Source organism: Hibiscus syriacus, unplaced genomic scaffold (genome assembly GCF_006381635.1).
Source record: "Hibiscus syriacus cultivar Baekdansim isolate YM2019G1 unplaced genomic scaffold, ASM638163v2 tig00009023_pilon, whole genome shotgun sequence".
Lineage (NCBI taxonomy): Eukaryota > Viridiplantae > Streptophyta > Magnoliopsida > Malvales > Malvaceae > Hibiscus > Hibiscus syriacus.
In genome coordinates this window covers 797,501-857,500 of record NW_024062184.1, presented here as the reverse complement: position 1 = coordinate 857,500, position 60,000 = coordinate 797,501, and the positions used below count along the sequence as shown (strand labels likewise).

General features: G+C 33.0%; 2 protein-coding genes and 2 pseudogenes across 2 annotated transcripts; 2 read left to right on the top strand and 2 right to left on the bottom strand.

Moving 5' to 3' along the window:
* Positions 1 to 10,677: 10,677 nt before the first annotated feature.
* LOC120203052 lies at positions 10,678 to 14,512 on the bottom strand (annotated as a pseudogene).
* Positions 14,513 to 24,337: 9,825 nt separating this feature from the next.
* LOC120203073 lies at positions 24,338 to 31,994 on the top strand (annotated as a pseudogene).
* Positions 31,995 to 37,853: 5,859 nt separating this feature from the next.
* On the bottom strand, positions 37,854 to 39,198 carry LOC120203069 (transcription factor bHLH96-like). Its single transcript, XM_039203433.1, has 2 exons — positions 38,460 to 39,198; positions 37,854 to 38,366 (listed from the first exon to the last, which is right to left on the bottom strand). The coding sequence occupies exons 1-2, from the start codon at positions 38,985 to 38,987 to the stop codon at positions 37,899 to 37,901; spliced, it is 996 nt and encodes a 331-aa protein (XP_039059364.1). The 5' UTR covers positions 38,988 to 39,198; the 3' UTR covers positions 37,854 to 37,898.
* A 4,082-nt stretch (positions 39,199 to 43,280) lies between these two features.
* LOC120203051 lies at positions 43,281 to 43,988 on the top strand. Its single transcript, XM_039203419.1, has 2 exons — positions 43,281 to 43,387; positions 43,430 to 43,988. Exons 1-2 carry the CDS (start codon positions 43,281 to 43,283, stop codon positions 43,986 to 43,988), a joined length of 666 nt encoding a protein of 221 aa, XP_039059350.1.
* Positions 43,989 to 60,000: the final 16,012 nt, after the last annotated feature.

The following is a 60,000-nucleotide window of genomic DNA, read 5'->3' as shown; positions in this document are numbered from 1 at the left end:
TTGTTTATATAATTTTCACGTCAAGTGAATAGTTTATTATAAAAGGTGACGTAATTCAATATAATTAAAGAATTTTGATGGTGTTATCAATTATTAAATTAAAATAGCTGGAAAAAATAGGTCCTTCAAATTAAAAGTATAGGGGTTAAGTTTTAAATATATGAAGAAGACAGGGAGTAAGAGTGAAATTAGACCTTGATGTGATGGCGGGCGTAGAAAATAAATATAGTCATCAGTCATGAAGGAAAAAAGGACGTGGGCTTGATCAAAACGGTGGAATATTCGCCGTATTGAGTAGAGAAATGTGTTAAACCAAGGGTAAACTATACCAATGACCACTTAACTATTGATTCTTTTTATGTTAACCATATAATTTTTAATTTTATCAATCAGACCACTTAACTTTTTATATGATATCAATCAACTTATAAATGTTATATTAATAATAATTTAAAATTTATATATATTTTTTTAAGTTAATCTTGAATTTTTAGGCTGATATTCCCTTCGACTCTTTAAGAATTTTTTAAGCTAGAGTCAAGTCTATTCAATTCGAGAGTTAACCGAACTTTTATCGAGTAAATATCAAGTAGATCATGGTCTTTCTCATCTCATGTACAGCCCTAACAGTAAATGGCTTGACTGACATTATTTAAATAGTTAAGTGGTGTGATTGACAAAATTAAAAAATTAATGGTCAAAAGAAAAAAAATACTTAAGAGTCCTCAATATAGTTTAACCTAAAAACTTTAGCGAAAGAAAATCTGAAGTACCTCCAACACAATTTGGACACGTGATATTCTATAATAATTGTTTTTTCCCCTCAATGAATTGGAGTCATTTTGTGTTATGTCAGCAAATATATTAGTTGGTGACGTGGTGGTATCTTATTTGCATTTCACAATTGCACCGTCTCACACGGTCAAATGTTGGTATAGGAAGGATTTTATTTGAAATCCTATTTTATTTAATATTTAATTTAATAAAATTATAATGCATAAATTAAAATATATGTTGTTATTTTTAGAGATTATGAGTTTGAACACCAGTGACTATAATAGTAATTGAGCGTTCATTGTTAAATGATCAAGAGTTACTTTTAGTTTTGAAGACACTAAATTTCGTCATTTAATGTTATTATATTATTATATATTTACATTATAAATATATTATATATATGTATTTATACATATTGTTCCCATTGTTTTGCAGGCCTAGGCCAACATTTTTACAAAAGAATGACCCACACATTTACTACACATGACCCAGTGGCCCAACATCACCAAAAAGAAACAAACGGTCCGAAGCAGCTTGGAGCCCCGAACCGGATCCATTTTTTAGCTTGACCTAAATCGGTAAATTAGGGTTCCCAACCCTAATCTCTTCACTCCCCTTTAGTGCCGCAAGCATCTCAGTCGCTTGGTCAAACGCCCTCCTCACGCCTCACAACCCGAGTCCACGTCGAAGATCTCGACACCCACAACACCAACAAACACAACAGTAGTGTTTAGTGTTCTACTCGGATTCAAACATTAAAAATAGGATATTATGCACTATAAATAAGTTGTAAAATCAACACACTATATTACACACGAGAGTACAAGCAAAGTACGATATAAAAAGGTATTTTTCACCTCGATTCGTTGTTTTGGCCCTTTGCATGTGGCTTTTACCATTCTTTTTTTTTTTTTTTGTATTTAGCTTCGAAAAGCCGATGAACGGGGGGTATTTTTCAAGATCTTCGAACCTAAATCTACCCCTGAGACTCATTTTTTTTTTTATTTTTTTTTTTTTTTTTTTTTTGAATTTGGACCAAGGAAAAAGGCTTTCGATTTTTTTTTTAATAAATTATTTTTTGCAGTAAATAAACAGGGAAATTATAATTTTGGTCCCCCCGTCTTTAAACCTTTAATTTTGGCCCCCTTTAATCCAATTCAGACCCAAATTCCTCTTAAAATTGACCTTAAATTTTGTTTTATTTTCAATTTAGTCCTTTTATTTTTACTTTTTTATTATTTCTTTTTTATTTTATTTGTTTGTTATATTTTATTTTTACTTATTATATTTTTAATACTTTGTTATATGTTATTTATATGTACATATTTTTTTATTTACTTATTATTACTATTATTTTACTATTATTATTTTCTTATATATATATATTATTTATTTTTATCTATTATTTATTATTTTGTCTTCCTAGTGTTTATTTATATACGTACATATATTTATTTGTTTTCACATAATATTTCTGTGTATATATTAATTTTATTTTTTATTATTAATTTTCTTTTATTTTGTTTTTTCTTTGTTTTATTCTTGTATTATTTTTCTTTTATTGTTTATTCTTTTTTGTTATGTTATATTTTTCATGCTAACATCGTGTTTTTTGTTTCATTTTTTTTTATTTCTACTTACTTTGTTATTTTTTTCTGTTTCTTATTCATAATTTTTCAATTCGACTCTGTATTTCATTAAATCTAACATCGCTATTTTTCTAAGGGTACATTTTTCAATCGATCAAAGGTAAGTAACTTGGATCCTATTTTACCTTTAAACTTAAATTACAACTTTCTTAATTAAAGACAACTAGAAATTACGGAGATAAAATAAATGTTCCACCTCATCTGCTTCATGTCATGACGTCACCATGGTCTTTCTCTATGTGGAGCATGGATGTCATCGGGCAAATCCATCCAAAGGCTTCGAATGGTCACCATTTTATTTTCGTGGTAATTGATTACTTTACAAAATGGGTGGAGGTTGCATCATAAGCCAGTCAATCAATCCACTTTGTAAGTTTCTAAAGAAAGAGATCATATGTCGGTATGTTTTACCTGAAGAATCATCATTGATAATGCTACAAACTTGAATAAAAAATGATGGATGTTGCTTGTGAATAGTTCAACATAAATCATCACAACTTTACTGCTTATAGACCAAAGATGAACGGCAGCAGTAGAAGCAGCAAACAAAAACATCAAGAAGATAGTGGAAAAAATTACTGAGACTTACAAAGACTGGCTGAGAAGTTGTCTTTTGCTTTGTTCGCTTACCGAACCTCGTATGAACCTCGATTGGGACAACTCCATTTTCACTAGCTTATGGAATGGAAGCAATGCTGCCCATTAAAGTAGAAATTTCGTTACTCCGGGTCTTGACAGAAGTCAAACTGGATGATGCAGAATGAGTGCAGTCACGATATGATCAGCTAAACCTGATAGATGAAAAGAGATTGAAAGCCATTCATCATGGTCAAATCTATCAGAAACGAATGATTCGAGCACATGACAAGAAGGTGCGCCCGAGAATATTCCACGAAGGAGATATGGTGCTAAGAGAATTTGGCCAATCCATAAGGATTTCAGAGAAAAATAGATGCCAAATTGGGTGGACCGGAACTGCCACATCCCGTCAATTCGGATGCAGTCAAGAAATACTTCGCTTAGGATGAAAACCCGAAATGGCGTCCTAAATCGAAGAAGAAAAAGAAAAAGAGAAAAAACAAAAAAAAACAAAAAAAGAGAAAAACATTTAGGGTGAAAACCCGAAAAGACGCCCTAAATTGAAAAAAGAAAAAGAAGAAAAGAGAAAAAAAATAAGGTGGGTTCAAGATGAAAACCCGCAAAAGGCGTCTTGTAACCAATGATGAGTCCAAGTTGAAAACTCGAAAGGGCGATTTGGATATTGATTCAAGAAATCCAAACAGTGGAAACATCCCGACATCTGAATCTTCTACAGACTCAATGAGTCGGAGAAAGGTCGCACTCTCCAGAACGTTGTCGCATTTTGGAAAATTCCTTGACTAAGGCTGCGTTCAAGGTCACCTAACGACTTTTCAGCTCAGAAGTGCCCACATTATCGAGATCTAAGACATTCATTCACACTTAATCATGTATTCATTTTCCAGAATGTTTGTCATGTATTATTTGTTCTTTTTCCGTTATGAATGAAGACAATCTTTTCTCTAAATCAATTCCTTTTGAGCATCTTGGATTGAATTTAAACCTAATGATTTATTTACTTCTGCAAAAGATAATTGCATATTACTGTAAAAAGATTCTTTGAAAAGTACAAGTACTCGGAAAGCCGATCAAGGCTCATGCACATACTTAAGATGGTCGAGAAGCATTTCCAAAATCAAGGAACAAAGAATATCATATTTAAACATTTGAAGAATTCAATATCGAAAATCAGAACTTCAAGATTCCAGACAGGAAACCGGAGATCGAGATTTCTCTCTAGAGCCCAAAATAACATATGTTGCATATGCATTTTAGACATACCTAAGAGCATTGCATCCATAACATCACATATATGCATAACTTTGCAGGTTCTAGCTAGAGTCAATTTCGACTTCACAACGAAGGATATTGGACTAAAAGCGACACCATGTACTCGAGATTGGATTTCAACTTCACAACGAAGGATATCCAACTCAAGGCCAATTTGGTGAGACATACTCAAGATTGGATTTCAACTTCATGACGAAGGATATCCAACTCAAAGCTAATTTGGTGAAACAACACTTAGATTTCAACTTCACGACGAAGGATATCCAATTCAAGGCTCAACTTCACAACAAAGGGGCCATCCACGATTTCAACTTCACGACGAAAGATATCATGCACAAGCAGGAATGCAACCCTTGGATTTCAACTTCACGACGAATGATATCCAATTCAAGGCTCAACTTCACAATGAAAGGGCCATCCACAATTTCAACTTCACGACGAAGGATATCGTGCCCACCAGCAATATTCATATTTGGATTTCAACTTCACGACGAAGGATATCCAATTCAAGGCTCAACTTCACAACGAAGGGGCCATTCACAATTTCAACTTCACAGCGAAGGATATTGTGCCAACTCTAGATTGGATTTCAACTTCACGACGAAGGATATCCAATTCAAAGCTCAACTTCACAGCGAATGAGCATTCTAGTTTCATTAAGAGCCAATTTTAACTTCATGACAAAGGATATTAGACTTGAAACAACGCAACTTGCACAAGATTGGATTTCAACTTCACGATGAATGATATCTAATTCAAGGCTCAACTTCACGATGAAGAGGCCATCAAACTTCACAACGAAGGACATCGTACCCTAAAGATTGACCCAACTTCACGACGAATGAGTCATCTGTAATACAGCAACACCAAAGTCTTTAAGTCAAGTTTCATCTTCACGACAAAGTATCTTGATCTAGAAGATGATTCAGGGGCCACTTGCTAAAGCTTTGAGTTCGATTTTAACTCAACCTCACGACAAGGGAGTCATTTTGTGATTCAATCCAAATCGATAAATCAGTCTTAATATCAGATTTCAACTCTATGACAGAGGACATTCATTATGGATGAAATTTATGTCTTTTAATCTTTGCTCTATTTTCATTACACGATAATGAGCAAAGAGGGGCAGCTGAAGACACCAAATTGTGTCATTTAATGTTATTATATTATATAATATATTTACATTATAGATTTTATTATATAATCTATTACATTATTGTTCCCATTTGTTTTGCAGGCCCAAGCCCAATATTTTTACAAAGAATGACCCATCACATTTACTACATGTGGCCCAATGGCCCAATATCACCAAAAAGAAATAAGCGGCTCGAAGTAGCTTGGAGCCTCGAACCGGATCCCTTTTTTAGCTTGACCTGAACTGGCAGATAAAGGTTCCCAACCCTAATCTATTCACTCCCCTTTTGCACCGCAAGCATCCCTACCGCTCGGTCAAACGCCCTCCTCACGCCTCTAACAACTCGAGTCCCACGCTGGAGATCTCGACTCCCACAACACCAAAAAATGCATCAATATTGTTAGTGTTATACTCGGATTCAAACACTAAAAATAGGATATTAAGCACTATAAATAAGTTGTAAAATCAACACACCATTTACACACCATATTACGCACGAGAGTACAAGCAAAGTACAAAAAGCAAAGTAATCTTGTAACATTCGAAGAAAAAAGAAATAAAAAGGTATCTTTTACCTCGATTCGGTGTTTTGGCCCTTTGCATATGGATTTTACCATTCCTTTTTTTTGCATTTAGCTTCGAAAAGCCGATGAACGGGGGGTATTTTTCAAGATCTTCGAACCTAAATCTACCCCCCAAGGATCAGTTTTTTTTTTTATTTTTAAAATTTTTGAAGACAAGGGAAAAAGGCTTTCGAATTAAAAAAAATAGAAAGAATTTTTTTTCTTCAGGATTCTGGAAACAGAGACGATTGTTCTTCATTTTGAAGAACATCTCAAGAACACTTGAAAGAATTTCTCTCTTCTCGGGCTTGATTCGAGAGAAAGGAAGAGAGAAAATGAGAATTATGTTTAAGGGTTGGTATTTATACCAACCCACGAAATCGATTCGACCTGAGTGGATCCCCAAAGGGATCCGCGTGTTTTTAAAAATAAATGAGAAATTACAATTTGGTCATCCATCTTTAAACCTTTAATTTTGGCCCCCTTTAATCCAATTCAGTCCCAAATTCCTCTTAAAATTGACCTTAAATTGTTTTATTTTCAATTTAGTCCTTTTATTTTTACTTTATTATTTCTTTTTATTTTATTTGTTTGCTCTATTTTTATTTTATTACTTATTATAATTTTTTAATACTTTGTTTATATGTTATTTATATGTTCTATTTTTATTTACTTTATTTATTATTATTATTACTATTATTATTACTATTATTATTTTCTTATATATATATATTATTTTTATTTATTATTTGTCTTCCTAGTGTTTATTTATATACGTACATATATTTATTTTTTTCACATAATATTTATATGTATATATATATATTAATTTATTCATTATTATTATTTTCTTTTATTTGTTTTTTTCTTTGTTTTTATTCTTGTATTTTTTTCTTTTATTGATTATTCTTTTTTTTGTTATGTTATATTTTCATTCCACCATCGTGTTTTTATTTTTTATTTCTACTTACTTGTTTTTTCTTTTCTGTTTTCTTATTCATATATTTTAAATTGACTATGTATTTCATTATAAAATCTAACATCGCTATTTTTCTAAAGGTACATTTTTCAATCGATCAAAAGTAAGTAACATGGATCCTATTTTACCTTAAAACTTAAATTATAACTTTCTTAATTAAAGACAACTGGAAATTACGTAGTACCGAAAGAGCAGTTCAAGGGTGCTAACCTTCTTTGACTGTAACCGACTCTGGAATCTGAACATCTTGGTAAGACGAAGATCAGGTAAGAAATAAGGTATCCGATCTACCCATTTGTTTAAAATAAAAGATCGGTGCCGACTCCAATTCGTTTAATCTAAGTCGAAGCCCAATTCCGGGTCCAACCGAAAGACGGCTACGACAAGTTTAATAAAATTATAAAAACAATATTAGTATATTTTAAAATTTTAAGAAATATCTTTTAGATAATAAAATACATAAATGATAAATTGACGGTAAACAAAAATTCATATAATAATACATTAAACCTTTAAATTTTTAATTTGATTCTAATTTTAAAACAATTAACTCTCATAAACATATTTTCTCAAATTAGTCTTGATTCTAAAATTTCAAAATTTATATGAGACTACAATTACTTCTATTGAAATTTTTAGTCTTTATTTTCCTTTTATTCCTCTAATTCATTTGATATACCTATCATTCGTCAATATTCTATTAAAGTTATGGATAAATATGAGACTTGAATTTAACAAATTATATCTTGATCTAATTTTATGAGATCAATCTTTTAAAAAAAAAGTTAAATTCAAATCGGGATGAGTCGAACTTGAGAAACTAATAATCCGTTTAAATTAGAATTAAATTTAGAAATAAACAATATTCTTTATTTTCCCCCTTCTTCGATCTCTCTTCTCCCACAAATCCTCTCATCTAGCTCTACTCTTAAATTTCAGAAATCTTCAAATGATCACTAATCATTGCACTGTTAGAGTATGTCCAAAGACCAATCATGATGATTAATACTTTTATTTACCGATTTATTGAAAAAGGCATTGCCGCTATTATTTTCAGTTATATATATGCGTTTAACATAAACTGGAAGATAATAAAGTACATATAACGACATAATTGTTATTATTAAAAGATCCCTAGTCAAGTATTATTATGGGCATGGACAATAATAAACGCTTAATACTAACATGTTATTGATTGATGACAATGAGTTGTCATTAACATAGAGATGTCAAATTGATACATGATTATATTGTTAGAGAACAATGATTGGATTGACCCACCAAGAGCATATGTCTTGGATTATTATGTGATAATCATAACATTGCTCATGGTGATGACTATATGTATGATCCTCAGACTTGAGATCAATATTATCCCAATATATATTGTTGTATGTTTTGATACAGCTAAACAAGCTCCGTAACTGGTTGCTCTATAAAGTCTGTTATTAAATATATCCCAATATATGTAGTGGGTGTATATGATTAAGATATGATTTGTCCTTCCTACATAATAGGAAATATATCACAGGCCACTTGATTGAGTAAGACTAGAACGCATGGCCATGCTCGAATAAGTTGATATGAGATATCATAAACTATTTGTTAATTAAAGTCTACTCTAGATATCAAGAAACAATAGATGGGCTATACAAGTGTGACTATTCCAAGACTTGTGCCTATTCTAGATATAAAGGAATAAGGATGTAATACATAAAAGAGTTAATCACCAAGATGATATGTCGAATCATATTTCTTGTAACTTAGGTGACAATGATATTGCTAGATGTCACTCATTGTATGTAATATTAGAATTGTTCTAATAATTACTGCTAACGTTACAAGAACCTACATGGTCACACCCTAGGATTGAACGAGCAAAGATGTACAATTTGTTGTACGTTACTAAAATATATATCTAGAGTTAATTAAATATATGTTTTTAATAATCCCAAATATTTCATTTCAATTAATTAATATAGATTTAATTAATTTGAAATAATAAAATCCCTATATGATTATAGTAACTTGGATATAAAAGGATTATTAAATTCCAATTAATTAAAATAGATTTAATTAATTGAAATAATAAAACCCTAATATGATTAGGGTAACTTGGCTATAAAAGGTGGGTTAGGTCTAGCAGGCGTTTTAGAACACACACAAAACCTTCAGCCGTTTCTCTCAAAACGGTTTTGGGGAAGAAAATTTGCTCTCAATCGGGTGAACTGAGTAGAGGTCGAGACGTGATTTCGTGGAGGCTTACGATTCAAACCGATCTACACTACCAGTATTCATTGTTTTCCTTGCTTTTTTTTCAAGGAACCCTGTAAGTATTCGCATCCCCTCCGATTTCAGCTTTTCGTACTTGGATCGCTGGTGAGACCGTCGAGTTTTGTTTCCGCTACGCCATGGGGTGCGCCGACAGTCCTAACATGCACTAGATGGCGCTATTGATTTCTTAAACTCCAAATTTTCCAGCAACCCCTTTCAAGCCTCTTAGTTTGAGTACAATATTTGTTTCACCGAAAAATATCTAATGTCCATGAGTCTAGGTCAAAATTATTAGTCTCCTTGATTCTGATTCATTCATTTATTGTTAGTTCAAACGAAAATATAATTATATCGTTTCTTTCATCAAAGGGAGTTTATTCACCGTTGAAATCATTAAAAACATTTCAATAGTTGAAAATTACCATATAAAAAAGATTTTTTCCTCATTTGTTCAGTGTTTTTAGAGATTTGTTATCTTTTTCTAAGTTTCTTTTTGGCCTTTTATATGGTTTGTTTTGTGTGCGCTTTATTTTAACTTTTGGATTAGAGATTAGAGTTTTAAAGTGATGTTAGGTCAGACAAGGTCGAGACGAATTTTCACCTTAAATTTAGAGTTAGATTCGAGACAAATGATATTCTTTTTATAATCAGATTGAATATGTCAATTTTAAGATATAAAATTCTTGGGCCGAAATCGGGATAATCAAAATCTGACCCTACCTAAACTATGCCTATTGAAGGTCTTTCTTTTTTTGGAAAGTGCAAATTTATTAGAGTTTCCTCTAGCAAAGAGCAAAATCCAGAAGTTCACTGCACGTAGCTTGTAAAAGATTAAGGTTGTCTTTGTCTTCCTCCTGGAAATCACTTGTATCATGAACACCATTTCATCATCAAACCTTTGTTCCTCAGAATCAAAGGTGATTTTTCCTTCCCTTGTTCTCATATAATGCACAACGGCGATGAAAGTAACGGCAGAAGCACCACAAAACTAATTAGAACAAAAAGCTAGAAAGTACATAGGTTGTCCATGTATTACGGTTGGCAGGCAAGAACAAATACGTTAGGTCAGTCGTAGGCAATTTATCTTTTTTAATTTAGATAAAGATTCACACAATCAATAAACACAATCATTAATAGGTAATTAAAATAAAAAAGATGCAAATTAAAATTTAAGTTTTATGATTTGAGATTTAAAATTTATATTTAAAACTGAAATTAAAATAAATATATTAAATAAAATATTTTTACATCTATCAAATAATAACTTTATATATATTAGTGAAGTTTAGTAGTTTACATCTCCGACGTTTGGATTTATTTATTTCAAAGCTCACCTAGTATAGTAGGCAAGTAAACTACACACATACAAGCAAGAAAAATAGTGCAAATTTGATATCCAGACCAGAAGATATCCCATTGGCAAAACTAGAGTTAATCGACTTCTTCAATTTTGGGCCCAGCACCAGAGCCGCCAGACTCTCCAGTACTGGCAGCACCACCCATGGGCACGTCTCCGGTAGCAGCACCACCTTGGTACATTTGGCAATGATCGGATTGCATATGCCTTCCAATTCCTTCAACTTGTCTTCCATTTCATCAACTTCTGCCAGTTGGTTCCTTCAAGCCATTCAATGCTCTCATCAATGGCTTTCTCCATCTTCTGTTTGTCTGATGGGTCAAGTTTTCCAGCAATCTTATCATCCTTAATGGTGTTCCTCATATTATACGCGTAGTTCTCGAGGGCGTTCTTGGCTTCCACCTTCTTCTTCACTTGTTCATCCTCTGCTTATATTTCTCTGCCTCCTGCATTCTTTCAATATCTTCTTTGCTTAATCTTCCTTTATCATTGGTGATTGTGATTTGGTTCTTCACACCTGCAGTCTTGTCCTCTGCAGACACGTTCAAGATTCCATTTGCATCGATGTCGAAGCAGACATTGATCTGGGGAACACCTCGGTGCCGTGGGATGCCGGTGAGCTCGAATTTGCCTAGCAAGTTGTGTCTTTGGTTTTCGCTCTTCACCTTCGTAGACCTGAATCAAAACTCCAGATGATTATCAGAATATGTCGAGAAAATCTGCTCCTTTGGTAGGAATCGTGGTGTTCCTTGGAATCAGGGTTGTCACACCGCCGGCTGTCTCGATACCGAGGCTGAGAGGCGTGACATCAAGAAGAAGCAAATCTTGGACTTCTCATTCCCTTCACCGCTCAAAATAGCCGCCTGCACGGCAGCTCCATAAGCGACTGCCTCGTCGGGATTAATACTCTTGCAAAGCTCCTTGCCGTTGAAGAAATCTTGCAGAAGTTGCTGAACTTTGGGAATCCTGGTCGAACCACCCACGAGAACCACCTCGCTAACTGACTCTTATCAAGCTTGGAGTCTCGAATACATTTCTCCACGGGCTCCATACATTTCCTGAACAGATCCATGTTAAGCTCCTCGAACCTCGCTCTTGTGATGGTGGAATAGAAATCAATACCTTCAAAGAGTGAATCAATCTCAATGGTGGTTTGAGCAGTGGACGATAAAGTCCTTTTCGCCCTCTCAGGCAGTCCTCAGCCGCCTCAAACCCTCGAATTGCCGCTGATATCCTTCTTGTGCTTCCTCTTGAACTCCTGGACGAAATGATTCACCAGCCTGTTGTCGAAATCCTCACCTCCCAGATGAGTGTCGCCAGCAGTGGCCTTAACTTCAAAGATTCCTTCCTCGATCGTCAGCAATGAAACATCAAAAGTTCCCCCTCCGAGATCGAAAATCAGAACGTTTTTCTCGCGGGAGCTCGAAGGTTTCTTGTCCAGACCATAAGCAATAGCAGCAGCGGTTGGCTCATTGATAATCCTTAGAACATTAAGGCCAGCAATGGCGCCAGCGTCCTTGGTAGCTGCCTCTGCGAGTCATTGAAATACGCAGGCACAGTGATAACAGCATTTTTCAGGGTTTGGCCCAAGTAAGCCCAGCAACCTCCTTCATCTTAGTCAACACCATTGAAGAAATTTCTTCAGCGGAAAAACTGTTTTCTTCACCTTTGTACGTAACCAATCATTGGCTTATCACCAGCGCCGGCAATGACCATGAAAGGCCAATGCTTCATGTCGCTTGCACTGCAGGGTCGGAGAACGACGACCGATGAGCCGTTTGGCATCGGAAAACAGTGTTTGAGGGTTCATGGCAACTTGGTTCTTGGCAGCATCGCCGATGAGCCGCTCGGTGTCAGTGAAAGCTACATAAGAAGGAGTGGTGCGGTTGCCTTGATCGTTTGGTATTCTCTCCACCCGATCGTTCTGCCAAACCCAACGCAACTGTACGTCGTCCCGAGATCAATCCCAATTGCCTTGCCTCAGCTTTGGCAGCCATTGTTGATTAGCTAACAAAACAAGAAAGGAATTCTCTTTAGAGATTTACGTAAAATACTTCGCTGTGATGAATTATGTGGTTGATCGTATTTATACATAAAACGATTGGGGGGGGGGGGGGGAATTCCAAGAAATGTAGAAAGTAAAAGAGAGCTGAAGAAGGGTGATAGAACCTGGAGAATTCTGGTTAAATTTGGCGCTGTCCAGAGCATTCAATGGGCTCAACCAAACTGCCTTGGCCCAATCAGATCTTAAATAAAGTAATTTTAGATTAATAAATTATTAGGTGTATTTATCTTAAAATAAAACGTTAAAATAAAATATTAAAAAATAAAAAAATAGTTAATAACTAATTTTGGTCCTTGAAACTATGAATAAATATCAAATTAGTGCTTTACAATTTTTTAAATGTATTCTAAAAATGGAAAAATAATTTTTTTTGTAAACTTTTAAATTTATTTTTTATTATTTGTTTCTAGAGCATTTATCTTTCAACGCTTCATTTTAGGATAAAAATACTTATATTTGGAGTGTTAATGTTTGTTAACTAATAGTCTCCATCACAATAAGTCTTTTTTCTCCAAAATGAAACGTGAGCACCAAAATGCTCTAGAAAAGAATAGAGACCGAAATGATGTTTTGTAAATATTGGGAGATAACTTTGATATTATGCCTTTAAAACCAATTTTAATTTATATAAATATTAATCTTTTGTTTAAATATCAAATAATAATTAATAATTTATATAGTACATAGGTAGTTTTAGCATTTTATTAATCTAAACGGTTATTTAGGAAAAATATGTGTTAAATGATAATTTTGATAAGTGTTGTGATTAATTTGACATTATCTCTTTAAAAATCATACTTAAAGTTTAATTTTAATTTATTTTTGTCACCCAACCTTAAAAGAAACGATGATGCTAATGTGTCACATAAGATAATGTTATATCATCATAGAAAAAGAATACCACGCTAGCAATTTTGTTAAATTTTTAACGATGGGTAACTAAAATGAAACAAAAACGTAATGTATGTATGATTTGACAAAAAAAAATAATTAGGTGACCGAAACGGAATAAAAGTGATAGTGGATACTAAACGTGTAGTTTACCCAATAAATTATGCGAACAAATTCAATAGTATACTCAACGTATGCAGTGGGACGACGCGTAAGCGATAAAGTAATACCACATGTAAAAAAACCCGTTAACGTTGGTTACCCTAACTAGGGATAGCAAACTGATACAATTTCATGGATTTTGCACGAACCCACTCCAATTGGGGCGGGGAGGGATAACTGTAGTGGGTAGTGGGCGGGTGTGGATTTAGAAAGCGGTACCCGTCGCGGGTAGTAGGGGGTGATGGGTTTGAGACCTTTACCCACCCCGCATCCGCCCCACATCCGTCCGCCCACTAAATATTCGTTAAATTTTGGACCATTATGACTTTAGATATAATTTTAGATTAATTTATAAATCTCAATATTTATAAGATATAGCTTATAATTTAACCAAATATTAGGGATAAGTTTATGAATCAATTTTTTCTTGACGTTTCAAATATAACAAATTAAGTGTTATTAATTTTAAGATTTTATATTATTTTCAAGTATATTCGATTCAATTATTCGAATATTACAAATATTACTTCCAAGTTTTTCAAAGATCAATTTCAATCCTTACTCACGTGTAAAATTGTGTTTTAAACTTAAAATTTTTTGAAACAATTTTACAAAGTATTTCGAACAAAAAACGAGCCAAAATAAAGTTTATGAGGGATGTACCGATGCACACCCATTTCGAATGCATTTTGTGCATCGATGCACAATCCATGCATCGATGCACTCTTGATATTTTGAAACATTGAATGTATTTTACGTACCGAGCACAGACCATGCATCGATGCACTCATGGCTCTTCAAAACATCAATGTAATTAGTGTACCGATGCACTAAGTTTATAACGGTCGAATATTGGAATTTTACACATAGTGTACCGATGCACTTTGGCTAGCATCGATGCACACGCTCCCAACTGTTTTATTTAATTGTTTTCACACAATAACGCTCTATTGAAATCCACTAATGATCCCAACGTTCAAAAGTGACCAAGGAGTATTTAAACAAGCTTAGGAGCCATTGATCAACACAATTAAGAAGAGCTGGAAAATCAAAGAGAAAGCATCAAACTTCAAGTTTGAGCACTTTCAAGCCTATTTCATTCAATATTCATTTTTGCTTTCAAGAACACTACTTGTACTCAATTGTATTCATTCTTGAGTGTTCTTTCTTTGTTTATAGAATTGTGTAAATATCTTGCCTTGTGAGGGTTTTCTATAAGTTTTGCGAAATTTGTAATTTTCTATTTGGGAGAGAGTTTTTCTCAAGAATTTGGGGTATAATTCTTCAAGGAGTTATAAGGTTACTCTTTGTCCTCAAAAGAAAGAACAAATTAGTGATTTTTTGTAAAATCCTTAGTGTGGATAGCTAAGGTAGTGGACGTAAACTTTGGTTGAGAAAGTCGAACCACTCTAATCGTTATGCAAATATTTCTATTTTCTGCAAAAGCTTCCACCGAAATTTATTATCAATTCACCCCCTCTTGGCTATTTCGTTGATCCATTAACTCAATAATTGGTATCAGAGACTCACTCATTTGAAGGTTTAATTGCCTATTGAGTCGATTCGGGAAGTTATATCGATAATCAAGTCATCAATGGCCTCCACTTCAAACTCCTTTTGGTCTTGATTCATTGCCCGTCAACAAGCCTTTTTTCTTCAATGGAGCTAATTATGCTTATTGGAAGAATGGAATGATGTACTTCATTCAAGCAAGTGACATGGGAGTATGGAATATCATAGAAGACAGTTACATCAAACCTTCCACTTATCCAGATTGTGGAGTGAAGAAGAAACAAGAATGTTCCAGCTCAACTCAAAGGTTATCCATATTATATTTTGTGCTCTTGACCAGATAATATAGGAGAGTTTTATCTTGTACAATCGCCAGGATATATGGGATAAACTACAAGTCACTCATGAAGGCACAAACGAGGTAAAAAAATCTAAAATTAGTTTTCCAACTCATAGCTATGAAAATTTCAGGACGAAGCCGGATGATATCAAAGCTATGACAGATGATTTTCCACGATTGTCAATGGTCTCAAATCATATGGAAAAATCATTCCAAACGAGAAGCTTGTGAGGAAGTTAGTTTACTCTCTTCCAAAAGCTTGGCAATCAAAGAAACGGCTATCATCGAGGCTAAAAACTTAAAATCACTGACCCTTGATGAGCTAATTGGTTCTCTCCTCACACATCAAATGATGCTTCAAGAGGTAGACCTCGAAAAGACGGACAAAACAAGAAAGAGATGGAGAAGAAAAAAAACGTTGGAGTTGCTCTCAAATCCACAAAGGATGAGATGATTCAGATGAAGAAGCGATGACGAATAAATGACATTATTTGCCAAACGATTCAAAAATTATTGAAGCCCAACAGAGGAAGAAATTCAAAGAAACGAAGGCTTCAAAACGAATCAAAGGAGAAAGACTCGATTATTTGCTACGAATTCAAAAGTCTGGGCATGTTAAATATGATTGCCCACAATTGAAGAATAAAGGTCAATTCAAGAAAAAGCACAAGACACATGTGGCTACATGGAGCCATGAAGAAGGTTCTAATGAAGAGGAACAAGAAGTAGCAAACTTCTGCTTGATGGCCATCGGGGAAAATTCTCAGGTAACCTCTAACTCATCTAATTTTGAGGATTATTCTTTTGATTAGTAGAGGAATACACTGAGTTAGCTTCGGATTATAAGAAATTATTTTAAAATACAAAAATGATATTTCAAAATTGAAAAATGAAAATAATCTCATATCCAAGACAACAATGATTTTGAAAGTAAGATCAAAGAATTGCAAATCAAATTAGATGAATTTGAAAAGAAAAATACCGATTTGCATAACTTACTTTCAAGAGTAAATGACGATCATCAAAGAAAATTGATGATCTTAAAGTTTCTTTTAATAAAGTTGAACTAAACGTTTTGAAAATGGAGAAAGTTCAAAATCAACTTTGTTATAAAAAGTTTAAACTACCATCATAGAGGTCCCCAAGGAACTCTAATGAAAAATCGTTAGAAGTATATGGGTTCCTAAAGAACTCATTACTACTAAGATAAGGATATTCTTCACAAATAGATACCCAAGGGACTAGGATTTTAGAGACTATGAATATGACCCAAAAGAATTTGGGTACCAAAAATAAAAAAATTATCTATGTTGTAGGAAAAGGAGCATTTCTACAAGGCACAAGAAACAAATTCAAATTCATGGTACCTTGATAATGGATGCTCAAGACACATGGCCAGAGACAAGAGTCGGTTCATAGAGCTTAATGACAAAAATGGAGGAGAAGTGACTTTTAGTGATAATTCAAATGTCACATTGAAGTATAGTACAATAGGTAATACCTCTTCCATACAAATTAAAAATGTTTTATATGTGAATAGGTTAAAGCATAATATTTGACTATTAGTCAATTATGCGATAAAGGATACAATGTCTTGTTTGAAACTAATGGTTGTAAAGTCATTGACATTACATCTAATTAGATTATACTTGTTGGTCATAGAATAGGAAACATTACATGGTGTATTTAGATTCCATAAATATGACTATTTATGCCTATTTTCTAAGGATGCATGTATTTGGTTATGACATAGAAGACTGGACATACTAGCATGAGTATTTTACAATGATTAATTCAGGAGATTTAGTAAGAGGGTTGCCAAAGCTAAATTTGATAATGATAAAATCTGTGATGCTTGCTAAAGGAAAACATAGAAAGCTTCCTTTAAGTCCATTAATGATGTATCAACTAGTAGAGTATTACAATTGATCCATATATGATCTTTTTGGGCCAATTAGGACTGTTAGCTTGAGTGGAAAAATATTGCTTTGTATTGGTAGATGACTTCTAGATAATTGGGTTCATTCTTAAGTACTAAAGATGAAGCATTAGAAAGTTCATCACGTTTTCAAAGTAATCCAAAATGAAAAAGGTTATTCCATAACTAGTGTTAGGAGTGATCATGGCACTGAATTTGAAAATCTTGGATTTACTGATTTTTTTAATTCAAATGGTATTAGCCATAATTGTTCAGCACCTATAACCCCTCAACAAAATGGAGTTGTTGAGAGGAAATAGAACTTTAGAAGAAATGGTTAGAACATGCGTTGTGAAAACAATTTGCCAAAATATTTTTGGGTGGAAGCCTAAATACCGCTTGTTATGTTATAAACCGGTAATGATTAGGCCTATTTAAAGAAAACTTCATACAAATTTTTCAAAATAAAAAGCCTAACATTAGTTATTTTCATCCTTTTGGATGTAAATATTTTGTTTTAAACAACGTAAGAAAATCTTGACAAATTTGATGCTAAAAGTGATGAAGGAATTTCTGGGTTATTCCTTAAATTCTAAAGCTTATCGGGCATTTAATAAAAGAACTTTAGTTGTAGAAGAGTCTATACATGTTTTTTATGATAATCCCCTTCTGAGGATTCTTGTGTGAATGAGATTTAGGTATTATAAAAGAAATGACGTTAGACATGACGTTGGAGAACCATCATCAAAGGAAGAAACAAAAGATGAGGAAACTCATGATGTTCTCGAGAATCCAACCATTGAAGAAAGGGAAATCTCTTACCCAAGAGAATAGAACTATTTCAAGGATGGTGAGATACAGGTGATCCATTCAAAGGGGTAACAACTCGATCTTCTCTTAGAAATATTTGTAATTATGTTGCATTTATCTCATGCATAGAGCCTAAGAATATTAAAGAAGCATTAAATGATGACATTGGATTATGGCTATGCAAGAAGAGTTAAATCAATTTGAGAGAATAAAGTATCGATATTAGTTGAAAGGCCTAGTAATAATCTACTGTAGGTACTAGATGGTTATTTAGGAATAAGCTTGAAGAAAGTGGTAATATATGAGGAACAAATCTAGACTTGTTTCTCAAGGCTATACTCAAGAGGGCATAGACTATGATGAAACATACACTCCCGTAGCTAGGATGGAAGCAATTAGAATATTAACATTTGCATGTTTCAATGAATTTAAATTATATCAAATGGATGTTAAAAGTGTATTTTAAATGGTTCTAAAGAAAAAGTTTATGTGGAACAACCTCCTGTTTTGAATATTTAAATTTCCAGATAATGATTTTAAAATGACAAAAGCTTTATATGGTTTAAAACAAGCTCCAAGAGCTTGGTATGAAAGATTGTCAATTTTTTTAATCGAGAAAGGTTTTCAAAAGGGAAGTTGACACTACTTAAAGCATAAAGGTAAATATTTATTAGTAGTTCAATTTATGTTGATGATATAATATTGGTTATACTAATGATGCTCTTTGCCATTAATTTTCTAAGAATGCATAGTGAATTCGAGATGAGCATGATGAGGGAGCTCTCATTTTTCTTGGGACTCCAAATCAAGCAAAGAAAAGATGGAATCTTCATCAATCAATTCAAATACGTCAAGGATATGCTCAAGAAGTTTGGATTGGAAAATGGGAAACCTCATGCCACTCCAATGAGCTCATCAACAAATGACAAAGATGAAGGAGGTAAATGTGTGGATGTTAAATTATATAGATCCATGATTGGCTCTTTGCTTTATCTAACCACAAGTAGATCAAACATTATGTTTAGTGTTTGCTTATGTTTAGATTTCAATCATGTCCTAAGGATCACATTTACTAGCTGTTAAGAGAATCTTTAGATACCTTAAGGACACCCCTAGTTGATTTGGTATCCTAGAGACTCTAGCTTTAGCTTGCATACCTTCTCTGATGCGGATTATGGAGGATGCAAAATGGATAGAAAAAACACCTCTGGTACTTGCCAATTCCTAGGAAATATGTTGATTTCTTGGTTTTCAAAGAAAAAAAAATTGCGTTGCATTATTTATCACTGAAGCGGAATACATTTCAGCCAGTAGTTGTTGTGCACAAGTTTTATGGATGAAACAACAACTTTTAGATTATGGAATTGAAGTTAGTACTATACCTATCAAGTGTGACAATATGTTATTTGTCTCACTAAAAATCCCATCCAACACTCTAGAACTAAGCACATTGAAATTAAACATCATTTCATTAGAGATCATGTCGCTAAAGAAGATATAGTTCTAGAATATGTTGATACTTTGCATCAATTAGCAGATATTTTTACAAAGCCTTTAAATAAAGAAAGATTTTGGACACTTAGGAGAGAATTAGGTTTAACTGACCTATCTTCACTTAGTGTTTAAAATAATTTTAGCACTTTTAATTAGTTTTTGAAAAATGCTTATAAAAAAATAATATTTTGATTGCATTCTTTGCTATTAGTTAGGGAGTTTATGATCTTTAGTGAAAATTAACTATATGTTCAAATTATGTTTAAGGATAGACTAGATTTATTGAACATAGTTAATTTTCGATCTATGAGTTGCCAATACCACTAGAGCTAATTAATTTAGCATTTTAATTGTTTAAAATGGATTTTTGACATTTTTATGCTTTGTGCATTGATACACTAGACAGTGTACCGATGCATCCCTTGAATGTGCATCAATACACCATGGAGGTGCACCGATGAATTCCTTGAATGTGCATCGATACACCATGAAGGTGCACCGATGCATTCCTTGAATGTGCATCGATGTACTATGATGTGCATCGGTACACCCATCGGTTTTTGGGTTTAAATGCCTAATTTATTCATTATTTCAAAACCCCCTAACCTAAAACACTTGTCGCCCATCCCTCTCTCTCAACCTTCTCTCAAAATTGTCTCAAAACAACTATTTTAAGTAGGAATCCTCTTGCATTTCAACTCCAAATCCTGCTACTATCATTAATCAAGTGCAAGCAACATCTCATTCCTACAAATTCTGATTTTTCAAGGTAATAATTCAAAAATCCTTGTTTTATTGATTTTTTCAATTTAATACTAGTTTTGATTAGTTATAGGTTGAACAAAGTATCGGACATTGATTGTTTAGTGTTTTTTACAATCAATTTTATGAAAAACACATAATTTTTCAAAGATCTTTGAATTTTTGAAATAAATTAATTTCAAAAATCATTGATTATTTTTAAGTTTTGATGTTTTTTGATTTAATTATGTTGTTTGAAAACTATACATATTATAATTACATTGATTTCCAAAATAGTTTTCAAAACTTTGCCTATTAGGATTCGATTTAGAGAACCTGACTATTGGTACTCTTTTGAGTTTTGGGTTTGATTGAATTACATACATGTGCTTCAAATTTGCAGATTACCCTATCCTATTCCGATTTCGTAAACCATGTCTAATCCTAAACGCCCTAGGACATCATCTAGTCGTTCGAGTCAAAACCGATCTCCTATTCCTCCACCTCATCCAAATCCAAACCCAAATGACCCAAATATGACTATTCTTAACTCTTGTTTCAATGTAACTGTTCGTAGACAAGATCTCTACCATAGGTATCATACTTGTTTTGAGTCATACAAAATCCGGGAAAAGCGTATCCCTTCGATCCAAGCTATGGAAGATATGAATTTTCAATATCTTTCTACTCTTAAATCCTGGAGTTTGATAAAAATTTTCAACTCAAACCTATTATTTATCATCAATTAGTCCGCATCTTCTATTCCAATGTGGTATGTGTCCAAAACGAGCGTCGATCCGAAACCATAGGAATTCGATCCTATATTTTAGGTCAATTCATTTTTATTAACTCTGACACAATCGCTACCCATTTTGGACTAGATAACTTAGGTTTTTATAACGAAAAGGAGACTGTGGAAACACCCTATAAGTCTAAGGATAGTGTAAGTACCTTAAGAACTCTTCACGAGCGTTCTTCATTTGATGATCTCTTGGTGGTTTAGATCATCCGAAGGTAGGTACTCCTCACTTAGAGTTATAGATTTAGGGTGGATACATTGTATCCAACATAACAAGAAAATAAATCTGCCACAGATCATTTTTAGTGAGTCAGTAGATACCGTAAATACTGTCTCATCTAAAAAATATAGAAACTTTAGTTTACGGCTGTCTTCTCAGTAATTTGTTTATCAAACTTAGTCTTAGGGTCACTCTTGATATTCCCATCCCTATTCAGAACCAACTCAATTCCTTAAAGAAATCGGGGTGGAAAAAGAATAAGGAAAATAATCAATGGGTTCGAACAACTGAGAAAACTCCGGGAGCTAACTCCTCACGAGCTCCACCTCCTTCGGCACCGGCAACGGGCGATGATCCAGAGTTTCAAAACTTATGCAAGATATCGACGATATTGACGATGAAGGACCCAAGGACGAGCCGTCACATCAAGATGATCAAATGCCTTCATATTTTCGATCTTTTTTGAGTCATTTGATCTAAGGTTTGCATCCATAGAGTCTCATCTAACTGCTATGGGGCTCAACACGGAGATGAATGAACGTTTAGATGCGCTCACACTCGAGATGTGATCACGTTATCCTTATCCTCCTCCCGTTCCTCCTTTGGATGACTAGACCTATCTTGCTTTAGTTTTATTGGATTTAAAACCTATTGTTAAAACATTTCGATTGATACGTTTGAATGTTTGAATTTGTTATGTTGGATATTTAAACTTGAATGTTTTGGATGATTGAACTTAAATGCTTATATATATTTGGTTTGTTTGCATTTTTAATTTGATCTTAATGTTTTATTAATTTTTGCATCATTAGGCATATTATGACCAATTACCATTGTATATTATTAATGAATATTAATTTATGAAACTAATGGCTAACATTTCTCTTGATTTTGATATTAGCAGCTTAAGTTATATTTATTTAAAATCAATTGGCTAAGTTTTACAAAAACTTGTTTAAAGACGTTTTATAGAGTCTTTTTGATTTAACAAAAAAGGGGGGAGAAGTTTAGTAAGGAGGAGTAGTAATTTTACAAAATTGATTTCAAAAATAATTTTTAAAGAAAATATTAAAATTTCTTAAATGTTTTGTTATATCAAAAAGGGAGGGATTGTTGAAAACATTTTGATGTTTCGATATAACAAATTAAGTGTTATTGAATTTTAAGATTTTATTATTATTTTTCAAGTATATTCGATTCAATTATTCGAAATGACCATCCAGCTCAGTTGGTAGAGCACAAGGCTCTTAACCTTGGGGTTGTGGGATCGAGTCCCACGGAGGGCATTTCATAATTTGGAGGTCTCCTACGGAAGCTGCTCTCAACCTGGCGTTGGGGGTAGCCTACTATCCTACCTCCCCCTTACCCCATTACATATGAGAATAGGGTCAGCTAATTTAATTCGATTCAATTATTCAAAAATTACAAATATTACTACAAGTTTTTCAAAGATCAATTTCAATTCTTACTAAAGTGTAAAATTTTGTTTTAAACTTAAAATATTTTTGAAACAATTTTTACAAAGCATTTCGAACAAAAAACGAGCCAAAAATCAAGTTTATGAAGGGATGTACTGATGTACCGATGCACTCATTTGATGCATCGGTGCACACCTATTTTGAATGCATTTTGTGTACCGATACGCAATCCATGCATCGACGCACTCTTGAATATTTTGAAACATCGAATGTATTTTATGTACCGATGCACAGACCATGCATCGATGCCCTCCTGGCTCTTTCAAAACATCGAATGTAATTAGTGTACCGATGCACCCCTAGTGTACCGATGCACTAAGTCTTATAACGGTCGAAATATTTGAATTTTACACATAGTGTACCGATGTACTTTGGCTATGCATCGATGCACACACGTTTTCAACTGTTTTATTTAATTGTTTTCACACAATAACGTCTCTATTGACTCTACTAATGATCCCCAACGTTCAGAAGTGATCCAAGGAGTATTTAAACAGCTTAGGAGCCATTGATCAACAATAATTAAGAAGAGAAGCTATAGAATCAAAGAGAAAGCATCAAACCTCAAGTTTGAGTATTTCAAGCATATTTCTAGATAAGGAAGTTTTTCAAAGTAAATCTCACCAAATATGGGTTTTGATACCCTCATTCTCTTTAAAGATAGAATGATTTAATAGTCTTTCAACCGTCATTAAACTCATTTTTTCTTGTAAATTCATAACTCTAATTTAGAGTTATATGGACTGGTAAGGCGTACCCATGCCTTAACTGCAGACTTCTTCTGCGATAGCTCAGGATGAATAAGTCGTGCCCACGCCTTATGAGAAAACCTCCTCTGGTCTTCGAATATAACCCAAATTTTTTTGGGTTTTCGGATAATCCGAACATGATTTTTATCGATCCGTATCCGATCTGGTAATCGGAAAAAAATTCCGATACCCGATCCAAACTATCTGGAAATTGAAAAACGGATCGGATAACTGAATTTTTGGATCGGATCAACGGATCAGATTTTTTTGCACACCTCTAGTTGTCAGACGGGTCTAGCCGGGTACGTCTCCAGTTGGATAGTAAGTGTGGGGATAGATTCGAGAATGTACCCGCGTAGGCGGGTATGAATCTAAAATTTTTTACCTATCATGGGTGGTGGGGTAGATTGAAAAATATTTGATGGGTATAGGAATAAGAGAGGGTATCTACACTCGACCCGTCCGTTTATCATCCCTATCCCTATCCCTATCCCTATCCCTATCCCTATCCCGAACTCCGAAGTTCGAATCTGAGGCCCTTGTCTCTGTTGAAAAATGGATGGCAGAGTGCTTCTAAGAGAGTGGTTCGACCGAGTTGACTCAGGAAAACCGGAAGCATCACCGCTCCTTAACTCAGGTTTCCTTTTTCAATCCCCCCTTTATACTTGTTTGTTTAAATAATAATTAAACTGCTTCATTCCATTTGAATGTAAAATAACGATCAGAGCGCTTTCGCCATCGGCAATCTCAACTTCCTCTTTCTATCGTTCAATAAATGATCAGGTTCTTTTTCTTTTCTTTTTTTTGAAAATAATTTATCATTTCTTAGCTCTTTCTTTTACCCTTTTTGTTGATTAACCGTTCCCTATTTAATTTCGCAGGATGTATGATTTGGATAGAAATGGCACCATGAGCTTTGAAGGTGAAACTTTCATCATTTAATAAATTTATATTTATTTTCTTTTCCAATTTCTGTTCTGTTTGTTGACTTATCTTTTGGTTAAGCATAGAATTCTTGCTCTCAACGAGTTCCTCATCAAGGTTAGTACTTCATCATTGGAATTCTATCCTTTTCAATTATGATTCATACTTTTGATATTTTTCTCCCAAAGTGGTAGGAAGTATGGAATTCATAATAGGAAAGTGTTATTCGGTTACTCTCATTTATCTGATTTAATGGTTTCTTTCTACGGGTACAGCAAGCGTTCTCGGACTTAGAGAGGTAATTTTTACACTCACACTCGGGTCGAAGTAACAGAGATTCTACGATAAATTCATGTTATGTGGATACTGGTTTTATTGATTGAAGAGTTTAACCATTTGATGCTTGAGGTGACAATTTATTGGGGGAACAATGACAATTTTTAACTAAACAGAGTCTTATTCAGTTCCAATAATTCAAATAATTTTCAGAAGTTAAGACATGTTCTGTCCACCTCCCATTTACTATTTGCTTCAATCAGAACTAAAAACATTCTTTATAGTTCACTTTACAGGAATCGCGGATTCCTTGTAATTGATGATGTTTACGAGGTATGCTCCAGCAGAGTGTCTTTTATAACTTAATACGTTAGACTTTGGATAGATATTTCTTTTTCATTTATTTGGGTCACACTGAGTTTTTCCGAGTTCAATTTGCTTCAGATTTTTTTTATCTCCCTTTCACTTCTGTTTCGTTGTCCTTCTAGTTGTTCTGGTTATGATATCGAATATTATTGCAGGCAATAACAAATGGGGTTCTCTTTGGATTCTCCTGAGTTCTACACAGCATGTGAGGTAAAGCCTATATAATTGGACATGAAGTTACAAGTGTGAGGGTTATATTATGCAGCAGATCATGGTAATAAGTTTCATCAGTTGACTCTGTGGCTTGCTTCTACTAGAATTTGTAGAGTTTCAAGTACAATATATTTCATATATGTATATTCTTTATTTCTTGTATGTTCAAATGAGACTATTAGCTCTGTGGTCAGGAGCGAAGTTAATTTTATGTTGGATGTGCGGGGAACAAAGATCAAATTATGAGTTTTGGGGGCCAACATAGATTTTTATTATTTTTGTAATACCCCAAAAATTTAGACAATGACCAAAATGAAAATTTTGAAAGTTTGATGGTCAAAGTAGAAAATTGGGAAAAAGTTTAGGGAATTAAGTGATAATTTCCTAAAAAGAATTTTATTCTATAAATAAATGGTTTACTCTTGAGAATGGAGTTTTTATAGAAATCATATTTTTGGATTTGAAATTTTATTAAAGAAAAATTAGAATGGTTAAAGTCCGATAAGGAATCGGTAATTCTGATCGAATTGGAATTTTACAAAAATTTGAAGGATGTTATTAAATGGTTGGAAATATTATTTTAATATTTTGGATCAGAGAAATTTGGTTTGGAAATGTGCAATTTTTCAGATTTAACCGAAACAGTGCAATTTAGTGACTAAAACGCAAGTTTTGAAAATTTCATGGTATTTTCGTAAGTCAAAGTCAAATTAATTTATATTTGACTTTGTAATATGATAAGGATCAGATGGCTTGGTTTTATGGTGATTATGGAGATTCATTAATAGAAAAAATGGAATTTCCTATGGTGTTGAATAAAAAAATCTATGATATATTATTAAGCATGTGTTAGATCTATTATATCATAAAATATTAATCATGGAAGAGCAATTTCAGCTTCTTCTTCATCCAAGACCGACACCCCCAAAGCTTGCAAGGTAGGTATTCTTGTTTTGATTTTTGAAGCAATCTTGTTGAGATTTAGACGTCGGTGTGAGTAGGAAAAATATTCTACGATCAATTCTCTACATTTTGACATGAATATTAACTAGGGTTTCATGTTTAAGTTCATCTTGACTTGATGAAGGAGATTTTGATTCTTGTGTTTTATGGTTTTGAAGAGTTAAGTGATTTTAAAGAATTGATGAAGAACCTAAGAATGAAGTTAAAGAAAACAGTTTGGATTTTGAATCTGGCAGTAGGTTCGAAAATTCACCAGAAATTATATAAAAATAATTTCGAGTTATTTTTATATATTTGTGTTCATATATCGATCTAGTTTCGTTTAAAACAAGCGTGGATCAATTTCAAGGTGTATACAAAAATATATGAATTTTTAACCAAAAAAAGGTTAGAAAACTCGGACAGCAGATTCTGCAAAATATATTTTGTTGATCAACTTTGAAAATTCACCATAAATTGTATATAATGAATTAGAAGGAGTTCCTTATATGGATAGATTCTTATTCGAGTCTAGTTTTCAACGGAATAAACGGAATTGAATTCCAGTGTGTATTTAAAGGTAGCGTGAGTTGTCTGAATCTGAAAAATTTATGAATTGTTGTGTAAGTGTTATATAATTGATGTACTATGCTAGAATTATTGGTATTAAGAATCTAAGAATGGTGAATGACCATTTTGTGTAAATTGGAAAGGTTGGTTCCAAGGTTAAAAGGAATTATTAAGAGTTGAGTATTTTGATAGATAATGAGTATCAAATATATTATGGAGTTATTTTGGGATATGTTTAGTTAGTAAAATACTAACATGTGTATCGTTATGAAATTGTGAATTATACATATTATGATTGATTTGCGATTGAAGCAAGTCAAGTGGGTTTATTGGACAATAGTGAGGCACAAATTTGGAAAATTATAAAGTGTCCAGGTGAGTGCAATACATGCATGACATTATACATGGATATTTTATACATCATTAGGAAGACTTGCGATAAGTCGACCTTGTTTATGTTGACATGATATTTATGTCATTTATCATATATTTGATATATTCAAAATATGTCAAAGGTTGAAAATAAAATGCATTGATCACTGATTTTTGCATATGATGTTATTATGAACATATATGATTTTTATCATGAATGTTATTTCGGGTATGAACTGCCCAATGTTAAATATTGATAATATACTTTGCCATGGATAGATCAAATAAAATAGATTGTATACCCAAGTATGTCATTAAGGGACAGGGTATAGTTGGCATGCCATAGAGTCCAGCAGGCTGCATATTCGGAATACACTAAAGGATACCTAGTGTATATGGTGGGCACGACCTTATGTGTCATATTCGGGAGGATACCTAGTGTATATGGTGGGCACGACCTTATGTGTCATATTCGGGAGGATACCTAGTGTATATGGTGGGCACGACCTTATGTGTCATAATCGGGACTGTACTTAAGGATACCTAGTACAAATGGTGAACACGACCTTATGTGTCATACTCGGGATAGCACTACGGTACTTATATTTGACTCGTGTACCCAGGGTCCTCAGGGTTGTATATTGGGCTATTGTCTATGGTATATGGTTATGTAATAATGAAAAGTGTATTGGTAAAATAAGCTTACGAGCTTATGGATGAATGGTAAGTATATTGGTAAAGTAAGCTTGCGAGCTTATGGTATTAAATGGTAAAATATTACACATGTATGTAACATGATTTTATGGCATTTTAAATTTGTTATTGAAATTCATGCATGAATTGTATTGCACTGTATATTATTTTAATTGCCTCACTAAGTTTATACTTAGCGTGTGATGATTTTCACGTGTAGGTAAAAAGCAAAGAATAAGAATAAAGAGTCTACAACGACATCAAGCATCGATAGGTATATTTCAACATCAGTAAGACATCCTCTGATGGAATTTGAATTAAATAGTGGCATGTAAATAAGAATATTCAATTTGTTTTGTTGATTAAATTTGGAAACTTTATATGATGAAAGGTTAATTTTTTATGAATTTATATGTATTTTCGAAATTTACTGTAGCAGGTACTGTAGTGCATTGATGCACTATAGCAGTGCATCGATACACAATTATAATTCAATGTTTTATGCATCGGTGCACTGTTCACGTCACTGTAGCAGTGCATCGGTACACTATACACTGTTCATTGTTTACTATTCACGGATACTGTTCATAATAAAAAAAATCTTTTGAATTAAATTTGTTATAATGAACATAATTTATGATATGAAATTTTTATAATATCAATTATCATTTAAGAAAATAAATTTTAAATCACTTGTAAAAGTGGAAAATGGTTTTAAGAAATTCGGATGACATCTATAATCTGTATAGTTATAATTATATGGGTTATGGTGTTATTTTTAGCATGGCAATAATAAAACATCTAGCTTGTTTGGAAGAGCCAAGGGGTCCAAGGCCCCTGCATGCCCCCCTTTTTGCTTCGCATATTTATGGTGGATTCTTATTCTGTTCGTCATCCTCTTCCTGATTCCAGTCATACTCTTCCCAGTTCCCACCACTCGGACTGTACTGTTCGGAAGCATTATCAATACCATTCTGTTTGTTGTTGATGAGCATTCTGTGATTTCCTAATTTTAGTTAAATGTGTATTTAGGATTCCCCTTCCAAACCTGTTTTAGATTTCTAATTTTCATTAGTTGTTTAGTATGGATTTGGTGCCCATGGTTTTCTTATCAAAATTTAATATTTTCCCATCTTGATTTGCTTGGCATTAACTGAATTTTAGTTATTCTTTTTACTCTATTGATGGATTCGATGTCAATCAACTTTTATTTCTTTACTTTCTTGGCAGAGCTTTGATCAGAAGAAGAATGGGAGATTGCAGCTGGATGACTTCATATCGCTTGTATATTTTTGCAGTCTGCTCGGTAAAGTATCTCTAATATCTGCTGAACTGCGTGTTGACTGTTGAATATCATGTGTGTGTCTTGCAGATCGAATTATATTAGTGTGTAAAATTGTGCAAAAATGGTACCCTCATAGGGTTCAACAAGAACTTCTGGAATGTCTTGTCAATTTTTTATATTAAGATGTACGCGATGCAGACATGAAATAAACATACTCACATACCATGCATATTGGAACATACATGCTTGAATTCACTTCATTTTAAGGTCCTTTACATAGGTGTGTGATGCAGGGGGATCCGAGACAGATGATGATGAGCTGTCAGATTGCACGTTGATGGCGCTGAGATACCATGAGTTGGCAGATCAGCGCAAAGGCGGGAATTGATTGTGACATGTTCCTCATTGGGGTCGTTTTGAGTATGTTTCAGTCTTTTGGCCATAACTTTGGCTACAGGTGTCAGAATCGTGCATAAGACCCCAATCCGGAAAGCTCTTTTCGATGCGCACGCTCTCCACAGTGAGCTATGCTCCATGTGGCCTTTTTTTCAACCTCAAATTCTGCCGTTTTTCCCTCCGAATCACTAGATTTAGTTATTTTTTACTATTTATGGTAATATTTCGATTGTTAATTAGGAAGTCAATTTAAATCCGATTTAGGCCGGATTTTTGGGAGATTGCTTATTTTATTTCGAATTTCAATTTAGAGTGATTTTCGGGATTTTGCTATTTTTGGCAAAATTCGAATAAAGACGATTTTTTTGCTATAACAGTCCGGCTTGTGGACTGCTTTTTGGATTGTTTGATTTTATAATATTTTATTAAACCCTAGAGACTTTTTTCTCTGGTTTTTGGGCGAATTTTCTCTTGTGAATCGTCTGTCGGAACTAGCCTACAGGATAATCACTATTCTGTCTGGCGTCAGTGTGGTGTTTGTTTTTGCAGAGGTAAAAGATCTGCAGTCTGCGGATCACATCTGCAGGTATCTGTAGCAGAAGAGGTGGACCAAAAATCTGCAGTCTGTAAGAAGAAGACTGTTTGTTTTTTAACGTCTGCAGACTGCTAAAATAAACTGAAATATAAATAAACTGATTTTTTAAACTTAAAAGAGTTTTGCAATACTGAGATATAAATAGTTTTTGTTTTACAATACTGAAATTTAAATAATTCATATAACTACAATAATAATTTTTTTAGAAAAACAAATACCACCTTATTAATTCTATTATAAGTCTCACATAATCACATGTATTATTAGTTTTATAAGTTTTATAGAATAAAATTTATAAATGATCATTAAATTATATAATTTTTTTAAATATGCAATTATGTAATGCTTTTAATTTTTTTAAAATATATATTCATAATGTATTTTTAGAATTATATGATATTTTTAGAAAATATTTTTTAATTTATCAAATTATTTTATGATTATTTTTTATTTAATTGTGATTATATTTTAAAATTTTAAAAACATAATTTATAATTTTTTTATATTTTAAAATCTTAATTATCAAACAATGAAATCTTTTTTTATTAAGCAATGTGGTTTAAATACTTACATTTTTTATAAAAAAATTAAATATAATTTAAAAATAACAAATCCAAAAAATATTATATTTAAACTTAAATCAAAATAATTAAAATAAATATAAAATTTTAATAATATATAAAATAATTTATATGATATAAAATTAAATATCTATAATAATATTAAAAAATTAATATTTAATTTATTTAAAATATAATATTAAAATTAATATCTATAATATAATATTAAAAAATTAATATTTAATTTATTTAAAAAAATAATATTAAAATCAAATATAATATAAAATTAAATATAAAACCTCTATGAAGAGGTTAGAAGACGTCTGCAGACATAAGACCACGTATGCGCCGCGCAGACTACGCGCAGACTTTAGAAGAGTTTCTGTCTTCTAAAAAACAAACTGTCTACGAAGTCCAATGTCTGCGCGTGGTCTGCGCGACGCAGACATAAGAGCTTTGCAGACCTTACACAGTAAAAACAAACACCACCATAGAGTCTTCATATAATCATGTTTACATGTCAATTTCTCAGTCAAGTTATGTAAATCTCCTTTTTTTTTTCCTTACTCCTTTGCAGATTGTTGTCGGTGCAGATATATGTTTAGTGCATTCGACACTGGAAAACAAGGCAGGGTCACTCTTGATCTGAACCAGTTTGTTTACTGCGGTGAGTACTCTAAATTTGAACGACAATTACCCTTCTTTTCATACTTATGATTGCATGCTGCCTTTGCTCTTTAAGAAAGAAATGAATAAAGAACAGCCTAACATAAATCTGAACATAGGTATAGAGATATGACCCTCCAATGATCTTCCAAGCATGAGAAAACGCTTAAAAATTGAACATGCCTGCGCCATATACATATCTATGTAGCAGAGAACAATAGGTTCACTTGCTTGACCTTGAACCATAGTTGGTTTTCTTTGGCATTTTCATACCATCCATCAATTTAACGCAGTTTCTTTTATGGTAATGCCGATTTCATGTGTGTTATTTCAGCCGCCAGCTGTAGAATATGACATGGAGAACACAAGGTAAATTGGACTTGAGAAATAACTCTGTGAATTCAGATATGTCATGGGATCGATATGTTCTGTTTGGAAAAACATATGCCATTGATAGCGTGCGGTTAAAATAGTTGACAAAGGTGGTTCATTTGAACTTTTTCATGTATATATCTTGTATGTACGATGATGTTCTGAAAATTCAAATGAAATAAAAGGGCAGTGATGTCCAATGGAGAAGGAGCAGATATGATGTTAGGGGTAAATTCAAGCTTCCAAAATTTTCAACAACAAGAAGAAGAACACCCTAATCTTTTCTAAATATCCAATTTAACCCCCAAATTCTTGAATCTACCCTAAAACTTCTAACAGTTTAACCTTGAACTTTCCTCGAACTTCAGTTTTGACCCAAGGTTTCTAAAAACACCAAATTGCTCCCAAACTTTTAAATTTCAGATTTTCACCCTTGGATTTCTCAAAAACTTTCAGTTTAGTCAAGATTCAAATTAACCCTTAAAAATTCAAATTTTATAGATTTTTATCAAATCTTCTAGTCTGGATTTTGGGGCGTGGTAATGCTTTTTTGTAAAGTACCCTCTGAAGCAGGTGAAACATCTTCATGCTCATCTTCACTGTCTACTGCGAGGACTTTAGACATAAGGCAGCTTCACTATCGAAAATTATGTAGTTGAAATTGTGTATGATTCTTTGTTGAGAATTATGGAGAATGAGGTAAGTGGTACCCTTATAAAAATGACCTAAAAGGATTTAAGAAAATATAAAAATAATTTAGAGAGAAGCAATAATCGGATTTGAAGAATTTATGAATAGTGAACTCTCTTCTAATCCTAATTACATTGCAATTGAAAACATATGCATTTAGCCTAAGCTAAGCTTGACCCTTGCCTTCTTATTCTTCATCTTCTTCCTTAATCTTCTTGCGTTCATCAGTACTGTTTAGTTCCATCCAAGATTTCACATTTTCTTCCACTTCCTCTACCTGCAATTTTAAGTTTTGAAAACGATACGTTACACGTATTTATATATAAAATATAACATAAAAATGATCATATTGTCAGTAATCCTATGGTTGATAATTAATTAAATATGCCTGGTCAAAGAATTCTCCAGCAAAGCGTGCACCCTCGGCAGTATTTTGAGCCACATTTTCTTCAATTTCAAGGGTATCTTTAAGTCTGCCTTCCGGTAGAATATTTCCGATTTCATCCGCCACTTCCTCCACTTGCTCCAACACTTTTTCGACAGTGTTCGTCACCGCTTCGACTTTGTCTATTACAGTTTCAGCTTCAGCTGTACACATGAAAAACAATATAGCATTATAGGAGAATGCAATATGGATGACTTATAATCCAAACCTTTCAGTTTTAACAATGGCGCCCATTTGCTCCTCCAAAAGGGTAGGACTACACTCAGCAGAATTCCCAGTACCCAAAGTTTCCTGTTGGAAAAAAAACAGCTGTAAAATACATTATTTTTCGTTTTTGTAATTGTAAAATAAAAGGTAAAAAATAATGTTAGATAAGACTAACCAGGAACCATGACCAGGACTAGGACTAGACGGAACTAAGGATCCCGGCCCGGCGCTGCAACAAACGACCATGTCGTTGTCTCTTTCAGTATTTTTCAACCAAATACTAGTGCCCAGCAATTGCAGATTCTGGTTCCTTATGATCCGATGTCTTTTTGCCATGTGTTTTGATATCACCAAGAAATGGGTAAAACGTGTAATGGCAGGCTGAAATTTGCAGGACGACTCCATTTGGATTTTGCATGGAAAGATTGATGCTGAAGTACTCGACATTGTTGCAGCTTTCCTTAATGTCTGTGAAATGAAGTTAACGTCTACGTAAGAAGAGAAAACAAAAAGTGCGAAAATTTCAAAGTTCTTGGAAAATGCATGCTTTTCTTGAAGAATTTATAGCGTGTTTTTTAGACATTGGTGGGAATAGGGGGGAAACAAATATTATGGTTTTTTTTGGATAAATATTTCAAAGGTCACAAAACGTTAGAGTTTGTATTAATTTTATCATTGAACTTTGGTTTTGGCTTCAATGTAAGCACTAGACCATTAAATTGTTAACGGAATAATGATGTAGCTGTTTTCTTTCATGTGAACTTTAGTTTGTGTATTGATTTTGTCATCAAACTTTAAAACATTTTATTTTTTAGGCACTGAATGTTAGTTTATGTATCATTTTGGTCCTAGCAGGCAATTGTCAACTCCTTTGACCGTTGTTGTCTGTAAATTGTTGCATGTCACCAGTTGTTACCTATGGTAAGATTGGTACCAAATATTTCACATTTCTACTTTTTCTCCTCGAATTGGTTTTTCATGAAACCCATTTAAAATCGACAAAAAATAAGCTAAAGATTATATGTTCTAATATTTTGGTCTCCTCAAACGGTTGTCCGATAAGAGTAATTTTGACATATGTTGTTATTCTTCTTGTAAGAATGTTTCTCACCAGTCAAATTTTTGAACAAACATCCCAAATCCCTCAAATCCGAGAAAGCCCCTAAACTTCCAAAATGATAGATTTTTTAATGTATAATTTTATGAGTTTTAAAGAGATTTTGAGAAAATCTAAATTAAAAAATAGTAGAAGATACTGAGACGAGTTCATCATTGTCTAGGGTGACATCAAAAGACGTCAGATAATGATGGTTTCCGATAATAACTAAAAATGGATGAGAAAAATCCTAATTTTGATGAAGAAGATCATGATGAGGTGAAATAAAAAATTATCTTTGCTTCAACGTCAACACCAAACTACCATGTCATCCGATTGTTAATAGGTTAACTGCCCATTGATTATATTAGAGTCAAAACTAAAATTTATCGCTAAAATTGAAGTATTTTAAAGTTCAATAGTAAAATTCGTACAAATCCTAAAATTCAGTGATATTAGTTTATCCTAAAATTTTCTACAAGACAATGAACCCTAATCTTTGTTTGCATGTTGAGTTTTTTTTATTATATGTTTTCAAATTTTTTAGTAGTTTCATCCTTATTGAATTGAGTTGTGTACTTTGTTTTCCCCAAAAGGAATAATGTCTCGAAAATCCTTAATGATTTGAAAACTCGATTATGATATCTAATTAACAAGTCAAAGTTATGATCACTTTATCGAGTAATTCCATTGCTTGCAGCTAACATCTTTCAAAAGATAATTAGCCAATTGAATTGATTTAAATAGGATCATTACCCAATTACTTTAGCTGCTCATTCACCACTTTGAATTGATTTAAAAGATAATTTCCTAATCCTGTTATTAATCAATGTTTTAAGAACTCAAGGATGTATCCAAGTTTTCCCAAATCATGACATTTTTAATAAATATTCTAAGCCTCAATAGATTTGTTTTCCACTTTCAGGCCTAGTGTAATTTTGGATTAAGCTGGAATCTTGTCTTGCTTATGTTCACAGGAACAAGAATACTACTGCTACAAGAGATTTAGCTTTTTCTTCTGTCTTATCTTTAATTAAGAGTTATTATTTGATACACCATTAAGAAAAAATATTATTAAAACATGTAAAAATTATCAAATTTATGATTTAGTTTAATTAGATCTCAAACAGATAATTCAGCTTTGATTAAATTTAAACACAAAAATCACATACACATGATTTGGTTTTAATTAAATTTATGCATAGTTCAAATTAGGTTAAAAATTGTTTCTATTAAAATATTTCAACTAGATTTAAAAGTGAAAATCTCAAATAGATAATTTAGTTATAATTAAATTTAAACAAAAAAAATCAAATGTAATTTTCAAGTCGACTTGAACACGAAAATCGCAAACAATGGTTTTTTGATTTCTCTTAGAAAGGAGGCTTTAGTAAAGGTATAAAAGTGAAGTTCGTAAAAAGAATGAAATACTAGTTAAAGAATTTTTACAGAAGATATAAAATTATTTAAATAATCATAATTAAAATCTCTAATAATTAAAATAAAAATAAAATATTATTGCATGTAAAAAACTTATCCAAAACCCGACTCAAAGGAACCCGACCATAGATCTACCATTTTCATTTTATATTTAGACTCCAAATTTTGGAACATTTCATCTTCACATGATTTCTCTAAACTTTTTAAAATTTTAAGTTAATCACCTCAAATTCTATCACTAGATTCCGCTGCTGGTTGCTTATTAACCAATTAAGTCCAAATCGAAGCCTTTTGACTTCCAACTTACATTCGTGTGTGTGTGTATATAACAACCGTGCATGGGTGGAAGATCTCGTGAGATCTTTTGAACAAACCTAATAAGCCAGGAGTTCATTCATGATTTGATTTTTCAAATGCAAAGGGTATTTCAATGTTCACGAGAACAATTCAAGCTACCCATCAAGGTGCGCCGGTTTGGTTTGACTCTCCGGATACACTCCACTGGCCTTTAATTTTATATGTAATTCAATTCTTGAATAGATTTACCATCTAATTCGTTACATAATTTTTATTGTAAGATTATAATATGTCGCACCTATCAGGAACTAAGCAATTTATTGGATGAAAGGGACCGTGACCCTTCAATTTTTTGTTGTTGATAAATGATATCTTAGATCAGTTATTTAATTATTAATGAGATAAGATCTTTATCTCCCTTAATTTTGAACAGAAAAAAAAATCATTATGGGATCTTTGAGAATTTTTTTGAGATTTTTTGAGATCTAGGACATTTGTTTCAGTATACGTGGAATTTGTTACCCCCTTGTAATGAGTTTCTAAAACATACTAAATAATTGAAACTCGTCACTCTTCCATGACAAGTTTCATATAATTTTATTCCATTTCATATGTCGAGTTTTATTTTTTTAAGTATGTTTTATAAACTTATCATCCCATGACAAGTCCACGTGTACTATAACAAATGACTTAGACATCAAAATAATTTTTACACATCCCTATTTTTCAATTTCCCCCCAAAAATTTAAACCTCATTAATAGCCTCATGAAATTGTGAATTCTTTTAACGTTTAGGGGGAGAAATAAGGGATAGAACTGAAATTTCAGAGACAAATTACTAGCAGGGTTGGTTAAGTGGTAAATAACTTGATATTACTCAAATATGTATCAAGTTTGAGGTTTTGTGTATGCAGAAAATCTTCATTGGGAGACTCGTCTACTAAATTCATGTGTGAGACACGAATCGGAAGGGCAACCCCAAAAAATTTAAGGGATAAATTTATAAAAGTTTAAGGAGATATGAACTTATAAAATTTTAAGAAGACAAAAACAAAATTTTAATCAAAGATACGAAGAAAATATATAAAACATATAGGAATTTAAAAATTTTAACAGGGTAATTGATGTCACCTGTCTCTCTCTCATCTATCCCTAAAAAATATGTGTACTTTTTTCTGAAAAAAAGTTGATTTGTTCTATAGATGAATTGAATATCACGAATCAAGTATTTTTTTTAACATCCCTAAGATTAAGATGTGACTTTGGTTTGTTAAAAGAAAAAGAAAACAAAGTTATCATGTTAAAAGAAAACTAACCGACCAACAATTAGTTGGTTTGTCAAGTAATGTCAAGGGTTCGAATCTTAACGTTTACGAATGGAGTAAATTGGGTTGGAAAGGTCTTCCTCATCTCAGCAGTATCGATTTGGATTAATTGATCAATAAATTAAATAGTAGTAATTAATTTTTAATTGAGAAAAAAAACCAACCGGGAGATGTGGGAATATCCCTGTTTTTAAGTGTCTTATTTGATATTGAAAGTTTAACCAAAACGCTACTGTAACAATGTAGTTATCAAGATCGCCGGCATTTTCAGAAAAAATAAAAACACTGTAAACACTAGATTGTATGTCTCCATATTACAAGAACAATTTGAAACTTTAACAAGTTTGATGGCAAAGGAGCCATAAAATTAATCCATCCCAATTTAGCTAAAAAGCAGCTTCTTCTTGGATTCTTCGTAGCATTTGATTAACAGCTGCAGCAATTTCATCCACAGTGTTCAAATGGCAACCTTCCTCCACCTTCACACTAATCGAATACAAACACATTTCGTTCATCGTCGTCACGTTGAGGTGGAGAACGGCGAGCCGTAGGCCTTGTAATCCAGCAACCAGTTTCAGAAGCTGTCTGGGTCGTTTCTTCGACAGTATCTTCACATTTGCATGTGTCTCCGCCATTGTCACTTCTATCTCCGCCATGCTTTCCACCGTGGCTGCGGCTTCGGTGGCCGAGAATTGTGGGAAGGAGAAGAAGTCGGCAAACGGCAAAGAATGACAGCCATTGTGTTCTGGTTGTTGTTGAGTTGTCGTCCTCTTTTCAGCTTCCATGGAATGCAACTGCTGCTCTAATTCCTTAACGAAATCGATGGCTCCGCCGATTATCGATGCTTGATCGCCCTGGGAGAAAAAATTGTTACTTCGTTAGGGCTTAATTCATCTTCAAACATGATTAAGTTATGTAAAAGAGAGAGATTTAGTTAACAAACTAACCCTTTGAACATAAGAAGATGGCATCAAGGATTTGAGCACAGACAGGTACTCATTCATTTGTTTCCGGCGATTACGTTCAACTGTAATATGAGTCATTCTCTGATTCTCTAGCTCTTCTTTGTTCTTGCTGCTCCCTGTTCGTTGGCGTTTCCGTCGATTAATCGTCGTCGTCGCTGTTGCTGATACCGGAGGGAATATTATTCCAGCTGCAGGGAGAGATAGATCAACGGTGCAAGTTTCGGGAGAAGAATAAGGATCCCATTGATCCTTTGCATGTTGCATGATTGATTTAGTGGAGGAAGAGTCCCAATTTGCACTGTTGTCAAAATTTCCCAGAAAAGCTTTATCTTCATTCTTTAAACAGAAGTCGTAGCTCCCACCGCCGTAGGACCCGCCACCCACGGTGGAGAAATCGTCGGAAATGTAACTAGTAAACGGGTCTTGGGGGTAAACTACAGCCTCTAACGCCATGATTGAAAAGACAGAATAAAAGGGAATCTGAAATGGAAGATGAAAGAGGGTAGGCATTCAAAAGGCTCAAACAAAGTCTCCCTTTTATCATGTAATCCGCCATGAAAGAAAGAGGTGAAATCATAAGAAGAAATGAATAAAATAAAAGCAAAAGAGAACAAAAAACTACAGCATGCTGCACGTGAGGTTACATTGAAGACCAGTCGCTGGACCAGAGAAAGATTCTCTTATGGCACTTCAAGAAAGACAGACACCAATGCTTTTCAGGATTGTCCTCAAAAACTAAAACAACACTTAATAATTATTATAAATTACATTTTTTTGTGTACGTATTATTCCAAAAATAAAATATTCTCATATAAACAAGTATTGCTTACGGATAAAAATAAAAAGGATAACTACTAAATTGGTCAATTTACTTTCATACTTGTACATTTTTGTTCACCAAATTCAAAACATTTAAAATTTTGCCACTTATCTATTTATGAAATTTTGACCACTTATGTAATTAATTGCTACATTTTGATCACTAAGTCGTTAACTCCCATTAGTTTGGTGAGGTGGTACATTAGTCAAAAATAGTTAAATTTTAATTTTACCCTTAAGCTTTAGATGAAGTATCACTTTGTCCCCTAAACTTTAGATAAAATATCAATTTGGCCCTAAATTTTGACAAAATGAAATAAAATGATTTTTATCTAAATTTTAGGGGGTAAAGTGAACTTCATCTAAAGTTTAAGGTCTAACTAGTATTTTATATAAATTTCAGGAGTAAAATTAAAAATTAACCACTTTTGAGTAACGTGCCACATCATCAAACTAATGGGAGTTAATGGTTCAGTGACCAAAATGTAACAATCAATTATATAAGTGACAAAAATTTAATAAATCGAAAACATAAGTGACCAAAACTTAAGTTTTTTTGAATTTACTGAGTAAAGGTGTACAAATATGGAAGGAAATTGTCCAATCCAATAATTTTCCATAAAAAAATATTACTCCTCCTATATTTTTACAGAGAAAATCCGGATTAAGGAGGATTTAAATTATTAAATTTTAAAAAATAAAAAAACTAATTAAATATTTAAATTTTAAAAAATAAAATAAAATTTAAAAAAACTTAAATTATCAAATGTCTAATTCTTCTGTATGGACAGTATAATCTCAAATCATATAATTATATCCATTTTGTGTATATTGATAATATATGATACGGATATCGAGTAAATAACTTTTTCTTATGAACCAAACAAAAGAGAGGTCTGTAAATAGATATGACTGAATTTTCATTGATAATAATGTGATCGGCGACACTTGTACGTTCAATTGAGAAAGATTTACAGGGAAAAAAAAGCTGATGATAACCCAGAGAAGATCCTGATGATGAAGATCTATTAAGAAACTGCAAAGAAAAAGCAGCTTAGCTTTTCTCAGGTGAATGCATGAGACCACGTGATCTTGCATGAATACATGTAATAATTCTTACAGTTCTTGTGTTTTTATTGTTTTTATATGTTTTATAGTAATCTATAAGAAATTTTATGTAATTAATATTTCAATTTCTCATAATCATCTAAAATTCCAAACTAAACATAATTGTGTTTAAACAAAAGTTACCTTGAACGTGGAAGGGTCTTGGTCTCCAACCTTTTATGATTTAATTGTTCTTTCAATTCCTATTAATTTTAAAATAAATAAAATTAAATCTTGATCACTTTCAATTTTCTCGGTTCAATTATTTTGTAAACATCTATTAATTTTTCAATCAATAAAAATAAGTTATGACTCTAGCCTTTTTAAATTAGTCTAAAGTAATTATAATATAATTTTAAAAACAATAACTGAATGACTAAAGTAATATTTAGATTATTAGATACGTGTTTACACGACATGTGAACACGATAAGATACCTGAATTTTTACTGTTAAAAAATTAATTTAAAACAATTTCTTTTATGTGTGTTGCTTAAACAATAATATTGTCTGACCAGAAGAAAAACTTAACAGATGCTCTCCTTTCGCGACCCACCGGAGCAACTCGATGCCACCAAAAAAGTTCGCTTTAAGCCCCCGGAGGAGGAGGTTTCTGTCCAAGATACTGAGATGATCATGGATGATCCATTGCCTCCCGTGACCTCCTACGATTCGGCTCTAGCTGGCCCTCCGACTGCAGATAATATGAACGAAAATTCTGGAGGCCCTACGAGCGATGGAAAATATCGGATTTTAAAATAAATGCAAAAATAAATAAATTCGGAGCCGTATCGACCTTTGGGTTAGGTAGGTCGAATACAAAAAAATTATCTTTTAAAATAATTTGAAGAAAAATAATTTTAAAAGATCAAAAGTAATATGCGTTTAACCAGAAATTCATTTTGAAAAAGAGTTCGAGAGTTGATTACAGGTGGGGAAATTAACACTCCACAAAACCTGAAATCGGTACCTAATCGATTATACGTCATTTAAATATTGAAAGTAGCAAATTTGAATATACATTTAAATTGTGATACTTTTAGAAAAATTAAAAGAGATGATTTTATACGAACAATCATCGAAAATACCTTTCTAGTAAGTTAAGGAGGTATTTTTATAAATTCATTGTACAAAATAATATTACCCTAATTTTTTTTAAATATAACAAATATATAAAATAAAAAAGAAAAAAACAAAATCATTTTAAAATAATAGATATTATTTTATTCGAGCAATTATGAGAGACACACTACTTATTAGTTAAGGGATGTTATCCTAAATTCCTCGTATAAAATAATATTGGAAAATATTTCAATTCAGCAAGAATTTTACAAACACGTTAATACATGATTAAAATAATAAGTATGATAACTTTAGAGATTAAACTATAAGACTAACAAGAGATTAAGGCACTATTTCAAATTAACTAAATAATAAAGAAGATAATATAAGAATCAAATATTATAAGCACTGATAGTGAATAAACCCATACCTTTTGGACCAAAATGAAATAATTCAAAATTGCATGCCAAAATTAAAGAAATAAAAAATGCATAGCTTATGGTGACCAAAATAATACGCACTGAACATAGGGGCAAAATCAGAAACTTTCATAACATATAACAATGGATTAAAATTACAACATTACAAATTTAAAGGCTCATTTAAATAATTTTCCCAAATAACTTTAATTATACATTCAGTGACTAAAACATAAATCCATAAAGTAAAGAGCCTAAAACACAAAATTAAAACCTCTTAATCAGTGACTAAATCAAATTTTCTAAACCCCAAAGGGATCTCCATGTAGTTTACCTATGCGCTAACAGGTGAAACGTAACCCCCCTCAAAACTACGTTGTTTTGGGGGGATAAATCCCTATTATATGTTTTTGGTCAACCCATTTTCCCAATTTTCTTTTCAGTCGCTCGACCTCCTTCCCCTTTCTCTCATTTTCTCTCTTTTTTTCTTCTTTGTTTTATGGGAAAATCCTTTGTTGGCCATAAATCACCGTAGCCACCACCGCGTAGAGCCCTGATTTGGTCATCTCTCACTCCTTAACACTTTCTATTTACCCTAACCCTTAAAAAAACCAATTTTAAACTACCCACCCCTAAAGCCTAAAACCCGAGACCCAAAAACCCAAAAGATCGAAGATTTACCTTCGATAACAAGGATTAATGACTCCGGTGAGGCGAACTACGGTCGGATCTAGCCAAAGGTACGTTTTTTTTGGTTTGTTTGTTTTCTTTTTCGTTCTTTTTTCTTTTTTCTCTCTGTTTTTTCTTCTGAAAACCGAATGCTACCTCTCTTTTGTTCTCTGGTTTTTATACTTGATCTGCTTAGCTAAAGCTAGAAAAAAGAGGGAAATGATTCCCCTATGCCTCTATTAATTTTCCCTGATTTTCGGGATTTTTCTTGAGTTTTCTAATGGGTTTGTTGACTTGGTGATTTGAGTTGTCACTGTTAGCTGAGATGATGACGTCCGGGCGGTGGAATGGCAGCTGTTGGATGAAGAGAGCAAACGACCAGAACAGTGGCGGCGGTAGAAGGCATTAACAGACTACGGCGATGGTACCGGGTGATTAGGGTTTCAACAACCCTAATTGGTTTGGGTTAGTGCATTGGGCCTAGCTGTATTTGGCCTCGGTTCTTGGGCCAGTTATATTTGTTTGGTTCGGGCCAAAACGGTTGGGCCTGCTGAGTTGGGCTTGTTGTATTTGTTGCCCTGCAAATGAAATTAATTATTTAATAATAATAATAATAATAATAAATAGATAAATAAAACTCCGGATAAAAACCACTATCTACAGATATCATCAAAGGTACGCGTTTTGGTCAGTCGCCCATTCAGTTTTCTGATCGAGCGTATAAACAGATGGAAGAGAGTATGGCTCACACGGTTTTACTGAAACTTTTAGGAAGAAACATTGGTTTGAATGCTCTTACCAATGAAACCCATGCTCTGTGGAAGCCGACCAAACCGTTCACTCTCATGGATATCTAGAGTGGCTATTTCCTCGTTAGATTTCAGAATGTCGAGGATTACATCAAGGTCTTGGCTGAGGGTCTTTGGATTATTTTTGGGCAATATCTCACCGTACAGCCTTGGTCGATGAACTTTAGCACATCACAACCTTATCCAACAGCGGTAATCGCTTGGATTCGTTTTCCTGACTTACCAGAGTATTTGTACAACAAGAAGATTCTTAGTAATATCGGTAGTCTCGTAGGCAAGATGACTCGATTAGACTTTCACCGTGACACCAGCCATAGGCGAAAGTTTGCCAGAGTTGTTGTCTACGTGGATCTCATGAGGCCGCTAATTTCCAAAGTGGTCGTTGGTGAGAAGATTCAGGTTGTGGAGTATGAAAATCTTCCCAATGTTTGTTTTTCATATGGGCGCTTTGGTCACTTAAAAGAAACATTTTATGAGACTCATCAGTCTAATCAGTGCCAACATGGTGCTATCCAAAATTCTGGCCATAGCAATAAAGCGGTGGAAGGTTCCAATTCAACGCTTCAGATTGAAGAACAACATGTTAACAATGTGAATTTGTCAGAATCTAGCCATTATAACCCGTGAATGATACTTGAACGACGGCGCAGACGTCAGTAAAATTCAACAACAAAAAAACAGAGCAAATCATGAAACATACGGAAGTCGGATCAAGGTTTGAGTTTTTAAATGGCAACTCTCTCAGAAATGAGAAAGATTCTCTTTTTACCCGTGCTCGAAATGGAGAATTGAATCTTAATTACCTTTTCACATCCAATGCTATTAATATCTTGGGGGGAAATATCCATTTTGAACGCACTAATCCCTTCCTCGCAACCAACAATAACACTAGGTTACACGCTCAACCCTTAGCTGGCAATCATGATTGCGTGACACCAACCCATAGGAAATCAAAAAATAATTCTACAGCCCCTAAATCAAAGCAGACTGGTTCAGTGGAGCCTACTTTTCGTTTGGCTTCAGTGTAAACCATGAATGATAATAATGTGATTTAACACGTAGACTCCATGTTGCATGACGATAGCTCCAACGTGCACATGCAAAATTTTGGCTATTCAAGTAGACTTGATTTAAATCAATCCGAAGTGGTAAGTGTTAATGTTTCTCGATATATTTCAAATACTAACCCCATCTTCAAAAACGCCTTAGGTCTGGATGGACAACAAATGCAAACTTCCTTAGACTCTAACCTCCACCAAGTGGTTGCGTTCAATGAGGAAGCCAATGCTCGTGAGGTTCCGCCTACTTCCCATCAAGGTTCAGTTAATGTGAAACATCAAACTTGTAATCGCCATTTTTACCTTGACAGTAGCCATCTCCACGTTGCAGCTCCAGCAGAGTCCACAAGCCCAGAACAGCTGTCCCTCCACCACAACAGTGTTCCAGTAGCTTCCAACACCATAACAGTGTCCCTCCACGTTTCAGCAACTTTCACGTCGTCGGTAGCTCCCACGGCCTCCCTTGCTCCACGTCCTGAATCAACCCATCATCACAAAAAATAACATAATGTAAATCTTTATTTTTTACATATAAACTGGGGCTATAAAAACCCCATAACAATGTGTAAATTGGGAATTGGGACGGAGGAATCAAGAACAATACAAAGAAAATCAGAAACAAAAATACAACAAAGGTTATTTTTACATTTGGTCTTTATTTTTCAGTTTGGTATTTCATATTTTATTTTTTTCGAAATAAAAAAAATCAGTAAGAAAAAAACAGAAATATAAAGGAACGATTTTACCTCGTTCATAGTTCTTCGTCGGAGTCTAGGTTGCCGGAGAAACGTCGGTTGAAGAATCGGAGAAAGGCTTGAGATTTTTAGTCTCGTTTTTTGTAGTTTAATCCCAAATCGGGATTTAAAATTTTTTAAGGATAAATTTGTAGGTTCGGGTTTTGTGTGGGATAATCAGAAGAGTGTTTGGCCACCGATTTACGGTGGTCGGTGTCAAGGCCTAGGCGTTGAATGGCTCTCGACCGAGCCAAGGAGAAGAGAGCTTTGAGTTACTGAGTTGAAAGAAGAAGAGAGAAAGGAGAGTGTTAATGGAGAAAAATGAAAAAGAAGGGACACGTTACTGGAAAGGAAAAAAAAGTGAGAGTTGTTATCATTTTATTATTTGGGTAAACTACACATAAGGTCACTGGTTTTTAGGACCTTCTTATTTTGTTCATTTATTTTAAGGGTTAATCATGAAATAATCCCTCTAATTTAGAAGTCTATTTACAGTTTAGTCATCGATTATTTATTTATTTATTTTATTTCGATTTTTGCATGCTAATTTCTATTTCCTTTCATTTTAGTCACTGAAATTCATTTCTGAGCATATTAATTTTGCATTTAAATTTTAATTTATTATATTTTAGTCACTAAATTAATATATACTTTTAAGGTAAAATATCATGATTAATCCTTTTAATTTTAAACAAATTTAATTTTAATCCCGTATAATTATATAGGTTAAATTACACTGATAATATTTATGCTTTATGATATTTCGAATAATGTCCCTTAATTTTTATATTTTTATCACTATTTATATATATGTATATATACATGTAAGGTCAAATACCTTATTTAGTCCCCCATAATTTAATTAATATTTATGTCAATCACCAATTAATAATTAGGGTTAATTACACTATTAGTAATTATATTTTCATAATACTTCGAATAAGGGCTGTAAATTTTAATATTTTACATTTTATTCCTATTATTTTTATTTTATTTATTTCAGTCACTATTTAATTGCAATTTAATTTATATTATTATTATTTCAATTTCAATAAGTTTAAATTATTACTTTAATTATTATGTTATTATTAGTTAGTCATATAAATATATAATAAGTAGTATTTATTTATTTATTTTATTTGTTTCTATTAAAATCCTATTTATAAATTTAATTTTATAAATTACTTTTAAGAAAATAATCATATTTTAAATATATATTTATTTTTCAATATTAAGAAAGGGTAGTCTTAAAGCATCTGGATGTCCATTTTCTGATATTTTTAAATAAATAAATATTTTATTTTTATAAATTATATATATTAATTTATTTTAATTATTTTTAGAGAAATGTTTTATTAATATTTATTTATTTTTTAATATTAAGAAATGGGCTGTCTTAAAGCACCTAGAAGTCATTTTCCTGATATTTCTAAGTAAATAAATATCTTATTTATAAAAATATAAATATTTTCTTAAAATTATACTAATAAATTTGAAATAATAGAATTATGAATTAAGTATATTTTTGAATAATTAAAATTCTAATAAAAGACACAATTTATAATTAATGAGTACCAAATTTTGGGAGTTATAGGGGTGCTAATCATTCCCTAAACGTAATCGACCACGAATCCCTTTTTATTATTAAAAAGAACGAATCTTTGGTTAAAAAGAAGATCAGTTTATCTTTTAATTGATGTTTTCTTAAAAACTCTTTTAAAAGATAATTTTTAGGTATTCGACCTACCTGACCCAAAAGGCCGATGGCGACTCCCAAAACATTTTAAAAACCATTTATTCACATCACTTTTCCCGCCGAGTAAAAATTTCGTGCCCAGGCGAAAGCCGGTTACGACAGCTTGGCGACTCCACTGGGGACTGGTCAAACTTTAAAACCAATTATTAATTGTCTCTATCAATTAGAAAATTAAAAATTCATATATTTAATTTTTAATTATTTCTTTTCAAAAATTATATATATATACTTATTATTTTCATAATATTTATATGTTATTTTAATTAATGCTTTATTTTCAAATATTAAATTTTATTATTTATTTGTTAGAGGTTTGAACATTTCTCCTCACATACAACACTTGCATCGCATAAACATAATCTCTATACTTGAGATTTGTCCCTTTTAAGTGGGAGTGAAAGCGACGTCTTCGTGAGAATTTATTCTTCGTGTCAGACCTAGCAAGTAGCTTTCGGGATTCATATGTTCTATGTCTTCGTGAGAATTTATTCTCCGTGTCAGGCATAGAGAAGTGTATCCCCTCTAATTGAACTCAATCCACTTTAGTCTGTGATGGACTAGGATAGAGGGTTAGCAGCCCAAGGAGGCACTAACAAGGACAATTCGAGTTCCTTTACTCTTAGAACTGAAACCCTGCATATAATAAACCTTAGAAATTCTCCTGATCTAAGACTGTACTGAATCTCTGTCCGTAGGTGTACACAAAGGAGAAATAAGCTTTAGCTTTTAATTTATTTTATTTTCTTTTTCCTAAATAAATGCATGCGTACTAGAAATCTTGCAGTTAGGTTAATTTTTCCAAACAAAGCATGGAACTAGAAAGCATGTGGTTAGGATTTATACCTTGATAGATAGAATTTTTATTTCTATTAATTGGTACTAACCAATTTATTTTCCTTTCTCATTTTATTTTGCTCTAACTTGTTTGCATGGATTTCTTTTGTTTGCATTGCATGATCATGGCATAATCAAAAGGTGTTGACTTGAAAGACTGTTCATCAAATTGGAAAGAAATCGTAAATGGACAAAAAGTTTTATGATCAAAAAAAATATGTTGCGGCCAAGGAAAGACATCCTGAGGAAACTCCGAGGATGGAAGCGAGCAATGCACACAGAGTTCCTACTATATTAATACCAAAAGTACTCCACAAAGATCCTGCCAGATTGATACCAAAAGCAGTCTATGGTAAGAGTATCAGTCAGGGCATTCAGAGTAGAGGAGGTTTTTATGAAGCTCAAGCATGTTATTTGAAGGACTTGAATGACCAAAACAAGAAATTGAGCACAGAAGTGGAAACCATGCATGAAGATTTCCAAAAGATCAATCAAGCTTTTCAAAATGCTGGCATAGGAAACACCCTAGGAGAGTGTATAACAGGGGTCACCAAGCTGAAAAAGAACTGCAACATATACGTAGATCTTGTCCAAAAACTTCTTGAACATAAAGGTTCTCTTACCAGGGAAAATGAGAAACTCCGAGAATTAACTCAGAAGATGAAGAAAAAAGAGAATGGCATGGAAGAAGCCGCAGTCCCGACAAACAATATGGCCGATAAAATGATAGACTTAGCTAACTTTACAAGGAATTGAAGCAGACTGATAACTCAACTTTTGAGCATGAATGGAAACTAACTTGGCTTTAGAGAAGTTAGGAAGGAAAGTTATCCCCTATATGTAAAGTTTTGTTGAAGTTAGAATTGAAAGTTGTCTCCTATATGTAAAAGTTTTGTTTGATGCATAGAAACTTTTTTGTTCAATGAAATATGTTCTAAGATGATCACTCTTGAGTAACACCTTTTCATACATACATTGCACTTTGCATCTTTGCATTTTCATTTATATGTTTACTTTTGTATGGTACAATTTGCATTTTTATTGTTACATTCACATATTTACATTTGCATTTGCATTTTGCATTTTTTTTCATTTTTACGTTTGTATTTACATTTTCATTTTTGCATTTGCATCTTTGCATAATTACATTTTATTTCAAACTATTTTACATACATTCAATCATGACAACGTGGAATAATTCGTGGAGAATTCCATGACAGAATTTTTAAAATCAAAGTAGAGCTAACTTGGTCTTCCTAAAGAGGGATAATAGCTATGAATGAGATTTTAGCAAGGGTTGGTAGAATCGAGAAACTACAAGAGCAACTTATCAAGACTCAACAAGATATGATTGATCAAGTAAAAAAGTTCCAAGGTGAACAAATGGATCAAGCAAAAAAATTCCAAGATAATTCAAAAGAGCAAATGACAAAACTAATGGATATGGTGAGTATTGTGATCTATGGAGAGAAATCCTTAGAGGATCCTGTTGTGAAAGATTTAAATGGGATTATGAATGATGTAGCTGATGAAATAGAAACAAATGACCAAGAACTCGTCAAGAGATATGGAAATCCAATAAAGCTCCCAGAAAAGGCGACAAAGATCAAGCTAAAGTGAAGCATAGAAGAGGTTCAAAAGCCATTGAAGAAAGCTAAGAAAGGCAAAAAGAAAATGATACCTCTCATTCCAATTCCAATCTCATATTCAGATTAATTACCATTTCTTTATGAAAATGACCTCATAACACTAATTCCTCCAAGGCCTAATACCTATTTGCTTCAAGATTGGCAGGGTGTCAAGAATTCATGCAATTATCATTCTGGAGAGTTTAGCCACTCTACGGAGAATTGTAGGATTGTGAATTTAAAGGTCCAAGATCTTATAACAGAAGGATTGCTATGTTTTGAAGATAGGAAACCTAAGATCCTAAAAAGCTCAAAACTGGTCGAGAAAGAGAAATTTTTGAATTACTATCCGTCTCATGATGTTCAAGAGTCAAACATTCAAAGCAAACATTTTGATCATCATTCACATGGTATTCAAGAAAGCAAAGTAAGCAATTGTAAGGAGGCAATGATGTCAAGGGGAAATTCTACCTAAGTTTCCTTTAGTTTCATGCAGCAAGTTATATCTTGAGTTACTCAAAGCCCAGATTATTACTCCATGTCGAGCTAAGCCTTTGTTTCTTCCATACCCGAGTTGGTATAATGAGAAACTCTCTTGTGATTATCACGCTGGAGCCCAAGGATACTCCATTGAAAATTGTGGTCGCTTTAAACAATGAGTTCAAGACCTTTTAGTTCAAGGAATCATAGAGGTGGATGATCAGTCTGTTTTGGTCAAACAATCGAGAATTAAACATCAAAATGGAGTTGGTAGTATCAAAACAAGTAAAGTACATGTCGTAGAAAACGAAGAAAACAAAGTACTTGAGCCAAAGATAAAACGTTCAATTCTCAATACTTCTCTGATTATAAATGATAAAAAGTAAAATGAGAGGTAATTCGAGACTGACCCACAGGTTTAAGAATGAATGGGAAAGATGAAACTCTGAAGAAACCTCAAACGCCTATATCAAATTTTTTTAAAGACCAGTGAAAAGAGTCTGGATACAAAGAGTCTGGTGAATATTACTCCAATTACAGCCACAATATGTGTTCAGAATCAGGACAAGGCTATCATCCTTAGTAAAAGTTGTTCTGAATCCAAAAATGAGCTCAATTACCAGCCAGAGAAGAAAAAGATGATGATGGAGACTGCTCAGAATAAAGCAAAGAGTTGTGTATCTGAAGGCTTACCCAAAGAAGTTGACACAAAAGATGATCAAGAAATGGGGGGGGGAATGAGGAAAATCTTGGGCCAATTACACACCCAACATTACTGGAATGTTGGGATAGGCTAAATAAACAAGTGGAAGTTGTTATCTACCATTGTATTACTTTTCTATTTTCAACATCATGTTTAAACTTTTTTTGTTCTTTTCTCCGCCTTTTGTGCAATAAATAAATTTGTGTTGCTTATTATGGTTATGAGCATTGAGTCAATTTTGCAATCTTGCAGTTCTTTGAATATCAACTGGATTAAAAAGCTCTTCATGATTAGAGTTATAATCTTTGACAGAATATCAGGATTGAAAACCAGAAAAACAAGGACCATTGACCTTACCTCAAAAGAAATACACCCAAACACTATCCTATTAGAAATATGAGATAGCCTACTCCTATTGAAAGAAATACAAAAAGGCTTGGTATTTATATAGGAGCGTACAACATGGGGCATCGTTGATGTATTACATTACAAAACCGATTAGAATATTTTTCTATTGATGATGTTCGATGATGAACATAATTTTTTACAAATAGGTAAATCTAGTTTAAGTCAGTTGCTTGGGAATTGAACTCTAACTAAGAGATTTTCTGAATTCCACCAAAACACCTAGACTATTGCAGATTCTTCTTAACAAGCTTAAGAAATTGGATTTGGATACCCATGTTATATTATTATATACAATAAAGCTTGAGTTATCCCCCTAAAGCAATTGGTTACTAGCCTCGGCTTTATGGATAATATTCAATTAGTCTGTTATGCTCAAACTGTCCCTCTAGAGCAAATGGTTAATCGCCCCGGCTTTATGGATAATATTCAGCTAATCTATTTATACTATTATATGCAATAAAACTGTCCCTCTAGAGCAATTGGTTAATCGCCCCGGCTTTATGGATAAGTTTCAATTAACCTGATAAAGGTGATTATATTATTATATACAATAAAACTGAATTCAGCTAGCCAAAATGGCAAATGTGTTAACAAATGGACTAAGGGAGTTACGAAACACCTGTTATAGTCAACTTCACACAAGCACTCAGAAATTTCATTTTTAGACCGATATTTTCGCACTACTTTGATTAGATGAGTCTAAATAAAAGATTCCAGAGAATTGAAATGGAAGGACTCTAGAAGGTCTAGTAATTGGCAATCCTAGTTGTGTCATTTTATATGTATCCGGTTAAAATACCAAGTCCTCAAAGTGAGACATGTGACAAAGTTCACAAAGAGCGAGAGATGAGTGACATCTTAAATAGATGTAACCATAGAAAATAGGAAGGCCATCCTGAAACCAATCCAAATTTTGATATTTGTCAAAGAGCTATAATTCTTAAATTTTAAAGAGTTGTTAATTCTTTTGATATTCTTTGAATTCATGCTTATGATTTGATTTTATTGTGAACCTGTGATAGGCAACATTTTACAAAATTCTTTCATTATTCGATAAAGAAAGGAGGAAAAACATTTTTCAAACAAGACAGTCTCAAATGAGGAAGGTCCTTAAAGCAGATTGTTGCCTATTCTACATCTATTGTAGAAAGAATAAGTCAGACCAAAATGATGAAGCATTCTTGAAATCAAGTGGTCTGAGAAGTCGGAAAGTTTGGGGAATTGAACTCATGACGCTCTCTTGTGACATTATTAGCAATTCATCAAGAAAGATTATCACTTATCTCATGTTGAGGGCGATAAGCATCACCAGACAAATTATTTTCCCCAGCCATCAATCCTTGTTCTCTAGAAGATTACATCACAAAGCTATAAGTCGCATTAAGATGTATTATGGGAATGAACAAGTCACCACTTGCACTCTGGTTATACTGTGATATTGTCTCAAGTAGAGAAACATCATTGTACTTCTTCCATATTGATCATTTTCTTTGTCAGGATTAAATCCATTATGTCATTCAGAAGATTGCTGAATTTGAAATTGAGAACTTATGGCACAGAATAAGACATTGGAACAGATTCTACACTTGTATGCCTTTCATATTGGGTAACATTGGTTAGAGGATTCCAAAAGTTGAGATAACCAGTTTTACTATCAGCTAAACCTTTCCATGGTTCGGGAAGAGTGGGATATGGTAGTGCGTATTTTGGAGCAGCAGAAGAGATATTCGATGTAGGAGTCATTGTAAGAAAATACACTAACAAAATTCTTCTAGTTCATCCTGATGATGTTTATTTCTTCCGGAAAGGTTATTACACAGGATGCCACCGATAACAAGGTCAAATCCGCCAAATCTACTCATCAATTGCTCCAATTGATCACCATTTAGTTCTTGCGCATCTGTTTTCAAAGGTATGCCAAGACATTAGAAGGCAACCTCTGCATCACCGATCCCAAAAAAAGATAAGACATTGATACCACCGGGAAACATGTCTCTAGCAGATCCTCCTCATGTATGGTTTTTAGGGAAACCTAGAAGCATTTCCACCTCATCAGGTTCAAGTGAAACAACGTTATTCCTTCCAACCCATACCAGATTTTATTTTCGGCACTCATCAAGAATATACTTCTGGACACTCGAAGGTGGCTCATTGTCATAAGTTTCAAGAACCTTACAGATTCTTTCTGTCAATTTGGCACTTACTGTACATGTTTGTAAACATTTCAACTTTGTTCTGGGATCCCAGGAAGGTCATCAGTTTGTTATCAATGGAAAAGTATCATGTATGGTGCGGGAGGAACCGGAATAAGAGGAAATTTGTTCTCAATTGGCAGATTATGAGTATAGCCACTTTTCTGTATAGCAGCACAAAAATACTTCGAATCTACAAATTCTGGCTCTACATCATATAAGTACCGAGACATTTCAGTCCAAACACCAATTGGAGCAAGTGCCATGTTCTCATAGTAGAAATAAGGAGGCTCAATAGCATCTTATGGAAGTGATCTTTGAGTTATCTAATCTGGTTCGGTAGAAACCCCAAAATAATTCATTAGATTTAGAAGATGAACTGCATGATTGTCTTCATTAAGAAGCTTCTTTTCAAGCTTCCCCTACTTCTTCCTTTTCCAAAAATTAGCCAGAGTTTCACCTTTTCTTGTAATTGGGGTCATTGCATAATGGTTTCCTACCTTTTATCAGAGAAAGTGCGTCAGCAGCCTTAGCCATTTGAGCAACACATATAAAATCTGTCAATTCTGTAATTGATGAATCTAGACCACATTCTTCATGGTTATTAAAACCTCAGCCTTTGAGTATCATGTTTTCGTCAAGTATAACAGTTTATTCTCCTCATCAGAATAAGAGTTCAGGATTTCCTTGGTATCAGAAGAACTATCAATATATGTGAAATCATCCTAAAAGATCGCTTCATAATCAAATGAATAGTTATCAGAATCAACATGTTGCATGGGTGCGGATTTTTCAAGAACATGTACCATTGTATATGTAGTCTTGTTATTGCATCAGATTACTGTTCACATAAATTAGTTTCTCTCCCATAGAAAAGTATATTCCAGAAATAGTCTTCACTGAAAACAAGGTTCATTGTGTCGGCTTGGAATGAATTACCAAACGATTTATACCACTCTGTCTGACTAGATCCCTCTATATCCAGAGAATGATTGATCACTTCTTAAGTTTGTGACAACATGAAGAGAATTCCTCAAATTACTTGACAACACTGCTGATTAGTGACACCAGAATGAGAAAATAGATTTGGGACACGAATAAAAGGCAAAAGTACCCACCACAGTGCATTGTCAAAATTGGACCTCGTGGGGATCATGATATTCAAGTCAAACAGACATTGAGAGTAAGCCTTACAGTTTAGAAGGTTTGAAGCATTTTGAAGGCCCAATTCAAACAGATCCATACGGAACATCTTGAAAGCCCATTTCAAACAAAAAATCCATGTAGGGCATTTTGAAGGCTCACATCAGTATGAATATTTGGGCATTTTGAAAGCTCACATCAACAAGAAGCAAATGTTGGGGTATGCTGAAAGCCCATTTCAATCATACTCAAGAATATTGACTCATTTTGAACATTTGCATCAGCAAATGCTGGGACATCCTGAAAGCCCTTTTAATCAGAATCAGGAATGTTGGTACATTTTGAACGTCTGTATTAGCCAATGTCGGGGCATGCTGAAGACCCATAACATCTTATGCAAAAAGATTATTGACTTGAGCAAATATTTCCAATAAGACAGAAAGGTATGAAGAATGAAAATGATGAAACACTAACAGTCAAGTTGATTATACATAATTGCTTCGTTCATCAAGCAGTTACATTAGGATCATGTTGTTGAATAAATATCTACTCAGCAATTGTGGTTTCAAATACCCAATCTTCTTAACCAAGTGTCACATGACAACATGTTCTTTATTAAGCTACATCACGGTTGCATAGATAAAGATGGTCCCCAGGCAGACTATTTGATCCAGGGTCCAGTTCCTCAAGATCTCATCTTTGAATTTGGTCTTTTATGTGTCGGTGATGATTGGAAAGATTTCTTTGAGATTTCTGATAGTTAGTTTCAACCATATTGTTGGAGTTACGAAGCTATTTTTTCACAATAATTTTTACTTACTTGATGACATTGAAGAAAGAGACTCATCTTGTGTATATTATCCTTATTCCCGTTGTTACTGGGATTATCATTGCCAGCCAGGGTGAACTGAGTTTTCATCTATTTTGGTTTTATCATGTGTGTTTCATCCTCAGCGGCAAGAATTCCATGAACATCCTTCTATACATGGTTCCTATAGTTGATGTGTTTCTACTTCCTACAACACTCGTTATGGAAGAAAATGTGACCGGTATTACACTGGTACTTACCTGAGATGATATCAAGATCAGTTGGAATCTCTTATTCAATTCATCACTAGCATATTTGTGAATTTGACCAACTTTTTGGTCATGAAACACACCAACCTCTCACCTGTATTCCCCCTGAGTTTTGTTCTCAAGAGGTCTTGTGACATCGTATAAAAGCTTTGAACACTGTGCAAAAAGCTTCCTTGACCAGAATTTATGCAGAAGCCACAAGAAAGATGAATGCGTTATCAAATGTTTTATGAACATTTGGGCAGAAACCACATGAGAGGATAAATGTGTTGTCAAATGTTTTCCGAACCAGTGATTATGGTGCTGAACCAATGTTTCTATCATATGGTGTTTTCATTTATTGATCTGAGATAAAGTTTTCTTCAACCCCAAGGTTTGAAATGAGGTATCATAAAGATTTCTTTCCATAAAAGGGAAGCATAAATTTTAACAACAAGAAATTAGTGGAGCCAACTAATGTTGAACGACAGGTTGTTGTTAAGCATCTCGACATGATATGGTCCAAGTTACCTTATTGAGATTTGATTAGATGTGGAGACATGAAGGAATTAAGATACATCCCCTTATAATGTGTTGCAAGAGTCAAATCAAAACAGATGTTGATCTCCTAATTAATCTCTGCCGAGTCATGCATATCTTCATCTACACTCTTCAAAGATGATAGATTCTCTCTTCAAAGATGATAAATTCTCTTTTCAAAGATGAAAGCTTTATTGGATTTCTACACAAGTCCAGACAAAGAAAGTCAGTTTTATCCACAACAAAATGGGCATCCAGGTCATAATTCTGATTACGGCAAGAGTTCCATAAATGAAGCATTTCTTCTGAAACTTTCATGAAACAAAGAAGACACAAAGATGCAGATTGATCAGATGGTTCTTCAGAAATGCAAGCTCAATAGCATAAGTTGCTACACTGATATCAAGAGGTAACCCTGGAAATAAATGATCAAGTGAAGGAAGACCAAGTTCACCAGTTTGAAGTCAAATGAAGATTGCATCAACATTTATACATTCATAAGAACATCATTTACACAATAGAAAATGCATTACATCGATACATCTAAGTGCATTCAAACATGAAGTTTTATAGATCTTCGTATGAACAAGAAGATTCATGGCGAAAAATACCTTACAAGAAGAAGGTATTCAAAACTGCAAATGCAGGAATCACATAAACATCTGAAGAATAGATGGACGCAATCCACAAGAATGAGCATTATCTTTATTTTGGGGCATGTTACCCAATCAACAAGTTATTTCAATGAGAAAACGATTTCAAAATTTCTCATTTAATCTTTTCTAAAAATGAAATTGTTGAATAGTAAGAAAACGTTTTTCATAGTTTCTTACTTAGTAAACTATTTCCCATATCTGTAAGCCCTACAGTGCAGGATGTTTTCAAAAAGCCTTCGAGAGCTTTTTGATGTTTTCAAAACCTTGGGTCATTCATAAGACCTCTGGGCATAATGTTTTCAGCATTTCCAGAAGTGTTCATAATGAGAAGAACTCATCTGAAGAAGGAAGAAGAAGTTCATAATGAGAAGAATTTGTTCAACCTTTTACTTTAATTCGTCCCTCGATGGATTAGCATTGCCAGGTAGAGTTCATAATGAGAAGAACTCATCTGAAGAAGGAAGAAGAAGTTCATAATGAGAAGAACTTGTTCAACCTTTTGCTCGAATTCATCACTTGATTGATCAACATTGCTAGGTAGAGTTCATAATGAGAAGAACTCATCTGAAGAAGGAAGAAGAAATTCATAATGAGAAGAACTCATCTAAAGAAGAAGAAGAAGTTCATAATGAGAAGAACTTGTTCAATTTTTTTTTGCATGACTCTATCACAGAAGGAGATAGATCAGCACCAACATTTCCAGATGAAGTTCATAATGAGAAGAGCTCATCTGAAGAGGAAGAAAAAGTTCATAATGAGAAGAATTTGTTCAACCTTTTGCTCGACGCTATCACAGAAAGAGATAGATCAACATCAACATTTCCAGAAAGAGTTCATAATGAGAAGAACTCATCTGAAGAGGAAGAAGTTCATAATGAGAAGAATTTGTTCAACCTTACCTTAATTTATCACATATGAAGTTGAATCAACGACACCTCTTTTGAGGATAAACATTTCCAAAAGGAGTTCGTAATAAGAAGATAAGAACTTATAGCTCAGAAGTTTGAACATTTCAAGCTAAAAATGGTGTTTTACGTCTTTGCTCCATTCCTGTTCTACAGCAACGACCAAAGAGGGGCAGCTCTAATCACCATTTTTACCTTGACAGTAGCCATTTCCACGTTGCAGCTCCAGCAGAGTCCAGCAAGCCCAGAACAGTTGTCCCTCCACCACAACAGTGTTCCAGTAGCTTCCAACACCAGAACAGTTGTCCCTCCACGTTTCATCAACTTTCACGTCGTCGGTAGCTCCCACGGCTTCCCTTGCTCCACGTCCTGAATCAGCCCATCATCACAAAAAATAACATAATGTAAATCTTTATTTTTTACATGTAAACTGGGGTTATAAAACCCCATAACAATATGTAAATTGGGATGGAGGAATCAAGAACAATACAAAGAAAATCAGAAACAAAAATACATCAAAGGTTATTTTTTACATTTGGTCTTTATTTTTCAGTTTGGTATTTCATATTTTATTTTTTTCGAAATAAAAAAAATCAGTAAGATAAAAAGCCAGAAATATAAAGGAACGATTTTACCTCGTTCATAGTTCTTCGTCGGAGTCTAGGTCGCCGGAGAAACGTCGGTTGAAGAATCGAGAAAGGCTTGAGATTTTTAGTCTCGTTTTTTGTAGTTTAATCCCAAATCGGGATTTAAAAATTTTTAAGGATAAATTTTTAGGTTCGGGTTTTGTGTGGGATAATCAGAAGAGTGTTTGGCCACCGATTTACGGTGATCGGTGTCGAGGCCTAGGCGTTGAATGGCTCTCGACCGTGCCAAGGAGAAGAGAGCTTTGGGTTATTGAGTTGAAAGAAGAAGAGAGAAAGGAGAGTGTGAAAGGAGAAAAATGAAAAAGAAGGGAACACGTTACTGGAAAGAAAAAAAAGTGGGAGTTGTTATCATTTTATTTTTTGGGTAAACTACACATAAGGTCACTGGTTTTTAGGAGCTTCTTATTTTGTTCATTTATTTTAAGGGTTAATCACGAAATAATCCCTCTAATTTAGAAGTCTATTTACAATTTAGTCACCGATTTTTTATTTATTTATTTTATTTCAATTTTTGCATGCTAATTTCTATTTCCTTTCATTTTAGTCATGAAATTCATTTCTGAGCATATTAATTTTGCATTTAAATTTTAATTTATTATATTTTAGTTACTAAATTAATATATACTTTAAGGTAAAATATCATGATTAATCCTTTTAATTTTAAACAAATTTAATTTTGATCCTGTGTAATTATATAGGTTAAATTACACTGATAATATTTATGCTTTATGATATTTCGAATAATGTCCCTTAATTTTTATATTTTTATCACTATTTATATATATGTATATATACATGTAAGGTCAAATACCTTATTTAGTCCCCCATAATTTAATTAATATTTATGTCAATCACCAATTAATAATTAGGGTTAATTACACTATTAGTAATTATATTTTCATAATACTTCGAATAAGGCTGTAAATTTTAATATTTTACATTTTATTCCTGTTATTTTTATTTTATTATTTCAGTCACTATTTAATTGCAATTTAATTTATATTATTATTATTTCAATTTCAATAAGTTTAAATTATTACTTTAATTATTATGTTATTATTAGTTAGTCATATAAATGTATAATAAGTAGTATTTATTTATTTATTTTATTTGTTTTCTATTAAAATCCTATTTATAAATTTAATTTTATAAATTACTTTTAATAAAAATAATCATATTTTAAATATATATTTATTTTTCAATATTAAGAAATGGCAGTCTTAAAGCAACTGGATGTCCATTTTCTGATTTTTAAATAAATAAATATTTTATTTTTATAAATTATATATTAATTTATTTTAATTATTTTTAGAGAAATGTTTTATTAATATTTATTTATTTTTTAATATTAAGAAATGGGCTGTCTTAAAGCACCTAGAAGTCATTTTCTGATATTTCTAAGTAAATAAATATCTTATTTATAAAAATATAAATATTTTCTTAAAATTATACTAATAAATTTAAAATAATAGAATTATGAATTAAGTATATTTTTGAATAATTAAAATTCTAATAAAAGACACAATTTATAATTAATGAGTACCAAATTTTAGGCGTTATATGGGTGCTAATTCTTCCCTAAACGTAATCGACCACGAATCCCTTTTTATTATTAAAAAGAACAAATCTTTGGTTAAAAAGAAGATCAGTTTATCTTTTAACTGATATTTTCTTAAAAACTCTTTTAAAAGATAATTTTTAGGTATTCGACCTACCTGACCCAAAAGGCCGATGGCGACTCCCAAAACATTTTAAAAATCATTTATTCACATCACTTTTCCCGCCGAGTAAAAATTTCGTGTCCGGACGAAAGTCGGTTACGACAAAACTGGTTCGAAAGGCAGGTCGACTCCTCACGTTAATCGAAATAAAGGGATAAAGTTTAGGGATACAAACCAA

Excerpts from the sequence above, each read along its gene's own strand:
- LOC120203069 (XM_039203433.1), bottom strand. The coding sequence starts at position 38,987 with ATGCCTACCCTCTTTCATCTTCCATTTCAGATTCCCTTTTATTCTGTC. Across the intron at positions 38,367-38,459 it reads CATCTTCTTATGTTCAAAGG|GGCGATCAAGCATCGATAAT; the intron begins GTTAGTTTGTTA and ends TTTTTCTCCCAG.
- LOC120203051 (XM_039203419.1), top strand. The coding sequence starts at position 43,281 with ATGGAAGAGAGTATGGCTCACACGGTTTTACTGAAACTTTTAGGAAGA. Across the intron at positions 43,388-43,429 it reads CTGTGGAAGCCGACCAAACC|ATTTCAGAATGTCGAGGATT; the intron begins GTTCACTCTCAT and ends TTTCCTCGTTAG.